Raw genomic sequence first — 72,089 nt, 5'->3', positions numbered from 1 at the left:
CTAATATTTATTCATAACCATTACAATTCTGTTACGCTAAAACAGTGAATTCTACCGTTGGAGTTTAAAACAGGTACTATATTAAACTTATTATTTTCACTAAACCAAAATTTTGTGTTTTTATATAAGATAATTTTTTTTATTAAAGCTCTCATGGCTTTTCAAATACAAATCATACGTACTCGTACATTACGATACAATTAAGATAAATCTATTCTTAGAAGAGAAGAATAAATTATAACTAGTTTTTTTAAAGATGCATAATATAAAATCCTTTCCATAACTAATATTCGAAAAAAGTTATTTTCAATTTGATTTATCGGACGGCTGCTCAGTTCATGTTCACATTATATTACAGAAAAATTATACTATAGAAAAATCTAGCTGTTCTAGCTATTTTATGTTTAAAATATTTTTGATAGTACAGTCGTACAAGCAAAAATAACAACAGTATACGTTAGTGAAATTCTAACAAACTACTGATTTTTATGCAAATAAAAATAACCTTTTATAAAAAAGAAATAACCTGTTGAGTCATTTTAATTATGTTTAACTTTTCGGTAAGGAATAGAGCAAGAAAAAAATTCATTTCAGTTTATTTCTTTAAACAAAAGTTCAAAGTGAAAGTTTTCCTGTTAAAATTTCATTTTTGTAATTACCTAATGGTGGTTCAATTTTTTTTTAACTTCACTCCGCACCTACTCCTCTTTAAAGATTACTATCAAATACTCGTGCATAAAATAAAAGTAAAATTTTTCATCAACTACAAAATTTTTTCAACTTAAATTTCATAATGTGTTTTACATGAGATATATGTTCTCAAACACTTCTCACACTTCTTTTATCACAGTTGTCCATTTATTATATAGTTTTTATCACCTATATTTTATGGAACTGAGGATCAAATTAGCCCTTTTATTTTGGTATTCATCTTACAGAAATCTTTCAATCTAAATTCCTTTGCTTTGCCTTATTCTTCTTCCGCATTCTTCTATTTTTTTTTTTTTTTTTTTTTTTTTTTTTTTTTTTTTTTTTAACTCCGAGACCACCGTTAGGTATTGCTTGTGAGGATGAGATGGACGACAATTTTTGTAGCGTGTGAAAAATTCCACCGTGAAAAATTTCCACCGCGTGTGAAAAATTGCCTAACCGGGATTCGAACCAGGGACCTCCGGATTAAAAGCCGAGACGCTACCACTTGTGCCACGGAAGTCGGCTTCTTCCTTATACTTGTCCATTACTTTCCTTATAGTTATATTTTCTCATATGCTCTCATTTTCAGTCATTACAGTTTCTATTTCATGAATAATAAAATATTTCATTCTTAATTAATAACATTGCTATATCCTTTATTCTTATTTGAAACTCATTCTAACATAGTTGATATTAATCCATCCATACTGATATCTTTCCATCTATATTTGTAAAACCAAATATTTTACATAAGTAGACATTATTATTTTCTACTTCCGTTTTGATTACGAATTATCAGTTTTGTAATCTTTAGATTTTTAATACGTAAAATTCAGTATGATGTACAAATAAAACGTCACGCGTGAATAATACTTTAAATCACATGATTTGATTTTATTAAAAGAAAGCTTCAAAACATCTTTATAAAAATTAACAGTACTTTCGTGTATTATAAAGGCTTACTACTTTATCTCTAATTTTCTTAAATTAACTTAGGGAAGACAGGAACATTTAACTTTTTTAAAATTTTAATTTCTATTATTATGTAATTAACTTTTTGCGATATTAACATTTAGTTACTCCTGGAGGCCCTGATGTTGGGCCCGGGACTCGCCTGGACCACGAGGGTCTAGAGGGGGCTTCGTCTTCTGGCTAGATGTTCAGGCGAGTGAACGAGCCCTGACCGGCTAAGGTTAAACTAGATACACAATTTAAATATTAAAAGCTATTAAACAAATTACAAATATTAAAGCAATTAAAAGAATTATTCATTTTACCTGAGAAATTAATTGCGGATGAATAATCCGAAATATTCACGAAAAGGAGCATCTATATATTCTTCACGTTAATTTATTTTAATACCTAAAAAAAATCCTTGGTTTTTATTTATATTTATAATTTTATTTACCCTAATTAAAATATTATGTTTTAAAGATATCTTTGTTTAATATAGTGTTCGTAAATTTATTCTATTCTTCCTTTTACTCTTTCAAAAATTAATTTAAAAAATTTTATTTTATAACTGTCTTTTAAAATTTAATAGTACAAATAAAGTCTGTAAATAAATTCTAGCTAGACATTAATACTAACAGAGAAAATAAAATTGCTCTAGGACATTAAACTATATATACAAAGGCAATAAGAAAATTTTATTACTTTTAAAAGTATATCAATAGAAACTACTTGCAAAATAAATTTTAAAAAATCGATATACTAAATTATTACTTTTTTCTTTATAGAAATTAGAAAATTAATTTGAAAAAGTATAACATAATTTATAACACCTTCATTAAAGTAGAATGTGATTTATTTTCTTTTGAAATATTACTGTGCAAATTTGTTTCAATATAAAAAGAATTTATCTGTTTTAGCAAAATGCATCCGGTGCACTTTTGAACTATAAATAACGATTTTAAATATCTACGTTGTAAGGTAGTAAAGAAGTGTTTCAAGAAAGCTTACTACGCTAAAAAGCTGTGATTTCTAAATCTTCATTGCTTACATAACATATACTAAGTTTCAATACGTAGCTATAAATTTAATTTTTTTTCAAATTTGGAGAAATCATAAGTGAAGTTTAGAGATTTAAAAAAATATTAGCAAATTATGGCGGTGATACATGTTCATGTTTGAAATATAAATTTCCTGCATATTTAATGACCAAAAAAACGCTTGTTATTAACAACTTGATTTTAATTTTTTTCCCTTCAGTCTTCTACAACATTATTATAATAAGGAATTAAAAATAAAATAAAAGATATGTATGTATATATAATAAAATTATTAAACTGAACCATTGAAGGATAAATGACCTTTCTAGACTATATAGCGAAGAATTAGGCAGTTTCAAGAATTATTTTACAAGTAAATCTGGTTAAACGACTATGAATTCAGATCTCCTGCTTAAAATAAAATTGATAAAATGAATCCTACACACATTTTAAAATCTTATCATTCCAATTCCTTTTTTATTTTGCCTACAATTTGAAGATTTTTTAAAACATAGATTTTTGTGTTCCTCAAAGTAGCATTTTAGTTGAAATTTATACATATTAACTAAACTATCATTGATTTCCTTGAACGTGAATGAAGGCGATTTTTCAGGATGAAATCATAATACTAACAAGAGATTCATTACCCTATTAAACGACCGAAAACCTAAAATTGCCCTTTATAATGTCAAAGAATTCTCTCTGTTAAAGAATACTTACTATCAGTTTAAAATATTTTCCAATTACAGAAAATGATTAGAACGAACATCTTTGTACATGTCTCGCACAAAAGGAAAAAAGGATTCATTGAATTAATGGAAACAATTAAATATGACAATGAATAAGGTTTCTTGATAGCTTTTCTTTCTTTTTCTATTTAGCCTTTGGGATCACCGTAAGGTATTACTTCAGAGGATGGATAAAGATGATACGTATGAATGTAAAAATAATGTGTAGTCATGTACAGTCTCAGGTCGACCATTCCTGAGAAATGTGGTTAATTGAAACCCAACCAATAAAGAACACCGGTATAAATGATCGAGTATTCAAAACCGCATAGTAATTTAATAGCCTTCACTAAGATTTAAAATTTAGAACATTAAGATTTTGAGTAGCTAGGAATATTACATCTCCTTAGAAACCACATTCAATTTTAATATAATTTAAACGTATGTTGCTCGGCTTCTTTATGCCTAATCTAAATTAGAAATTCTTAACTTTTCAGCCAAAATGCATTAATTTCTTTACTGATACACAAATAGGTAAAATTCTATGTCTGCTTAAACTGTCAACAGTAAAAGAAAGTGTTCCAATTACAATAGAGAAATAACTAAAAAATTTAGAAACACATTAAAATGAACTTCCTAAACCAGTTCACAGATTAAATTAGTTAAATTATTATACGTTTTATTTAAAACTAATTTTCCAGCATCCGTCTTATTAGTCGTAAATATTATTGTATGTAAGCTGTTAGTTTGACTATAATGAATTTTAATGGGTATTTCAGTCTTTCTTTTCCTGTTTAACCTCCGGTAACTACCGTTTAGATAATACTTCAGATGATATGTATGAGCGTGAATGAAGTGTAGTCTTGTACATTCTCAGTTCGACCATACCTGAGATGTGTAGTTAATTGAAACCCAACCACCAAAGAAGACCGGTATCCACGATCTTGTATTCAAGTCCGTGTAAAAATAGATGGCTTTAATAGGACTTGAACGCTGGAACTCTCGACTTCCAAATCAGCTGATTTGGGAAGACGCGTTCACCACTAGACCAATCCGGTGGGTCGTGTATTTCAGTCTAGGTAAGTTCAAGTAGCTTTTTATTAGCTGTACAAATTTCAATGGAATTTTTTTTGTTTTCTTTCATTATTTAACATATTAAACATAGAAAAATCAGAAAACTTTCTTGGAAGATGATTTTGGAGGTGGGAGAAAAGAAAAAAATGGCGATTTTTTAAAATAATTTTTAATTTATTTAAAAATAAAATGATCATTTTACATTAAAACTTCATCATAAATTAGCCCCACCAAAAAAAAAAAAATGGATTTTTTCGTGTATCATTATTTTTCCACTATATAAGAATAATAACCAATGCTAGGAAAGTATTACAAGTTAGTTATCAGCTTTAAAATATCAGAAATTCAAATCGCAGCAACAAAAGAAAAGAAATTTATCGGAAAAACACGATATATAAATCTAAAAAAATATAATTTTAAATTACTTTGGAACCAGAGGAACTTGTTCAAAATATTCGAAAATTATAATTATAAAAATTAGTCCTTTGAAAGTACGTTAAAATAATACTATGTTGAAATAACAACCTTCAGCATTTTTTAAACAGGCTAAAGAATGCTGGTTTTGGTAATAACATTGATAAACAGTTGACAGAATTATAAAAAAAATAAGATTTGTTAAATATATGCTAATTAAGAATCAGTTTTTCAAATAATATAACTTAGATGTTTCCACAAAAGAAAAAAGAAGAAAAATAATAATTTAAATGGTCCATGATTTTTTAATAAACAAACAGAAAAACAATCAGTTTTGATTTGAAATATAATTGATTTGTTTATGAAGTGATATAAAATTAAATAACAAAATTGTGTGAGTCGTAAGTTATGTTTTATATATTACTAGAGTAAAAATCATTCTTGAAATTGCATAAACCTTATTTTTAAATAATTTTCAATATAGTTAAAAAATAGTTTTTTTCTATAAAAAAATACAAACTTAAAATATTTTTACTAAAAAAAGAAAAAAGTATTATAGCAAATAAGGCCGACGTTAAACAAGAACTAAGAAACTTGCAAAGTACTGGAACAATGCCAAATAAACAAAGTTTTAGAACTTCAAGCCAATTTGAGTCCCAGCTAATTTTATGAAGGTATTGTTTAAAGAAAAACTTTTTATATGTTGAATAAGGAAATGAGGTTGCCTTCTATAACCGTATATAGACTATACATGTATATTTTAAGTTTTGTAAGTCACGGGCACACACTACTTAGAAAAAATATTCACAAAGACATTAACGAGTAACAAATTTATTGTTCTTCAACAGCATTGTGATAAGTGAAATTTTAGAAGATACACAATAACAATACAAAATGACGTTAATTTTCACATAACTGAAATACCAGAAATAGTTTAACTAACAATTTAACAATTTCATATATATATACATATATATATACTTTTTTTGAAAGATTTTGAAATTTCATTGTTGGTTTCAATAAAAAAAAAAATTAACCGGAAAAATAAAATTAACTCATAAAACCTAATAAAATATTTTTTTTGGCATATATATTTTGTTGATTTAGATTCGGAGTAACAGTACAAGGTGAAAAGATAAAGATGCTACGATTTGCTGATGATATAGTAATTCTAGCCGACAGTAAAAAGGATTTAGAAGAAACAATGAACGGCATAGATGAAGTCCTACGCAAGAACTATCGCATGAAAATAAACAAGAACAAAACAAAAGTAATGAAATGTAGTAGAAATAACAAAGATGGACCACTGAATGTGAAAATAGGAGGAGAAAAGATTATGGAGGTAGAAGAATTTTGTTATTTGGGAAGTAAAATTACTAAAGATGGACGAAGCAGGAGCGATATAAAATACCGAATAGCACAAGCTAAACGAGCCTTCAGTAAGAAATATAATTTGTTTACATCAAAAATTAATTTAAATGTCAGGAAAAGATTTTTGAAAGTGTATGTTTGGAGTGTCGCTTTATACGGAAGTGAAACTTGGACAATCGGAGTATCTGAGAAGAAAAGATTAGAAGCTTTTGAAATGTGGTGCTATAGGAGAATGTTAAAAATCAGATGGGTGGATAAAGTGACAAATGAAGAGGTATTGCCGCAAATAGATGAAGAAAGAAGCATTTGGAAAATATAGTTAGAAGAAGAGACAGACTTATAGGCCACATACTAAGGCATCCTGGAATAGTCGCTTTAATATTGGAAGGACAGGTAGAAGGGAAAAATTGTGTAGGCAGGCCACGTTTGGAGTATGTAAAACAAATTGTTGGGGATGTAGGATGTAGAGGGTATACTGAAATGAAACGACTAGCACTAGATAGGGAATCTTGGAGAGCTGCATCAAACCAGTCAAATGACTGAAGACAAAAAAAAAAATATTTTGTTGGTATAATCTTCTTCCGGACATTTTTAAACAATCGTTATGTGCACTTACTAATAGAATTTGCCGAACACTTATGAAATCGGAATAATTATAATACTATAACTATTAATCGTATTTATACTGGAGAGAGCATCATCAGGACTCAAAAATGAGTTTACCTTTTTGATAGTCCTTATTGTTTATAAATAAGCAAGATAAGTGTGCATGTGCGTGCGTGCGTGCGTGTATGTAGATAAATTTAGTATAATAAATAGAATGTCCAAGGGCAAATATGCATTAACAAATGAGAAATGAGATAAGAAAAATATTAGTAATAAAAACCGCTTATTTTTTAATGTTTTTATATCATGATGATAAGTGTATAATGTACTTGTAACTGAAATCAGGCTGCACATGTATTGCGTTTTTTCATTTTGATTTTATCGTAATTTTTTTTTAAATCTATTAAAAAATCGTGTTTCAAATCTTGCTGAAATTTCTCTCAAACCATATTTGAGGATATAAAAAAAGAAAACAGAAGCAGTAAAGTTCTTAGTTTACTGCCTCGTGTGGTTTTTTTTTTATTAATTAATAAAAGTAATAACACAAAAAAGTATGTTTAATCAGTTAATGAGAAAAGTAAGTCATAACATTTTTATCTTCAAATTGCATCTATTTATGTTTATTTATATAGGAAAAAAGTAAATATGTTTTATCAGTTTATGAATATTTTTTTTATTTTTTTATTATTAATTATTTTATCTTTAAAACACAAATTTATATGAACATTTTTATAAAATTCTGACCTAGAATTATTTTCAAAGTTTGAACCTTTGTCTTTAGAAATTTGGGACTGTCGTGATTTTAATAATTTAAATAAGCGTAGCTAACTCTTTTCAACAATTATAAATAAGATTACACTCAAATCCTGATAGATTGTATAATAATCATTATAATATAAAATATGCGAAAAATTTAAGATATTTTTACAGAAACTTTGCTTCTTTTTCTATCAAAAAATATATAGAAAAGGTGAAGGTTGACGAATAGACCGATAGCAATCGTTTAACATATCTTATTGAAAAAAAACATTTTCAAAATATATCATATTTAATCAGATTTTTTTTTATCAGTTTTTACTTTTTTCTCAAATTGTTTCTCTTTCCCTTGACTAAATTATTCTAAATACTGTATTTATAATAATAGATTTTATGTTGTTTATTTATTTTCATTAATGAACTGAATTTATTGAATAAAAATAAAAGTACTTCTTGAGTAAGTGCATAAACAGTTTATGGAAGTAATTCTCGTTTCTGTTTATTTCTCATTTCTCACTTCGTTTATTTTATATGTACATTAAATAAATAAAATAACATAATTTAGTATCTTTATTGATGTGTTACGAATACAAAATATGTCAAAGAAAGTTTACACACACATAAAAACGGAGTGTTAGTCAAACATAAAAACAGCACCATTCTGTAGAGATAGTTCCAAAGACTTAAAAGCTTTTAAAGTAAGTTCTCCAAAACGATTTAATATATACTTTGCTTCCGTTATACATTACGCAATTTTAAATAAATAATAAGCAATTAATGTACGGAATTACACTGTCAGGAAGGGTGAGAAAAATAAAGAACATAACAATGCAATTTATAAAAAGTAATATTTGATTCACTTTATGATTCTAAGCAATCTAAAAAGATGTCATAAAAAATTGTGAGTTCGAGTGTTTTATTGCTAACGAAAGAGTCGTATGGTTATATTTTCTTTATTAACTGGTAAAATAAAAAATGCAGCATATAATTATGTTATCCATGTTTCATTCCAAAAAAATACATTCTTGAAAGAAATTCTTCAAATTTTAATTTATTATTAAATTAATGTGATTACAAAAACGGATAATATCTTTAATAAATAATAAATACAATTGTATTTTTATTTAGGTAGAGAAAAATAGGTCATAACATTTTTATCTTGAAATTGCATCTACTTATGTTTATTAATATCAGGAAAAAAGTAAAAAGAATGTTTTATCAGTTAATGAATATTTTCATTACGAGTGCAAGAAAACTAAGTTTTCCTTAACTAAAGATACCTGTACGTATAAAGAAATGTGAAAAATTTATTTATTTTTGTTGCTGCCAAAAAAAAAACTTGTTTTAGAATAAAAAATAAGCAAAATGAATCTAATTACAAAAAAAAAATCATGATTACATAAAGCTCATTTTACATTAAGTAAAATTACCAAATAACGAGAGCAACAAAAATATATACTAGAAAAATAGAAAAATAAAGATGTAAATATTGCCTAAAAATACATGGTGTAATGCGTTTGGAAGATGAAAATTCCTTTTTCTTTTCGTTTTGAAGTGATTCTTTTAAGAGAATATATGAAAAGTACACAAAAGAGATAATAGTAAAACATTTTCGTTGAGAAACAATTACGTATTTTAGACTTAAATACTTTTTTGTATAATTTTAGACATTTTTATTTCAAGGTTTTTACTTGCTTTTGAATTCTTTTGTTATTGAATAGAATATTTAAGCCACATCTTATGTATCTGTATCTATATATATATATATATATATATATAAGGAGAGCGACTTGATCATCTTTCTTTCTAGAATATCTTTCTTTCAAAAGAGATAGGGTGAGGTTCCATTTATGATTTTTATAATAACTTTCACAAAATATTTAACTAATGTCAAATTCTAAAAGACTGTTAGATGTTCAAAGCATCAAAACGTTATTGGTTATATATATATTATATATATTGGTCATAATTTATAGATAGAAGCTAATATGCTAAACGCAGTGACGGTAAAGTTAAGGTCCTGATTTAATTTTTTTTTTTTAATTTCTGCTACATGGAGGGTAATTTGCCAATTTAATTCACATTTCAATTAAACATTCTCTGTTATTTCTGAAGTAAGATTCTTTTTTGAGCTCTTAAGTAAATCTTTTGTTTATATTACAAGTTGATACGTTGATACCCGTATTTTGTACGACATTAATGGTTTCTCTAGCAAAACAATTGAACTCAGCTGCATATTTTACAAAATTATTTTCTAAGCAATAGCTTCAATAAGAACTCAATGCATAAGAATTAGATAATTGGAAATATGCCTTGAGTTATGTCAATTATACGGAAAGTTATTTTTGAATAACGAAAATGGACTAATATCTATCAGCCATTTGCTGTTACTATTTATTTAAAATGTTTTTTCATGACATCTTTTATAAACTTAAAATCTTAAAACACAACTGGATATTTTTAAAACATATTTGAAAACGCTATGTTTTCAGAGTCTGACTTTTTCTTCAATATAAATCCATATATTACGAGTAGATTAAGATATTTTACTACGGGTTAAAATATATATATATATATATATATATATATATATATATATGTTTTACGCTTAACATCTATCTGAACGTAGTTAAAACATTCTATATAATGCATATGAAAATTTCCGATTTTTTATTCCAAATGGTGATGACGTAAATCTCCAAATCACTAGCATCGCGGTAATTGAGTATCTTTTTCTTTTTGCCGTTCTGAATAAAATTTAATATTATTTGATTTGTTCGACAAATTTCAAAACATATTTGTAATTTATTTAATTAATTTAGATACGAATTGATATTAACAAAGCTAGATCCAAAAGAAACCTTTTTCGGGGAAACAGGAAAGGATAATAGGAGCTTATTCTTTGCTTTTATGTAAACAACCCTGTCCCAAAGTTTTGTCGTATACTTTAAGGACAGTTTGAAAAAAAAATTTCCTTTTATCGTTATTACATTTTCTCTTTTTCTATAGATAGAAAAAAATTTCAGAAAAAACTTATTTGTACAAATAATTACATAAATGTACCTGTAATTGAATTATATTTCAGAAAATAGGAAATAAATATCATCAAAACTTTATATTTCAATATCTTAACAAATTATTCTTGACAATACCTAGTGTCACTTACAAAACATTATTTATGAATAACAAAACTGGTGTGAAATTGCTGGTTTGATAATATTTTATGTTAATCAGAAATTAACAAATGCACATTGTTCTTTCACAAGCGCTTCATGCTACATATGTTAAATTTACATATATAACAAATAAAATACAACAAAAGTTAGTAAAATTTTGAATTTATATTTATTAATATTTATATTAATCAAATAGATTATATTTGAAATAATTATTACATTTTTATAGTTTTCATTTTCAATTATTAAAATAAATCCCTATTTATTAATAACTTACTTCTTTTAAACTTTTTTCCGTTCAGTTACGTCAATCAAAAAAAAAAAAAAAAATATATATAGATTTTACTTTTATTATCTTTTTTAATTAATTACCTTACGAGAAAAGTTAAAGGAAATTGTTATGTACAGTCCGAAACTTTGCTAAAAGATTTATTAAAAAATTAATAAACTGCTATTAATTACGTAAAATCGAACTTTCTCCCGAACAATTCCTTTTCATAAATTTAAACAATAGCTAACCTAACTTTTCATAACATAAACAATCCTTTGAATGAATTTATATTTAAGTTAGATTTTATATAAATTAATTTTATGTAATTATCTACAAATAATATATTAATCTAAACAAGTTAGCTTTAATATAAAATTAATAAATATTTTATTAGAAATTATTTTATCCGATATAATCTATTAACATGCGTTTACTTATTAAAATTAATAAAAAGATAAATAGTTTGTTGAAAATAATTCATTTAATGTCTGCAGAAGATTATTTATTAAATTATTCAAATTTTTGTTAAATGTAGAAGGATTACTCTGATTTTAAGGGAAAGATCTATTTTCATTATGTCCATGTTATTAAAAGTTACCTTATGTTAAACTACGGAATTCTAAACCAGAGGTGTTGATAAGGGTAGGTGTTTGGGCTAACACTAATGTAAGTAAAGAATTTAAACCACCAACTACAATAGTGTAACATAATATATAAGTAGCATATACCTGCTTGGTTACTTTTCAAAACGTTTAATACTCTACCCTTTTAAAAATAGAGCACGTTTCTTTCTCTTCATATAATAGAATATATTGGGAAAAGAAGAAAACATAAAACGGGAACTTATATCGATTACTCATATTTAAAGTATTCTCACCAATGTTTATACAATTTAATATGGACATCGACTTTATTCCAATAATTTAAACTATAATTAGGTTAAAAGAAATTAAGATACAGAACCGGCGAGCCGACCTGCAGTACCGGACCTACAGTCGGCAGGCGGGGAGGCTCATTATAGTCGCAAGGACACCCCTGAACTGAGTCATACTTGACTACAGATCCAATCCAGGGATGTAGGGAAAAAGAAGAAAAAATGTTAAAAGAAATTACAGCGGGATTAATATCTATTAAGACTGAATAAGAAAAACAAATTACAAAATAATAAAAATGTTACCTCTGTTTTACCGAATTATACCCATTCTGTAAAATTTTACTTATAATTTTTACAAATTCTATTAGGCTAGGTAAATGAAAGAACTTATTATATGTAATTTAGATTATCCAAAAATATGGTAATCGATGAATGATACTAAAAAAATTGGAAAATGGAAACAATAAATGATATTTTTTTTAATTTTACTAGATTTATTTTAACATGACTGCTGTTTCAATACACAGTATCTTCTTCAAACGTTCAGTACAGAATACTTAAGCTTAAAAGTTAGATACAAACAAGGTAAATGTATTAAATCAGTGTAGTATATAAAGTGTAACAGTAGGGAGTGTACACGTTTGTCAGTTATTTATAAATTTATCAGTTAATTCTATTGGTGTAAATACTGTTATTATACTTATAGGCTAAAATTATGGATGTTGAGATAAGCTTCAAACCTAAATTAAGCACCGTCTATTTGCTTAATTAGACCAATAGTATTAACTGATAAATTTATATATAACAGATAAATGTGTAATCTTACTACTGTTGCACTTTATGTAATTTACCTCTTTCATTTAATGTATTTTTCTGTAGTTACTCTGTATACAATCAGCTGTCATGTTTAGGTACAGCAATCTTGTGAAAATCAAAAATACATATTGCTTTTGTTCTACAATTTTTAAATGTGCAAGTCAATATCAGGATATTATTGTGTTTTTGAATACTATTATCTTCCAACTTCAAAGATTTAAAAAAGGTTTTTCTCATGCTCTATTCAGTAACATTGCAACACTTAACCCAACAGAATAACAGATATTTTTTAAGAAAGGAATGAAAAATACGGAATGATGGAAACATCGGTCACCTTTAAAATTTAAATAGTCTGGGCTATAAAAGCTGTAAGTATTTTCTTCATTCTCATCTGAATGTATTTTCGGAAATTAAATTAATCCCATAAGTATACTAGTTCAAATGGCACCTCTATCTGAAGTGTGTAAATTACCATAGATTAAAAATATTTTAGTAATTATCTCACCTAAAAGAAGGCAACAAATTTTGATAGATAGGTAATTATGAAGAGCTTTAAAATAAGTTCTTTGATTAATTGGTATCATGTATATTCGGTAATAAGATGTGAATTAATTCCTTTCGTTTAGAAGTAGAAATTACAATTACATAATCACAACTCTTTACAAAAAAAGTAAACATCACATATTTATTTCTAAGTAGGCTAATATGATAATTACACAGGTTTTCGAAACTTTCATCAAGATACTAAATAAGTATTCAACTTGCGCTTAAAGCATATATCTCTCATCTACATAACATCTTAATATAGCTGATAAATAGTGTAACTAATATTTCACTTAATATATAAGTACATCAAAATAGCATAATGATATTCTGTTAAATAAATATAATGGTATATCATCTATTTATCATTAGATTAAGGTTGGTCATACTTCTTAAATTCCAATTAAAATAATCCCAATTAATACGAAATCACCTCCTACAGACACCGTAATACATAGTTATAAATAATCTTACGTACAGAAAGAAACGGAACCATCAACAAAATTCGTTATAAAAAAGGTAGAAAATCAACATAATGGTACAAACGTCTTTGTACCATGAAATAACTGAAATAACAAGAAGACTGAAACTAGTTTAGCAAACAGATTAATTTCATCGATTATAGAACAGTAACGTACTTTTAAATAATCGTTTGTGGAACGCAAACAAACAGGTATCTTTTCAATATATCATCACCCACTCAGAGAAACTACTTTCTGTTTTACAAAATATTAAAGTTCAACTAAAAAAGAATATATATATAAAAACAATTAGTTACGTATGGCTTATTTGATTATTGTTGTATAAAGATTCAAAAAATATGCAGCGTTTATCTTTCTTTTTTGTTTCCTTAGGTACTGTAAAAATAAGTGGATTTTTGAAGATATTAATTTTAACCTTAATTCTTTAAATGCAAATCACAAGATTGTATTGTTTCTTTCCGCTATCAATAATTTCTATTTAACTATTAAAAATTCCACAGATTATTCATACTAGTACACACTAAAAAAAAAAAAATAATAAATCGCTAGACGTGTTTTACTGGATGAATATACAATTTTAAGTAAGGCAATAATATGTACTTGCAGGATGAGAGAAAGAAATACTCCAGCTGGTGTGCATCAGGTATGAAACATATTGAATGTAAAGATTGATGTAGATAGAAACATGTAACGACCTCAGGTTCAAAAGCAAAAAAAAAAAAATTAAATTACATTTTTTAAAGAAAACATTCGTGGAATTACAAGTATCGCCACAACTTAAAAAGTAAAATTTATTTAGACTTCAGTAATAAATAAAAAAATAAACTCAAGATGTTTTGCATTTTTTAATATTAATTATTTACCAACTGAATTTCCTGGCGTTTATGTATAGTTTATCAGTCCCATAAAAAAATGTTTTTGATAAAATTAAATTCAGGATTTTATCATTAAACTTTTTTACTTGCACGTATTAAAAAGGCATTACAACACAACATTTTGGCGTAACTTATAAAAAAATATTGAATGAAATCTATCTAGTTTATCTTAAATATAAATACGTAAGGAAATTAAAAAAAAAAAATTGACGTTAATATTTTGTTCTGGAACACGAAGTTAAAAAAGAGAAAAATTGAAGACTGAAATCAAAATTTTACAAGCGACAGCAGCATCATCTATTAAAAGATTACTTTTATTATCGATAAATTTTACGTACGATCACCGAGAGTGTCATATAAAACTAAACTTGGAATTACAGAAAAAGTATATGTAGTTAAAATCGTTTAGAGTAATTTTGATAAAACTGGTAAACACCAATACCAAATCTTTCCAATCTATACTTAAACTGTAGCAGATAATAATAAGTTGATTTTTCTGCATCAAACTTGTATTTTTAATTAGCTACCAGAGAACGCAGCCTAAACCTAAACAGAAAATTAAAATTTTCCCAAAAACGTTATGCATATCAAAATTTATTTTAAAAACAAAACTACATCAGAAAGTAAACTTCCCAAAATTGTTAACTTTTATAAATAATATTTTTCAATATTTCAGCAAGTATTGGCAGGTATTAAAAATATACACAAAAATAATAATTCTTATAAAATATTAACTTGATATTATTATATTACAGTTACTTGAGAATTACAGTTATGAATTTATGAAGAATACCGATTAAACACTTCCTGAAGAAGGTACTCTCGTATTTCTTTTAGACTTGCTATTTATTATCAAAAATCAAAACTCTTAAGATAAATATTATAACCACTCGTAAGAATTCCCTTTAATATGAACATTTTAAACAGTTAAATATGAAGTTTTAATAAAGTACTTATAATATTGTTTGAATAATATATTTGCAAATGAATTGAATTTCCAAATAGTCACAAAAATTTGTTCTTAAAGTTGCAATACAATTGTTAATTATTTTATCATTATTTTAACGATCAAATTCCTTATTTTTATTCATCTTAAGCCAAAAAAACTGAAGAATAAATTAAATAATATGAGAGAATGAGAGCTTAGAAATATTTTTAGATGCAAATATCAACTTAAGAAATCATAAAATGTATTAATCCAACTGAAATAACAATATATTGATATATTGTTATGTCAATATAAACAGAATTTCCGGTTTTAAATAATTTGTTGGTGGCAGAATTACGAATCTCTCTTCTTATTGCTGCCAATAGAAGAGGTAGTAACACCTCTGCTATTCCGGTACTACTTTCTGCGAGAAATAAATATTGTCCTTTCGCATAAAATTTGCGTTAACTTAAGTCTGGCCTATATTTTATTTTAACACTCACTGTTAACATATTTTTTTAATAAAGTCTTCCTTAAATGGTGTGCGACGAAGGACACTGCCGTGGCTTAAACATATTCTACAATACTGAGCAAGAGCTGTGGCTCAGTGACGTCTAGCAGACAGGAAGCCATATCAAAAACCATGGCTTCAAAATCACCGGACTGCAGACTACAGTCGAACGAGACAAGCAACCAATCATGTTGGAGGATGCCGATCCATTTATTAAGTTTTTTATAACTCTGTGGTCATGTGGGCGTATCAAATATGAATTATTTCCACGAACAACACATTTTGTACTTTGATATTTCAACTATTAAATGTTAAGTTGTTGAAATGTTCGTGTATTAAATTGTTCGGTTTGATTCATAACTATCACTTTTTATACATTATATTTTATTATATTACAATATATTCTTAATGTAAAATTTTGTAACTCATATCTGCGCTCAGTTTTTACTTTGCAGGTATTATTATTTCCTGTATTCTAATATTATGTTTGTTTTTTATGTATTTTAAAAGAAGAAATAAAATTGAATTGAAATCACTTCGCTTCTATTTTTACTAATATATTATAACAACAAATGTTATACGATGTCTTTTAACAAATTATGAGCCAATAAAAGTATAACCTAAATTATATAATCAGACTGAAGGAAAATGGTCCTTGCTTTTGGATATCCATTGACAAACGGCGACAAAATATGTCGCTAAAATCTAATTCTCGAAATACCTTAAGCGCTTGACATGAAATAAATAAATTTGTATCAATGTAAATATAGAAATGAATGACAATTTTCATAACAATGTCATGTAGTCAGCCGTCTATGGCTATGGAACATATTCTTGCGGTCTGCTACAATAGAAAATGAAAGGTTTCGGTATTGGAAAAATTACAAATTCACTTCTGACCATTATATATAATTTAGGTTTTTAAAATTCATAAAAGTCTTTGAAATTGGCATCGATTCCACTACTTATTAATCACATATATTTCTTTCTTATACAATACATACTTACATATATTTCCTTCTTTGTTTTATGGGTGGAGCACTACTAACTTCAACCGCCATATTTCTGCAATTGCCAATCAGAATTACTGCTAAGTTAGAAGAGCACGTACACCAACATAAATATTTACTACTACTATTGTATTTGCTACTATTATTTTACTGTCAAATTCAGCTGAATATTATCATCTAATTCATTGAAATCAGTATCTGAGTTATGCAGAACTGCAAGCATTACTGTAAGAAATGAGCTGTTTTATCGATTCATATTTTTATTCAAGAACGATCTGGTCGATATTATTAGTCCATATTAATATTTTTAATAGGAAGATTATAAACAATGTGATACGAATGTTATGCATACATACTTGTGAGGCGGTTATTAATAAAATATAAATTTAAAACTAAGAACAAATCGCAATTCAAAATTTTGCAATTACTCTTTACATCAATAATATTTTTTAATCGTTATTACCGTTATCTTTTTTATGAACAACCATTAAATTTTACATGGTGTATCCGATTATAACTACATAAAAACAATATATATTTTTACTCATTATAATTTATTCATAAAAAGTTTGATGTGATGAATTTATAATAGTATTTCATAAAATATTAGAAGAAATGGAAGTCGTATTCAAAATTTAAAGTAAAGCTTAATTTGTAAACCTATATTTAGAAATGGTTTTTACATAGCATTATTATGTATTATTTATATTATGATGACATTCTTAATATCAAGAAGCTGCTTCAGATAGTAATAAATCACATATTGAGTCTTGTTCATATTCCCTATAGAAAACATCATCACTACAAGAGAACTGAGTTACGCATGACAGTTGATATAAATAAATATATTAATATGGAAAAAATTATCTACGTGATAAATGTTCAAAGTTACTTTCTTCCAAAGATAAATACCTGTTGGAATGTTTTTATTTTTTTTAAATAAATCATCATTTTTCTTTTTTATTATGTCTAAAAGCAATTTGTTGGCTATTACTGAGCAGTAATACAGCTCTATAATTGAGGGAGATAGTTAGATTTTTTTTTTTTGTAGAGCAGGTTCCATTACTGTGCAGGTTCCACTTTAATAATAAGTGAAAAAGGGGTAATTAAAAACATAGGGAATATTGAAATTCATCCATTCAGTAGTTCAGTTTAAATTTTTTGTTAGGAGCTGAGATATCCGATAAAATGTTAATGATTTCCAATCATCATTCTCTTGGAATATTTACCAGAATACATAATCTGTTTGTGGTATTGCACTTTATTTATTACACTCATCTTCAAACGCGTCACACGTATAAACAAAGAATGGTTTTGTAGGACAGTTTATTGCATTAAAATGTCATTCATAAAACACGTAAACAATAAAAGAAACTAATAAATCAAGAACAAGATTAATGAAATCGATTCTAGTTCTTAATTTATCTTACAATACGTTATTTAAATAGATGTTGATGAGGATGATAGGAAGGATAGATAGCGCCAGCATAAATCAATTGGCAACTATTAAGTGACGTCAAGGACGGTCTGTTAATTCCTAGGATAGATCAAATAGGTTGAGATTATGACAAATGTTTTAAAATCCGAAGTAGATGCTTACTAAAAACAAATAAAATTATCATACTAAACTTACCAAGGCCATTGCATTAGTTATAGTTTATTTCGTTATGATGATAATAGTTATAAAAAATTTTTAATCCTCATAATCTTTATTTTATTTTAAAAAATATCAGAAGAATTGTTTAAAACATTATGCAGTTTATTGTCTATAAATCCATTTACAATTATTATGCATGAAAATAGGATTTTTGTACGATAAAAGAACAGAATATTTTGATTAATATTATTAACTGTTCTTGGCAAGAAACGAATGATTTATAATATGGTACACAGAACTAGTAGGCAAACCAGCAGCGGGTCAATGTCGACCCACACTTTCTCTCTCCCTTAGCAGTCTTAGAACTCGATCAATCATTCAATTTTCTTTCTTTCCTTCCGTCTTTCTTTCGTAATCCTTTCAACTGTCTGCCTCTATTCAAAATTATTATCTTTCATATTCTTTTCTTATATTTTTATCTTAGTTGTCTGCTTCAGTTATTTTCTCAGTTCTCGTTTATTTCATTGTTTAGAAAAGGTCAATACCAGTTTCATTTTTATTTCTTCTAATATTGTTTTCCTTGATGTTATATTATTTAACAATAGATTTCATTCCACTAGTCTATTTTCTATTATTCTGAAATCATATCTAATCCCACCAGTTCTGATAGTTTAGCAAATTATTAACCAGAAACGTTATGCTAATCATTACATTTTATAAATGAAAGCTAAACAGACTAATATCATGCAAATAACTAAAATTAATAAGATAATATGTAAAATACGACCTATTTGACTTTTATTGGTTGTATATATATATATATATATATATATATATTGTGTGTGTGTGTGTGTGTGTGTGTGTGTGTGTGTGTGTGTGTACAAGCGTTGAACAAAGCGCTGGTTAAGTAAATAACAACAAGTAAATAACTACAAGGGTAGTTCGTTAAGTTCACGGCATCACAAAGAACACCAAGATTCAGAAAATTTTTTTTATAACATATTCACCTTGCTATTCGATGCAATAAAAACACAATAATTCAATAATTTTTATATCCTCAGTATAATGCGATATGTGAAAATACAAAACAAGCATTTGTTTTAGCACTGACCTCATCATTTCAAAATCTTCTTCCAGCATGTCTTTCTTCAGGTTTACGAATATGAATTAATTGCTACGTTCAAAATTCCGCGAATATAGCGTATGAAGCACTGTAATGCGTAGGTCATCGTGGAATTTTGCAGCAACAACTCAAACCTTGTGTGCAGGCGCATAATTTTGTGAATCTTGGTGAACTTTTTGTCAAGATATGAACGTTTAGACTTAATAGCGGCCTCCGTTTATTCCGTTAGTGAATCGTAATACTTGCGGATAATGTTCCTAACCTTTTACAGGTAGTCTGCGAACACCACACACAAGAATCACAAAAATTCTTACTCATGACTTTTCGTGCCGACAGAACAGTTTTCACTTTCTTTGATGCACTTTCACCTGCTTGGAATGCTGCACCCAATTTTTGCACTACTGTTTGGTCTCTACCGTATAATTATAAGACCATGTTTTATCTATTGTTAAAAAAAGGTCGAAAAAACTCAGCAGAATCGCGCTTAGATAAGTTTAAACACCCTTGAGAATGATTCAGTCGAATGTGTTTTGGTTGATTGTTAACAAACTTGGCATCAATCGAGCGGAAAACTTTGTCATACCCAAAACATTGTGGAGAATATAGTGAATACGTCGATTTTTTGAGATGTTTGAAATGTCATGAAACCAGAGCGCCTTTACTCAGCGATCATTTATTATTGACTACCGCCAATTAATTACTGCGTAGTTTTTGTAAGCTACGTTGTTTCTTTGGTCACAGGGGCTTTTCGGGTGTCCCGAGCATTCATCATCCTGAATGGATGTACGATCTCGTTTAAATACAGCAGCCTACATTTTGACGTGAAACGTTTTTAAGATCACACAGAAACATACGGGTGCCAGAACAGAAATTCGTAGCGTAACGAAACGGTCAATAATATCCTGCCTTAATAACTCCCTAATTATTAGCCTCAGAGACGCAAATGAGGTGTCATTTTGTAACTTACATGGTCAGCTCGCCAATATAACTCTGAGTTGTGTCATTGATGTGTTGGTTGGCGGGGAGGGAGCACAACGCAGATCGGCCAAAACTTACGCTCCCGCTCACTTCCATTCAGTGTAGCTTACGAGTTAGATGTGATAGCGCGGTAATTCGTGCGTTTGTGTTTAGAATTTGTCGACGTAGTTCGATTTAAGTAATAATAAGTGTATTTTGGATGACATTTATGAACAAAAAACTAATAAACATGTAAAAAGTATAAAAATTCAATATGTCAGCCTCAGCCCGCGCAAAAGCCAGCCGAAGATATAAAATACGCGTACCATTGGAAAGGGGAGGTTATGGGCCACACACAGGTAGCCCAGTATCCAGTGCCAAGCGAGCAAGACTGTTTCGGGTGCGTTGCAAAGCTGCCACGGCGCGCTTAGTAAACGACGTCGACGGCGCGAGTACCTCTACCGCTGCTTATTTTGCCTTAGTCTCTCTTACTTCTCATATCTCAGAACAATGTTGAACAAAATTGTCGTCGAATATTAGTCGAAATAAATATCATATAGTGTTAATTTTATGTTAAAATTAAACTTAGTACGCAGTCAGTGTCTCGTATTTCTTTCAATCCAGTACACTAAAAGTAACTCGCTGACATACAGACCGACTAATTTATCTGTAGAATTTTTCAAAAGAAGGAACTAGAATTTTCCATCGGAGACTTTCAATTTTCTTCAAAAAAGATACGATGGTGGCTCTTCCATTTAACTGTACAGATAAGTTGCCGGTCTGTAGCTGCAAGGAACTTCATCCAAGGTTTGTAACGTTTTACGTTAAACCAACGGCCGTGCGCCCGACACAGTCCCACCCGATCTTTTACCATCGAAAACGAAAGGAAAGAATCCTTAAAGTAGAATCTATCAATTTGTGTACGTCCGTTTGGGTTAAATGTTTTACAAGGTACATCATAACAGTTCAAACTTGAGTTTTATCCATTTTTCAGAAAATGCTAAAACTTGTTTTCTTTACTCTATCGCCACAAACAATCAATGAAAACCACGCGTTGAAAACTTTGTAGCCCGAGATAAAATATTATATATAACAAATATCATAGTTATTTGGTCATAAAGGCACCATCTAAGGGTTAATCCGACTACTTTCTGCACGACAGTGGTATTAATTAGATAACTGGCGTGGTGACTAAAGTTGGTCGACACCTCCAAAGATAAAATCATCCTAATACGTTTGCAAAATCTATTGGTTATGTTGGATAAATAATACTGTTTTGATGTAGAAAGGGTTTAAATCCGAAATAATAATTTTTTTCAGTTTAAAGGGCTTCATATTTATAAAAAATAATATTTGTCAGAAAGATTAACACAAATTCAATGTAGAGTTACAGATAACATATATAAGATTAACATATTCAGGCCACTGTAAAAAAATTCTTAGTCATAATTACAATAAACGACTGCATGAAATAATAAATGATAAATAATAAAAATACAAAAATAATAATAAAAACTGATAATGATAAATAAATAATAATAAATGACTGCATGAAGTTCTGGAATCAATATTCACTCACCTTGCCATTTCATATGATACAAAATTAACTATTTCATCGTAAAGTAGTGAAGTTATTGGGTATTACTGGGGTAAACCTAAATAAATAAAATAGCACACTTGCTGACACTTCAAGTTCCTTAAGGTGGGTATATCGTTAGAGATCACCTGAGAATTTTTTTTTTTGCCTAATTTTCAAGAAAGTTCGTTTTCAGGTGATTCCAAAATGGAACGCAATATTGTGTTTTAATTGATATTCTGAAACTTATTTTTTCCCATTGAATGCTTTTAAAACAGCTCACGATACTGTAATATACACAATACTATAATAAAAATAAAAAAAACAACAAACCGTTACTCTCGTTTCAGCCATAAAAGTTACCCATCAACTTTTAAAAGATTCTGAACAGACATCCTAAAAAATGATAAAATAATACTTTTTTCCTATTTATACGATGGAAAGTTAGTGGGTTTATTTTTTTTGTAGGAAATTTCATATCCTAGGTACCTAATAAAACCTTTACTTATTAAATTTAAAAGTTTACATTTTTTTAATTAAAATGATATGTAATGCTTTTATAAAGGGAATTTTTAAAATAAATATCAATATTAAAACAATTATAACGTTACATGACATAATTCAAAAACTATTTAAAAGAGAATTATTTTTAATGTAGAACTTGCAGGCCAGTTCGATTGCCAGACAATATTAGAAGATACTGAGGAATCTCTGAGAAGATACTGAGAAGGACGTGGCGATTTTTGCATACGGGTAAAATTCTTCGAAATTTAAAATAAAACAATAATACCGCTAAGGTACAACTGTGTTACGCTTTGCCTGGCTGTTCTAGCATTAATAAAAAAATGACTGATTTTTATTTAAATTAAATCACTACATTAATATAATTATTCAATTCTTTGTTGGATTCATGTTCATGCATCAATTTTCATAATTATATGGATATTAATTTCCCATATGAAAAACAGTACTGTATTGTTTTATTGCAAATGAGTGTTTGCATTTACTTTTATCATATCATTAATTTCTGCTTGAATTTGGATAATAAATTATTGAAAATAAAATATAGTTTCTTTTACTTTAATTTAAAAACAACAAATAATTATTAATCAGAGAATTTATATCATCTGTATGCAAGCCCCTTATTTTCCAAGTTATTGCATAAAATTTCAAAGAACTTAGAACTATTTTTTCCATTATTTTGAAATGACAAATGAATAATACACATTATGGCATACGTAATTATATAAATTTAATATATTTTGAAACGAATAGAATGAGTAAGTTTAATAAAATTTATATCTTGAAATCTTCACTGTTATTCAGATTATCATTTAATAAAAATTTATTAAGATTTCCCACAGTTGCGCAACTTTTATTAATTTTGTTAATAATTTTTGTAATTGTCTAATAACTGTAACAATAACAATAAAAATAATAATAATAATAATATATTCAATAAAATATTCATAAAATATCATATTTTTCATTGTAATTAAAATTATTTGTATAAGTTGAAAATATCTGATGTGGACACCTCATATCTTCCTTGTATACGACTATTAAATTATATATACACATTTTTTGCTGCACTTCATTTAAACTTATTTCATTTGAATGTGATATACGATCCTCTAGTTCTTTAATAAAGGATTTTTTTTCATATATTTATATAGATGTACATATTTTAATTTTTTTTGTTATTATTATTTATTGTAAATCTGTTTTACAATCACAGATTAATAATTATTAAGAAATAAATATATTTAAAATAAAAAAAAAGTTAAGAAAGAAGAAGGAATGTAGGATTCGAACTGATGTGACTTCTTCCCCTAGTAAAATCCAAATATTTCACTAATTAAAATTTTATTTGGTTTTTGCTCTGGAACTAATGAAAATAAGTAACACTTATGATATATCGTTGAATAGCCCTTAATGAGGACTTATTACGACAGTTAAGAAGTCTAAATTTGTACTTTTTTGGACACTAATGGTTTTTGAGTTATGCGAGATATATACGTACCCACACACGTCACGCCTAAACTAGTCAAAATTGATTCAGAGATGGTCAAAATGGACATTTTCGTTGAGATCTGGAAATTGAAATTTTTCGCGATCACAATACTTCCTTTACTTCGTACAAGGAAGTAAAAACTAATACATTTTTTTTTAACATTGCTAATATATTTTCAAGTCCATTAAAAATTTATATATTGTTAAATTCTGCATTTGAAAACTATGTTGCTATAGTTTTCTGGTAAGTTCAGTCAGTTCAATGAAAAACAACGGACTGAATTCCAGGAATTAACAATAAATTCTTTAATACATAATAAAATAAAAATATATTTACATTTATTAATGTATGTGAATGATTAACAATAAATTTGAATGGCTAGTCATAAATACATTATTTTTTCCAACAAAATACTTGAAATAAAATGAGAAAAAAAATTACCTATTAAATTTAAAAATTTTAATATATCCAATAAAAACTGTATATAGTGCTTTTATAAAGGAAATGTTAAAATATGTATCAATATTAAAACAATTATGTGTTACATGAAATGGTTGAATTGCGGTGACAAAATCTATGACCAGAAAACATTCAAAACTTATTTTAAAAAAAATTATTTTTAATGCAGAACTTGTATGCCAATTCGAGTGTGAAACAATATCAGAAGATACTGCGGAATTAGTAGCTTATGCAGTTACATAAGAAAAAAAGAATAATAATAATTAAATTTAAAAAAAAAAATCATACTGAATACTCCAATACGTGTGATTATAGAAAAAAAAAAATAACTGGCAAAATTATGAACTGTCATTTTAGATATAGATTAAAACGTAAAAGCGTAAATTATTGAAAATTCATGTTCAAGATTGCTTAGGGTAAAACTAGCCCATGCCCTTTATTTAGGGTAGGATAAAATAAAGATTTATCTCAAGAAAGCAAGAGTGAGTAAGATCCTTAAACCAGTAAAGAAATATCTTGTTTAATTTTCAGAAAAATAACTTGGGAAACAAAGATTTTTAATAAATTTTATCAAATCTATTCAGCAATGAATTTTTGCATCATCGCTAATAAAATTTTTTTTCCGAAATATCTAATTTAATTTTATCTCGGACATTTTTCAAACTTTGGTTCTAATAAACTAACCTTGTAACCACTTTCTTGGAAATTGTTTTCCATAGTCGACTTATCTTCTCTGTATTTGTAATTACCCAAATATTTCGTTATTCTACTTTCAATCTTTCTTTTGCTTTGCCACACGGTTACTTTTATTAGTTTAAAGTTCATTCTACCTCTATATTTTTGAGAAAATTTTATCTTGAAATAATTCTTTTTTTTAAGCCTGAATAATTAAATTGCATGGGTTTCTGTTCCAATATTAGTACAACGTTTCAGTCATTTAGGCTGCATTTAGCCTAGTTTTGTGTTTTCTGCTCTTACAGTCTAAAACAATTCATTACCAACCTGTATTTAGGTAATAAATAGTATTCTATTTTGTCTTTTTTTTTCTAATTTTTTTTAATTTTTGTAGTACAAGATTCCGGAACGTTCCGGAACTAATTTCAACCTTAATCACTCGGAAAAAACCATGATCTACAGTCAAAATTCAAGGCACAGATAAAGTTCGTTTTCGGTATTTCAAGGTTATTTATCAGGTGATTTTCACATAACATTCAAATTTGAATCATCAGATCGAGATATTCTTGTCTTTATAAATATTTTTAAATTAATAAATAAAAATTACCTAACTTTACCATTCACAGAACGTATTTCATCGTCTCTTAACATAAATTGACAAAGTATACACTAACTTGTTGGCTTTAATGTTTTCCTTTCAACGTTTATTTTAAACGTTGAAAATTGGAAACGTTGGTGTTGCGCACCAAGACTCAAAACATTTGTTGTTAATGTTTCTTACAGTTTTATTTATTTGCGACCATAAAGGAATAGTTGGTATTAAGTCAGTGAATTAAAAATCTCTGCGTTATTTTAAGTCATATACCTATTTCTAAAATTCATAGAACAAGATAGTCTTAAATAATCTCAATTAATATTTCTACTAAAATTCGCTATTCCAATATTAATTATCTACGATATTAAATATTCAGTGTAGGTTCAAATAATTTGGTAATTGTGTTACACAGCTTTTTATGCTTTTATCTTCTTCTCACTTAGTTAGAATTTATATTTATCTCTTGTTTCATCATAGATTTTGAAGCTATCCAGCAGCTGAGAAATTGTGCTTGTAAAATTATTCGGTATAATTTTGACGTTAGATGGAAGTAAGGAAGGATAAGAAACAGATTCTGACATACAAATTTTGAACAAAGCAGTTCATCTGAGACTCACTTACTGACTAAAGAAAAACTTAACGATCTCACACGAGATTTAAAGTTATCCAAAAAACAGTCTGAACTGCTTGCTTTCCAGCTAAAAGGATGAAATCATCTTCAAAAGAATGCAAATGATAAATACTTATAATCATCATTCTGAATTTAAAGATATTATTTTTCTGAAGAAAATGGCTCAGTGTTTTGTAATGACATTTGTTCTCTTATGAAGACACTTTGTAATTAACGTAACCCAACAGAATGGCGGTTGTTCATTGATTCCTCTAAAGTTAGTTAAAAAGCTGTGCTTCTGCATAATGGTAATAAATTCCCACCAGTATCTGTGGCTCACTCTGCTAGTATGAAAGAAGGTATGAAAACTACATATTTATATTTCGAAATCTTCAATAAGAGTGTATGAATGGAATATTTGTGGTGATTTGAAGATAATTGCACTTATTATTGGTCTGAAGCTTGGTTACTCAAAGTACTGTTGTTTTTTGTGTGAACTGGATAATAAGGACAGAAAAAACCATTTCATTTAAAGAATGGCCTAAACGCAAATCACTCATTTCTTAACAGAAAAATGTGAAACATGACATATTGTGTAATCCTAAAAATGTGTATATACCTCTGTTACACATCAAACTAGGATCAATGAAGAATTTCGTCAAAGCCATGGACAATACTCCTGGTTTCATGGACTTAAATCAGAAGTTTCTTAAAATTAGTGATGCAAAAATTAAAGAAGGAATATTTGTGGGCCGACATATACCATCACTAATGCATGATGAAAAGTTTGAGGAACTATTGAATACACTGGAGAAAGCAGCTTGTCAAGCAACCAGAAATATTATTCGCAGTTTTTTGGGAAATCAAAAGGCGGAAAACTACCTTGATATTGTCAACGGTTTTATAACATCTTATAAAAATTTGGGTTGTAATATGTCCTTAAAAGTACACTTCCTGCACTCACACCTAGATTTCTTCCCGGAAAATCTTGGCGCAGTGAGCGATGAGCACTGGGAACACTTTCATCAGGAGATTTCAGCTATGGAAAAGAAGTATCAAGGCAAATGGAATTCTAATATGCTGATCGATTATTGTTGGACCATCAAGAGGAATGATGCACAGGTGAATATAGCAGAAAATCGTCATTTCTTACTTTCTAGACTCACCTAGAAAGTAAGAAATGACGATTCAAACATTTGAGTCATCAAATGTTTGAATATTGTGTAGTTAAGAAAGCAGAAAGTATTAAAATGCTGGAAATTATAAATGCCTGTCTGTCGGACAAACGTTGCGTGATGGGGAAAAACCGATATCGTATTTGAATTAAGGAGAAAAAATACTATCAGAATCACATATTTTTCTTCCACAGACAAAAAAAATCGTATTTGTTCTCCAGTGTAATTAAAAAAACCTTTCTGGTAGATCTTCTGGACTGGGGATACATCTCAGTTTCCCCCCTGAGAAAGAAGAACACCCGCATTGTGTCATCTCTGTTTGCCACATCATCCCCTCCGTCCTAGCCAATAGTGCGTTAATCGGAGGACATCTTCTTGTTCTCAAACTGATCACTTTCCACAGTAATCAGTCGGCCTCGGTGAGATGCCACTGATGCAAATGCCTCAAAGACATTCTCATCAGTAAATTCCGCTTTAGTCAAGATTTCCCTTCTAAGAAGACATCAGACACCTAACTGTACCACATAGCCCTCAGGAACTGCTAAAACTAACTGCCTACCCGCGATGATCAAAGAACCCGCACGCCTAACTCTATTATCATTGTACCAACACCTAAAACTGTACGTACCCACTTTACAATACGATTATTTCAGAAATTTCATGCCACGACAGCATATGTTAATAAGTTTAGTGATTGTGGTGCTATCCAGTGTAAATGAAAATATCCCAGAGGACCTCATGTCTGGTCCGTTCGGAAGCTGAGTATAACCTCTGGTCTCCCACTTCAGCTCAAACTTTGAGGACCGCTTGGATTAAAGCTAACGCTACCTTGATCGCAACTTTTACTTATTTGCCCCTTAAATAGTGCACTCCAATTCAACAAATCGCCATGCTAAAGTTAGTGAAGTCGTACCCGGGAGAGTGAAAATCACGCTCCCCAGCACGACCCCCATTGATACTTTAACTACTCTAAACGGGGCACGGTGCCAAGCACGCCTACCTCCGGCCAATCAAACTATATGGGTGGCACCCTAGCCACCCGGGTAAGTAACACTAAACGAACCCGCTGTCGCCAGTGCTAGATGTCAGGAGATATATATATATAAATACATAATATTCAAACTCTAAAATTATTTGTTTTCTACTAAATTTTTTTCTTAGTTTTGTGAAAGAAGGTCTAAAAGTTTTACAAATATTGCCTGATTTTTTTATTCTAAGAATAGTTTTTCTCAAATATCGTTTGCCTTCTCTAACTTTTTTGCGTTTTAAATGTTGGAATACTAGACCTAAGTTCTTAAGTTCTGCTTCCTCTTTACAAAACGAACCGCGTTTCTTATCAGATTCCTTTTTTAGTTGTACTAAACTTTCCCTTTTTTTTTAGATAATAAGTAGCGTTTTGTTTAAATTTAAAGATAGTGTGAAACAATAAGAATTAATGAAACATGAATTTAAAGCGAAGAATAAAATAAACTTAAATAATCGCCTTAAACAATAAAGATATTTTGTAAATAAAATCAGAATAAAAAGCGATCTATAATTTTGTAAATCTACGAATTGTAAGGATCTGAATTAAAAAATTAGTATGGTAGGATACGATGACATCACACCTCTTCCTAACATTGAAGCTGGGTTATGGAGAAAGTTTGGTAGAAGCTATTAACGGTCATTAGCATTATACTAGCATTTATACTATGAACTTATAACACAGTATCTTCTACATTCTACACTTGCAAATAGTGAAATTAAACCTGCTACACGGTTTTACCTGCTAACCATATATTGAAAATAAAAGCATAGTTCTGAATCTGCAAACCTGACACAAAACCTCATTCATTCTAGATGTTGTTATAGTCGATAACATAATATTTTTGTCATAGGTGTCTACACTGGTTGAAGTTGTAACTGGCGAGCACAAGGAAAATGTTTTATTGAGTGATCTGTTGAAGTTTGACCACTTAAGTGCTACCTAACCACCTCATTGAATAAAAAATACTCTTACAGGATTTAAGAAAACAAATCCCAGGAACATATCCCTTCCCTCTCGAAACGAGAATAATTTCCTGTTTCCTGATAAATAATATACTTTAAAAGTGTACACTGAAATTCTCATTACAATTAAACAATTTTGAAGTTAAAATGATGAATACTAATTGTTTATTTTTCTTTAAATATTCCATCAGTTACTGAATTATAAATGGTTATGTTCTTTTGTTTTTACAAACGAATTGTAAGTTAAAAATGTAACTAAGATAGCAATAAAGAAATACATAAGGAAAAAACAATGGAATAGAGATTTCATTCAGTTGAACAGAGAAGCGATAATATTCTCATCAATCATAAAAATAAACAGCTTTTCGAATCAATCATCCGGGGTCTACTTCTCTGTTAAAAGAAATATATTGTTCATTCTGTTTACATCAAATAGTAGCAAGATATTTTGTTCGGTATCAGCGCTACATATATTCGTTTATTTCTTTTCTTTCCATCCTGAATTTAACGTTTAAAAAATAATTATTATAAGTCTACAAAATAACACTGTTGCAATAAATATTAAAATAATAAAGCAATTATTTAAATAAATGAAAACGTTTCCCTTCTATTACTTTTTATTCTTTAAAGAAATAATAATAATAATAATAATAATAATAATAATAATAAGAATAATAATAATAATAATAATAATAATACACAACAAACGCTGAGATAAGCTTACCATTTGAAGAAAGTTTATTTTCAATATCACAGGTTTTGTGAAAACTTGAAGTAAAAGGTCAGGTGTAAAAGTGATTATTACCTGAAAAAAATAAAAATAAATAAAAGTAGAGGATAATAATATTTTTTATTTAAATTTTAAAAAAGATGTATTGTATTAAATTAAAAGCAACACCTCGGTTCTCATTTATTAAGAACAAGCAATACTCCGGTTTTTCCAGGTATGAAACCCGAAGAAACTAAAGATAACATGTATAATTCATCTTTGAGATAATATGTGTAGAAATATGAAATAAATAAAGTAATTGACAAATTAATACACACAAATATAACATACGAAAATCATTTTTTATTAACATAGAGTATATATATATATACACACAAACACACACACACACACACACATATATATATATATATATATATGAAAATATTAAAAGTATTTGATCAATTTTAAATATAAAAATCTAGTGATTTCTGTGACTCTCTCACTCATTCATTCACACTATTCCAACCTTTTGAACTGAAACTTTGCATGAACGTAGGTTTTATACCTCGAAAGGATATAGGAGTACTGAAATGACGAAATTTTTCACAGTTTCAAGATGGTGGGCGCTTGCGGAACAACTGTATTACATTCCTTGCTGACAGTCATCTTTACAAAACGTTAATCAAATTAAATTCTGAAACCACTTGCAGTATTTTAAATTAAAATTACTACAAAAAAGGTAATCCTTTGTCTTAATCGATTTTTTTTTTGATATTGAGAAAGTAGATTTAAATGAGCGACGGTGTACATCGTGGCGGTTCATCTCTCACTACTGTTACTGTGTGCGCGACATGACACGCCGCAACTGGGTTGAACTTATCCCTGGTTACGTAATTAAAAAACAAAATAAAAAAAATAAAAAAAACGAGAAACTAGTACGGTACCTAATCGTAATTTTATCAGGGTACGTTAAATAAGAACTGTGCAAAATACATTTTTACCTATACTAATGACGATAACAAGACAAAATTACTATTTTAAGACGGAAGCCGATTATTCTCAAACCGACAAACTTCACCCAGAATTTCTGATTCTGTGCTGACCAAACAGTTGCTATAAAGAAATTCGAATGCATTGACAGTGTTTTTACAAATTGAACATGCTTTAATTTTAAGTTACCGGTATTATTCTCGCAAGCATGGTGAAAATAAACACCGTAGCAGATGGCGAAGCCCATGGCAAGACGGAAACCGATCTACGTAATGCAAAGAAACGGAGGAAACCAGCTACTATCGACCAATCCCCATGAACCTTGCAATTAACTCGGAGATCTGGAAAGGAGTTCACTCTCTCAAGTTCTCTAATTATTCTGGTACGTTAAGCCCCGTACCGGGGACAAACACGGAGGAAATTGTCAACGGTGTCATCAATAACATGTATAAATGTAACATATAATAACCGTCTCAGCATATAACATAATAACCTCACTTACACCCTTGCAGAGGATACGCATGGTACGGAAATTCAACTCCCAATCGGAATGGATAATTCTGCGAATTCCAAAAAAGGTAGCAACTGTCTTCTTGGCAACATATTGAAGGTGTTCCTTGAATCGAAGATTCTCATGAAGGATTACACCTAAGTAGAAATTGAACATACTTTAATTTTAAATTATCAGTATTATGTTCACAAGCATGATGACAATAAACACCGTGGGAGCCCAGAAGGTGGAGGCCCTTGGCTAGACGGGAACCGCAAAGGATCGGAACGCAATCCCAATATCCATCCATCTTAAAAATAATTATAAACAATAAAAAAAAAAACCTTTATTAATATAAAATATCCACCAGGCTGTTTAATAAAAATGGGAGATAATACATCTCACTACACACTTCTATTCAATTCCATATCCTTCAGATAATATATAATATATAACAACAATATTAGCACATCACTCTTCGGCTATATTTTTATTATCTGACGATTAATCACAAATTCACAAAACTTCATGCATATTTTAATGCGTATTTAATTATTTCATCATCCAGTGTTACAATAATTTTAATTTAATAATATTTTCAAATTATTTTTCATTTTTTTATTTAAACGTCTTTATAATTATTTAAAGTTCTCCTTTTATTCTAAATAAAATCTAAATAATGGAAATAATGATATGCTGTTGGTTTCGGACGTAGTTTATATTTTCTATCAACTGGGATTTTACGATTTGCAATTTTAAATTAATTTCCCATAACCATCCTTTTATTTTAATTTAAATTATGGTAATTGCATTTTGAAACAAAAGTTTGATTGTATAAAGTACATTTTTATTATTTTATACTGTAAAAACATTTACATAAAACTATTTACATAGCTTATATATTATCAAAATTGTCTTTAATAAAATTTTACGAGTATTATTATTATTTTTATTATTTTTAAAATGGATAAAAATATTATTTTATTGTTAATATAATTACGGAAAAAACAGTAAACAAAAGGTCCAAAAACAGGGGAAAAGTAGCATCATAATTCCTAGATTTTCATTATTTGTAATTAAATCCGCATTAAAACTACTTTTATGAAGTATACGGTTTTAAAATGTTTCTGTCTTAAATTTATTGTTAATAAAAACAGTAAATAACAAGGAGTATTACGTAGTTCCATTGAACATTAATTAAATTTCTGTTGTAATAAATCCAGCTCCTACTAATTACTTAATGTAAATTTCTCGTTTCATAATATTATATTATTAGAATATTTTAATTTTATGGGAATGTATAAGCGTTTCGTATGTATAAATGCTAAAATATTAAACTTTCTCCCAATTTGTTACAATAATATATCACACCATATTAGGTCTATACGATATAAATTACAGTGTATAATTTAATTTTAAATAAGGAACTAAAACCTACCGATTTCATTTCAGTAGTCTATAATTTTAAATTATGTATGAGAAGTTTGAAACCCTGCAATCATTAAATGAAAATTTTCTTATATTCTCGTGCTATTTTTTATCAAGAACTTGTAGAAAAGTTGAGCTTTAGGTTTTATTTCAAACTAAAATCTGTAATTCTTTACAGACTGTTTATATGAAAAAAGATTCTTATACTGTTTATTGAGTAGTTACAAACATATGTTTAATTTCTAAACCTAATTAGCACTACGATATCCGCTGTAGGCGGAGCTGGGCAGGCGACCACTGATGACATATACGTAGGTCATAACCTTTCATTTTAATGTTTAGAATATTAATTTATTTTCATTTACAGAAAACAAGCAAATAAATTTAAAACTATTTAGAAACGAATAATAAAAATTATTTCAGTTTGTTCCGGAATTTAATATTAATAACAGAAACAAACACAAAAGAAAACAAATATAATTGGATTTATTTGTTTGTTTATAATTTAAATTCAACGTCGAAGGTTCTAAGGTTCAAATCCTACTAAAGATAAGTTACTTTTCCACGATTTTGAATGCTAGATAGTTGATATCGGTTTACTCTGGGTTTAGGATTCAATTAACCACACATCTTGTGAATGGTCGGTATGTGTCTGTGCAAGACTAAACCTCATTTACATGTCATACATATCATTTTCATCTCATTGGACCCATGTGGTTGCTTGTTGTTCATAAGTTATACAGATATCTACATACATAATAGGCATAGCAAATTAAAATAAAAAATTGAATGCAAAAATTATACAGTCTAAATAATATAAAACGTATTGTATATGTTTTAAATTTAAACCATTAAGGAAGCCCTTGAATATTCATGAATATAAATATAAACGAGTAGAGGTACGAAATTGATAATGAAGATAAAAGAAAATCATGTATGATTTTTAAGAACGAAATTTTGTTGACTGTAAATGGCCATAAGTATAGCTTCGTAAAATTTTGTTTAATAATATTTACACAGTACAAAATGATTAATTTAGAGAAAAAATCGTAGAAAAGATTTTTCAAATAAGAAAAATCATTTGGTTGGAAGAAAAAATTATCGCTTGCAAAGTGATTCATTTGGTGTAAGGTAAGGGGAAGTAGAAAAAATGACATGAATATACAATACAACAAATACCTCTCCCGTTATCCATTGCGATTGAAAAATATTAATGAAAAATGTTTACTATGTCATTAATATATATCTATTGAAGTAACTTCTACTACTCTTTGAAGCGACTTCAAAGAATACTTAAAAGATAAAATATATTTTTTATTCATTTTTTGATTTGTACATAAAACTAATAAAATCCGTGTTTGTAGATTATTCTAGGAATTAAAACCAAAAGAAAGCCTTTCATAATTTAATGTATGTTATATAAAAGAAAATTTAGGTCTCCTAATTCGTAAATTAAATATAATTTTAGCAAAGAGATTAAAAAATATAAAGATTAAAGATTTTTTTTTTTAAATATTAAAGATTATTTTAGCCAGAGATTTCAAACAGAAAATTTTTTATACGTTCTATTCAGAGATATCCTGGCAGAAAAATCCATTATGTTAGAATGAAACTACACAAAATAAAAAGAGATATTAATATTTTATGCATGAAATTAAATAAATTATTTCAATGTATGAGTAATTTACAGTACTTATTACAGTTATTTATATATATCTTTTGTTCTTTTCATGGTCATTCGACTGGATTTTTATCAACCTACGAAATAAATACGGTTTTCAAGAGAAAATTACGAAAAAACTTAATAACATGAAAACTGTTATTAAACTTCAGATTTAATACTTGAAGATCTAAAGAATAATTCCGATTAGAGCTCTGAATTCGAGTACTTGTTCGATATTTTTGTAGCATTTAGCGGCATCTCTTCTGGAACAATCCAGTTTTTAAAAATTAACATCTTATACAACTACTAGATTAACAAGTGCAACATTTAAGATAATTCTTAGAATTTCTTCATTAGTTTTAAACCAACATTTTATATATAACAAAATTGATGTTGGTTATTACTGTAATTGTTTAATGTACAGGCTAACCAAAACCGAGAATACTTATCTTTGTTATATAACTCCTTTTGAACTTCCATTGTGAAGCTCTCCCTTTTTACACAAAGATACATATATATAGGTGCTACGATCCTCGCATACGTTATAAAATAGAAATTCAATATTGACAAAATTTAATCAAAATTAAATTAATTCTATTCTTTAAATTTTTTCTCAACAAAGATAAAATACATACAGCTTTGTGTAAAACTTACCAGTTAATATTATTAGTTAAAACACTTCAAGGAACTTAATACAATATAAAAGAATTAATAAACTGTGAAGATTTAAAGTGATATATTAATGCAAAATGTAAATAAATTATCTATTTTATCTGTAGCTTAATAATAAATTTTTGGCTGTAATTTACCATCAACTGGTATAATTGCATCCAATAGAGATGAAATTATTTTTAATAATGAATTGAAATATATTTAATATGATTAATATAAAATAATAATTGAATAAATTTAATCAATCGACTCTATTAGAAAAAGTCTATTATATTTTTCATAATCTGGTAGATTACATTTTTAGTTAGACCGCGAAATCGATTTAGATTAAATCCATAACATCTAATTACCAAAAAGTAGTTTATCTTATCACAGAAGATTTTTACAAAAACGTAAATTTTAGTTAATTTAATCTCTAGTGGCGAAGTATTGAACACCGTTGCACGCTTTTCCGAATAGAAGATCTATTGATCAAGTAGTAGCCGTATTAATATGATTTTTAAATTATCAAGGTTTCACCCCGGGCTAGAACTTGTTTATTTATAAATAAAATCACATCATGGTATGACAAATCTCATAAATATACATTTATAGATTTAATTCATTCATGACTGATATAGCTACCTAAAGGTCCTAGTCACAAAAAAATACACCAAATACTCTGTAAAGAAGTTTAGTTGTAGTTAAATAATTTATTTATGATATTTTCAAAATTAACTTGTATGTTTTAAAATAATAACAAATTTTAGAAAGAAAAATAATTAACTTTAGTAAATACAATTTTGTAGTCATTTTAGTTAACATACATATCTGGTAAACTAATAAATTATTTATACTTCTTCGAACGATCATACATTATAAGAACATTGTTACAAAAAATAAAAGTAATCAAAAAAATCTTTAAACATATTGTACATTAAATTAATTATTTTTCTATTTATAAATAATGTACGTTGTCTTGCAGTAAATCTTGTGTAAAGTTTATTTAATTGCTGCAAGATTCTCATAAAAAATAATTTACTTTTTTTAAAACTTGTAAGTTTTTTCTTCTGTAAAGTGGGACTGACTATTAGGTATAAAGATAAGAAAAATTTGTGGCAAATACGAGTACTTAAAAGGGCAATGTCCAACTACAACACAGTTAGAAAAAGACATTAATTTGATGAAACTACCGTTTTCATTAATTCACTCCTTCTCTATCTCTCGCCACCTTCTCTTTTATTTCATATACGGTTAAAAGATACCATTACATTATTGTATACTTTCTGCTTTTTACTTTTCAAGATAAAAATATGAAATTTTTTCCTGTAATATTATTATTATTTTACAACATATAAAAAATTGTAACTTTTTCTGTAGTAAATAAAACTAAAAAGAGAGATAAAAAAGTTTCTGTACAAAAATTATAATTTTATTTCGCACTGAAACGTAAAGAGGGTTAAAAGAGAAAATGTAGTGATATAATGTCAAAATTTCTTTCTTGTTTTTTAAATGAATTAGAATTAAGTTGGCTGTAATAAATATTATACAACATACAGAGATGAGTAAAAGAGAGAGATTTCTTAAGAATTCGATAGAGCTATAATATTTAAAATTCAAACAAATCAGGAAAACGTAATGTTATGTCACTATGATATTTTATGTATCCCAACTAGAATAAATAATAGAACGAAGGTGAAAGGTATAGTCGTTGACTACACCTTTCACATTACATTTTGGCTACCAAATACTTAAATTTGGTTGCGAAAAAACAGGCTACATGTACTAAGACGAAAACGGAGAGGATGGTACTAAGAAAGCCGAAGCTCATGTCTTCTTTGAAAGATATTTGATTATGTAAAGTGGAACAAACGTTTTGAGATGTTTGTTATGTAGGAGTAAATTATTGAGAGTTTGTTTAAAACTTGTGCACAAATGCGATAGTTCTAATTGTTGTAGAAGGCTTAAATTTTTAAGTGAAGAACGATGGGACAAGTGTGTAGACTACCCTTGTCGATTTTCAACTTACACGCAGAACAGATAATAAAAGATGAGAAAGAATCTGAGAAGGAGATAATAAATTAAGGAGAAAACTTTTCAAGATTTAGTATTAATATTGATTTGTTACTTTAAACTAAAAATGTGTTAAAAGAAAAACGAAATTCTTTTATGGCTGAGATATACTACCAAAAATAAATCGACACTAAATATTCATGTTAATTTGAACATGCCCCTTGGTTAAATTTTTGTTTTATAAAATTAATCATATGTGATTAAATAAAAGCTATTCCTAGAAAACTGGGAAGTCGAAACCTACTGAAAACTTCAAAATTTATACCAAGTTTCAAAATCTTTTTCATCAAGAGGATGTTATCTCGATTAAATAATTTCTTATTAGTTATGACTACGATTTCAAACAGGATAAAAATTCGTTCATTCTACATGTTTCAGTAAAGTCAGTTCATGGATAAACTGAAAATAAATACAAATCAAGAAATTCGTTTAATTTATATCAATAAATTTTGAGTTAAACGGAAAGATAACATGAAATCAAGATATTAGAATCAAGGTACAGATAAACCTTCAATATAGCCTACACTTATATATAAATGTTTTACTGTGATATTTTATGGTCTATTGGCATGACAAAGTCAATTACGTTTTCACCGATTTTCAGTTTCTTTCCTTCACTATTCTGTTATACGAGGGTTTTTTTTTTATAAAACTAAAAGTTGCACCAGATTTATCAACGAATTAATACATAATTATCTATACATGGCAAACATAAATACACTTATAGAGTTCATAATATAAAAAATTACTAATAAATAAACATGAGTTTATGTTTTCCATGTGTTCTTGCTAAATAGTCAGATTAATTTTTCGTTCGTAACCTATGTATTATTGTCCGATTATTTAATAAACTTATTGAAACTGAATTTACGGTAAAACTTTGTAATGCGGCTTTACTAGTACCATTAAACTCCTCCATTGTGGTGTAAGTGAACATAATTATTCTATATAGCAAAACCGCTATTGTGTAGTTAACGATGGTTTTAGTGGCTAAACTGCAAGGAAGAAGCATAATTCAAGTACAGTACATGTGCATTCTCTTAGACAGCGTGAAAGTTTTACACGTGTTGTTGAAGAACTTTTATAGAAAATATTTTAACAAATAATTAAACTGAATATTTCTAACAATATATTTTCAAAACGGATCAACAAAATGGGCATTTATTAACATTTTTTATTACCGGTAACACGTCATATAAAGTAAAATATATTTAAACTCTCAAAGCGAGTGTTTGAAGTCAAAACCGCTTGAAATCAAATACAATTTAATATTGTAACAATTTAAAAATACTCTTATATTTAACGCATTGTTATAAGAAATTTATTTTTATTTAAAAAATTGGAACAATAAGTATAACAATGAAAATGTTTTAAATGTATTTTGAAATAATTAATAAAGAACTTAATCATCCAGTGTTACATAAAAAAATTATTCTAAATTATTATTGTTTATGGTTGACCGTTGATGGTTGAATGTTAAGGAGTTTTTGTTAAAAAGATTTACTAATGTGAATTTTTATTAACTGTAACATAAATAGTGTTTAATATTTGCTCTTAATTGGTAATATTTTTTATTTAATATAATGTAATCTATATATTACATTATATTAAATATAATGTAATATATTATATTACATTGTATATTGTAATACATAATATATTACAATATGGGGGTCTGACGCGGGCGTAAAGTGAGATCCAACTGGCGGGCCGAGTCGTGGAAGCCCGTTAGAGTAAAGGACACTCCCATGGGCTGTGTAATACTTAACTGCAGGATCGGCCCGGGGAAAAAGAAAAATGAAAAAAAAAATTATATACATAAACTGACGAATTATTTATTCATTATTGCAGAACGTCCTTACTTTTTAAATAACTATTTTTTGTTTGAATAAACTGAAATATAATAAGATAAAAACAGACAATACTAGTTTATAAATATTTGTCTATGACCACCACCATTATCAACAGTTTTTACACATAGCTTAGACAACACTAAAGAAGAAGTTTTGAGTAATTTACCTTTTCCAGAATTCCCATACATGTTGTCCTAATTATTATTTGCCATTCCTTTTTTTCTTATCAGCAAATGTTCATATTCAAACTAAGAAAGCAAGAAACCTGTATTGAACCCCAACTAGCTGTATTGATTCCATTTCTTTACAATTTCATTAATTTATATTAGGATTTATTATGTATATATATATATTTGTATCTGATAAATGTCTAAAGATCCCTAAATTTAACAGTTGTATACATAATACCATTAACATGCATATGTGACACTGGTCATCATATATAAAGGATACATAAAGGGGTTATAAAATATATATATAGTTTTATGGTATCATCCAGCTGCCAGTAATCTACAACTAAAATAATACGTATTAGCAGCATTATGCGGTATTGAAGCAGGTATTGAAGTAGGCCTACTCATGACATAATGTTTTATAACAAATCCCTTTTATCAAACTACCTTATATTTGTTAAAAAAAAATTATTAAAAATTAAATAGTAATTAATTCCAAGCTTGCTTTTATAAAATTTAATCAAATTCAGTATCACAAAAAATAAAAAAATAAACACAAAAACAAAGAAGAAAGAACTTAAACCAGGAAATGACTGCCATTAATTTTCATAGTAGAAAAACTGTGCAACGGAAAGCAAATGCGAAAGCGATGCAGTGTAAAAGAGAAGTTGAACACTCAACTGAACACCAGGCTTGCGTTTAATGAATGTGAGCTAGCAGTGAAACGAACCCCTATTATATGATAGTGGAATCAAAGCAGGGATTACATTGTTCGGTTTGCTCCAAGGCGCATCTCACTGTAATTGTTACTAGTTGAGAGTGCAGCAACTTTAATTCCTTGTAATGAGGTTTCTTTTTATGAAAAGTCAATACCAGCTGAATTTGAAGTGATATAAATTTATTTTTATTTCTAATTGTTAAAAATCAGTAGTTCTTGAGTAGATTAATTATTGTCTTAAATGAACATTTTTTGGAAAATCTAATTATTTATTATAAATAAGTTAGTCCATAAAATTACGTATGGCAACTGGATGCAACCCTACCCATAAACATAGAAAAAGGAATAAATTATTTATTATTTGTTATAATATTTCACACCAAGCCCAATTAAAGTACAATAATTACTGTGCAGAAACATGTCAACCATTAGTAAATCCATGCCATCATTTAAATCCCTAAAAGATTATGAGGACTTCCGAACAAGTATTCTACGGCATTAAAAAGAACTCTGTTGTGATAAATGATCTGATTTGATAGTATATCTTGAATAAACTGAACTGGCACGCGGAAACCTGGCTTTTCACCCCCTCACCACGCAAAGATATTTACAACTATATGTTAACCTAGCCTATGAGTCATTCTTGTATTGCTTCTTTATATACAAATATCTAATTTTCGTAAATTTGTATAAAATCTCAACGCAGGATACAAAAGACATCGGTAAGAAATTATATACTTTACTTCGAACTATATTACTTGTGCCCATGTGGATCTCTGCTAATTCGTCTTGGACAACCTGAACCACTTATCTGATTGATATATTGAAAAAATATACACAATTTGGAAAAATCCCAGTATTTACTTTTAAATCTGGGTTGCAAAATAATTGTGCAAAAACTATCAGACCGATTTTGTTGAAATTTGGCGTGTTGCTTTATCATATCAAGAATTTTTTTTTGGACAAATCTGTTAAGTACTTGAAAAAATTAAGTCTTGAAAAAATTTGCAAAAAATATTGTTTTTTTTCTTTTTTTTCAGTAATTGCGATTTTGAAATCAATAATAACGTATTTTTCGATTTCCAATCGATGACATTGTGTATAAAATTAAAAAAAAAAATTTTCTCGAAAATGAAGAGTTATCAAGTTATCTGGAGAAGTAGGGGAAAATGGATATTTTAACGATTTTTTTTTGCATTTCCTAACACAAATTTAAAAATAAAAATTTTAACACACCTTTTTCTACTAGCGCATAAAGAAATAGTAATTTCTGATGATATCCCGAAGGTATTAAAGCAAAAATTAGCGACCACATAAAACAAAAAAAATTCCAATCCAATCACATGTACTAATGGACTAAATGTACTATTATCGATTTATATCAAAGAAATAAATAATCTTTAATTTGATTTCTCTGTAACAAATTTACAGTATATGGAAAATTAATAAGAAAGTTTGAAAGTTTCAATTTTAATATGATAGTTTATAATATATAGATTGTTTGTACTGTAAATATAAAAAACAAAAATAATATAATCAAATTGTCATATACTAGTGTCAGTGAGTTATAATAAATAAAATCGCTGTAAAATCATTTCTTTTTATATAAATTGCTTCGCTCTATCAGTTAGCATTAAATTTCTTATTATCTTCTGATCTTCCCACCGCTGATGCTTAAAATCCTAATATACTCAGATTTTCAAAGAGCTCAACATGGCAATTTTCTTTTACAAAATCATAATTTATAATGTCAATCGATTTATGAAATAAGAATCTTTGTTCCAGCTACTGTTCTCTTTTGCCTATTAAAAACTTTATAAATAAGAAAATAATGTTCTAAATCTTTTGTTCCCTTTAACATTTTAGTTTTAGAAATGACAGCAATATTTATGTTACGATTGTTCTGCTCTCTATCCTAATCCTCTTTCTTATTGCTAAGACTTCTCTCATTCCAAATCTACTTCGTATACTCGTCAGAAGTACGATTGCATATTTCTCTCTGTATTTAATTTAGTTCGGTTTCTTTCAGGCACTTAAGTTTACATTTTCAGATGGTTTTTCAATATTTTCGGTCCAACATCCAAGGCTTCTTGTTGTTCTGCCGGAAACGATAAAATGCCCTGGTTGCGTTTTAGGTCGCGTCGCAGGTTAAGATTAGTGATAAGGCTGCTACGTTCATTCGCCTGCAGGATTTCATTCGAACGTTCTTCACCTAGACTCATCCACTCACTTTTCATTGTAGTGATTTTATACGGTTGGGAAATCTGAGTTTTAAAATCTGGTTCAATACAGGCTACCAAGATATTTTTTCCGTGGAGTGTCAAGGGTGTGTCCGGTCTGAATAGAATTAGAAACAAAAAATATTCGAAAAGATTTAATCATAGTTTCTACCCATGACAAGACTTCTGCTTAAAGAGAAAAAAGAGTAAAAGATTTGTTAGAATGAACAACGATAGATTACCTAAACAAGCCATTAACTATGTACAGGTGGTAGAAAAGATCGAGAGGACGTCCGAGAAAACAGTGGAGAATTGGAACAGGTCTATAACCTAAACCAAGGAAGAAGTAATGATATATAAGTCGAGGGAAATATTTTATTAAAAAAATGGCTTAATTTGTAATTTTACTATTTTATTAATTTTACTCGTATCTTTATTCGAAAATGAAGAAACTTTTGCTCAAAATACTGCACATTCGGGTTGATACGTTACACTTTTTTTGTATTTCCATAAACGACTTTCGAAAAAAATTGATTATAAATTTTTTTTGTACGGTTTGCTCTTATATTATTGAACTACTGAATACAATAATGTTTCTGATTCTATGTATATAATTTTTATGGTGTGAGGGTTGCAGAAATATTGATGTAGCGGAGTTATATTTTTAGGGGGAATGGACATAGAAAATTGATCTCATATTTCTAGATCATTAAAACATTACCATTTTAACAATTGTTTTATAAGCATTACGTAATGACTTTTTAAAAGAATGTTAATAAACAAATTCTAATCACCACCTTTAACTAGTAGACAGAAAACAGATAAGAAATTGAAAGCACAGTGAAAATATTAAAAAAATAACTAGTTTAAAGATTCCACAACGTATAGATATTTAAATGGTTTTCAATGGATTACCTAAAACCTTGATATTAAGTCAATATGGAGTTCACAGATTTCCAAAAAGAAAACTAATAACGTGAATCATTTAAAAGTATTTAGTTCTAACTGAAACATTTTTAGTTTTTTTTACACAAATTTCAGTGCAGTTAGAAAATTTTCAAAGTTTAACAAATATTTCAAGAGCAAAAATTATTAAAATTTAATATATAATAATAGGAAAAAATTTTGAGCAATATAGATTTGAATTTTTTAAACTTTAACTGTAAAACCATCTGTAAATTTCCTGAAAGGGAAGAAGTCTTTTTGTACAAATTTTGCACGTTATATTTTTATCTATTTTACCAGTAAATGGATATATTATGGCTCTTTCTATATTATTTGTTTTTTTACAGTCATTAAAATATTCTGCTGCTAGCAAATCAAAGAAATTACTTTCGACCAATCTTGATTTTATTATCATAAATTAATGTAACATACTCATTTGACTAATAAGTCTGAATTCTTGCAAAGATTTCCTGATATATTTTCAGTATCATGTTTATTGGATTACTACGAAACGACGTCTTATAATGTTATAAAATTTTTAATTTTTTCTTACATTTACAATCTTTATTTGTAATTTATTCATTTTTACAACGAAAAAATAACCGATGTTATCAGTCAAATAAAGCTATCATAAAGATTATTAAAATACACTTGAAAACAAATCTACGATCAAAAAACCATTTAAAAGTAAATTTGTTTTACAAATTAATCTCAAACCTAGATGACCACTGTCAAACAATCATTTGACAAAATGGAAAAAGAATGTAAATTATGTGTTTCATATTAAATGGGAGAAAAAACTAAGGAATAACAAACGAAATTATTTTTTTATAAAGACTGTATTGGAGAATACTCAGAAATGTCCTAAGGCTATCAAAACCTGAGAAGAGTATAGAAGACACAAAATAAGCTGTAAATGAAATAGAAAAAGTATCTGATGTAATCAGATATTACAAGCCGGTTAAAAAGAAGTTCTTTATAATCGCCTTCTATTGTAGTCACTTACAAAGAATAAAACATAATAGCTATTTACAGAGTTCTATCTAAAAATAGATTACAAAATTAATAACAAGAAATCTAAAAACCGATAGCAACTGGATCAGGAAAATTAAAAAGATATGGAAGAACTGAAAATAACATAAAAATATATCAAAGAACGTTAAAATTTTTTTTTTAAGAAATAAATTGTAAAATATCTTAATCTTCAAGGAAAAAATACGAAAGTATTTACCTTGACAGAAGAAGTAAGGAAAAATACTGAGAAATGATTAAGATGTGAAAAAAATATAAAATGAAAAAAGAAAATTGCTGAAATAAAGTAGTCCATAGTGATTAAAACGAAAAAAAGAGTACAATAATTATTACAACTAAACGGTACTTATGAAACACTATAAAACACGTACTCTTAGCTGAAAATTTATAAAAATAAATAGATAAAACAGAAAAGCCAAAACGGAAGAAAATATAAATAACTGTTTTGTTTTAAGCAATCCCAATAGAAAGCATAAATTTAGTTTAAAACATCTAAACAATTCAAACCTCAATTCAGACTGCCCACAACGATTTAGTACTCCTCTTTTTATGTTTTTTTTACGTGAACCCTGTCGGATGAAAAACGCGCCGTTGTTATGGTATATAACTCCTCGACATCGTGCACCGGCACGGTTACACGAACTCTCTTATTCCTCTGAGTCCGCTAGGAACATCACTAGTTGGGCAGACACCTGAATATAATATTACCTGAATAATAATATATATTTAACTGAATAAAATAGTTAGTTGTAAACTTGTTTTATGCAGTTCTTTTTATGACACTTCTAATATGCCGTTGTATAATTTTAAACATCTACGGTATATCCAGACTAAAAATAAATTACTGTGAAAACGTGTACCCCGTCGGACGCACGACGCACTTTACTAATGGGCTGAGTGCGTCCCTACGGGTACACTACTCATTGCACGACATCGCGAACGTGTTAAACATAAAAACTTTTTTATGCATTTTTTAGCTTACTTTCGTTCCACAGTTAACGGTTAACTGATACTACACATGCGCATAAGATGGAGAGTAGTACACGAGTGCAGTAGATTTTTAGGATGAACAGCGATGTTGTCGATCAACCAACGTAACGCTTGGAATACCCTTATACGAGATATTGAAAACCTCCGTATCATATTTACTCTTGTAAATATTTAAACATCGTACTAATAAAAAGTATAAAATAAAGAAAAAAAAATGTTATAACATGCAAAAAAATGTTACAAATCTAAAAAATGGATTACCCAGTAAACATAAATAGAAGATAATTTTGTTTTCAGCAAAGTAATATGCATAAAGTTGTGTATTTTCGCAAGACCACAATGAAAAGTATGGAGTGCGCTTTTATATTCAATATCTACATAAATTCTTTAAATAGACAAAGGTTTAGATTCAAAATTGAAATGATAGCTTCAATATTCAATATCTAGTCAATCTCTTTCGATGAACTAAAGTTAAGGTGCAAAATAGAACTGAGATCACGCCCCCTTGTTGTGAATTTTTGCAAGACCGCAATGAAAATCAAGGGGGCGTGATCTCAGTTCTATTTATACATATTATATTTTGATACCAAAATTATCTTATAATTGTATTTACTCGGTAATCCATTTTTTAGATATTTTTAAAAGAATTAATTCTTTTTAAATTGAATTAATTCTAAAACTTCATTAGATATAGAATATTCTTTGTTATAAGAATATGAAGTTACTGTAAATAATTAAATTAAACATTAATGTTTTATAATAAAGAAAAAATTATTTATTTTTTGTAATTAATCATTAAACATTTTTTTAATCTATTTTCATTATAATTAAAAAAAATAAACAAATAAAAATTACGTTACCATTGTAGAATTTAATATCTTAAAACAAAATACTTATTAAATATACATATAAGTACAATACACTTATAAATATTGAATATGTAAAATAATTTAAATTAGTATAAACCTTTTTTACATAACGGAAGAAATACTATTGGCACTATTCTCTTCTTAAGCAGTTAGTTTGCATACAATACTTATGTATTGTATGCAAACTTTTATACGGATTTATAAAGTGGTATTCATGCAATATTATATAAATTTATGTGGTTGTGTGTATTTTTAAGGCAGAAGGAAAAACGAGAACTATAAGTTAACTCAAGAGCAACCATGCGTTTATGACCTTCGGTGAACATATTCTTGGGTGGCTATTCGTAATCATGAAAATTCTTTAAACTTCTCATACTGAAAAGACTTTTGTGAATAAAGCATTTCAACTTAATAAAGTGTTTACAATAGTACCTTTATCCTATCGTGGATTGAACCGAGCAATAAAAACGGTCGGGGTAAAATGTGACATCAAGTTAGGTAATCCATGAATGTGGATTAACAATGTTGAACTACATACAACTTCCATTCTTAACGTACATATTACACTCAGACATATATATATACTAACACAATGTGATTGTAAAACATATATACTGACTGAGATCTCCAAACAATTTCCTTATCCTCAGACAAAATTCTATGTATACTCTACCATTAATTTAGTTCAACTTAATACCTACAACGTATAGCTTTTAATGTCTTACTTCTCCGCTTTCCTTATGACTCCTTTTACCAAAATATATTGTTAAACTTTATTCTACTAAAGGTTAACATTATATTAAAATCATTATTTATTTTAAATATATCTGTAAATTATTTTTATACTTCATTAACTTTTATAATACTTTTAAAAAGTACAATATCCGAGCGTAATAATGTATTTTATTATTTTATTTTATTATTTATCTTTAAAATAAAGAAATAGTTATTTACTTATGTTTAATAAAATATAATGGTCTAAGAATTTTGTGTATAGTCTTACTTCAGGAAAAATAACTGATACGTTCCGTTCAAAAACGGACGTATGAGAGTGACAACGTTGAAAAGTTTGCTAATGTTTCTATTAAATCAACAATTTTTTTTTTTTTTTTTAATTTACTATTTTATACTTCACTAGAAATAAGAAAAAAACTAGTTTCAAACCAGAAACAAATTTTGTCTTCATAATTTTTATAAAACGAACAATTTATTACGTACAGAAAAACTAATGACATTCTCATAGATTAATAATAATAATAGTTTTATTAGAATATTCTTAAAATTCCTGTTCTTCTTAAAATAAAAGAGATAATTTGACATAAAAGTAATTACTGTGAGGTGAGAAAGAGTTTGGAGGTTACTTGAAGGTAACGGGAAACCATGACTGATAATTTTCCGTTGACAACTCCATTGGAGTTACGATGCTTAGCAATGAATAAAAAGATAGTAAGAAAAAGATTAACTCTTTTTGTTTTATAACTTTAAATGTAAAACAAAATTCATTGTATTCTTAGAAAGTATAGTTTTAAGTTTAGGAAAACCTAATTGACTTATAATTGCATTATACAATCTATGTATACAGATTATCATTATACTATACATTATACTATATCATTATACTATATTCTTGAAGAATTCTTGTTATTAGTTTATTTTAAAGAATCAATGTCCTCTAATGAAATTAGTGTATATAATAAAATTTTCCCACTAAACTGTTAATAAACAAGTAACTCTTTATGTTGTATACTATCAAAACAGATTTCTATAATGGTTGTGACGAGTATAATGCATCTTAAGGACAAGCGGTAACATCAGAGTTCCTTTCTCTGAGAATAGCAATGTTCATTAGTTTAACCAGATCTTGTAGTAAACATAAAAAAAAATAAAAATAAATTGGCATCATTAAATATCAGCTGTATTTCAGTAGAATCAATATGTTTCCTTTTATGCAATATTATAATCAACTCAGTGAATAAGACAACGAGAAACCACTTCATTTCTCATTTTCTATATCAAGTCCGGCAAAGGGTGCTTATTAATTTATCTAAATGGCTATACTGTTTAAGGACTCGTGGGTCATACCTTCACCATCTCGATCATATCTAACATACCAAGAAAAAGGTGATAAATTTTATTTAATTTATTAAATCATTTCTTGAAGGGTATTTCAGATTGTTAGTTACCTAAGTGAAGAAATTGGTTTGCATGGCACTTCTCGCGCCACCACCACATTCGGTCGTCCTAAACTATAATACCGAATATTTGTGCCACAATCGCCTAATGAGCCTCAAAACAGTATAGCGACCAGTGTCCTAACTAGCTCCTAGAGCTAACCTAAAAGCGTGAACGGAATAAGCGCACCCCGTCAACTACTAATACACATATGACTATAAATAATTAAATTTATCTCGTCAAAGAAAGCAGTTCGCTGCCACGCCTAGGCCACTGAATGTCTACAAGTACCTGTCTACCATTAAAGCGCTTGGAGACTTAATGTGGCTAGTAACTACCCATATCTCGGTTAGCTTCCTACAGCAGCGAGGTAGGAGTCTTTTCCCTTAGGTAAACTACTGATGTCGGTTGAACAAAGCAACCGCTTCAAGAAACTCTTACACATTGACTCGCCGCTTGTGAGTGGCCAATTTTTCGCTTGACCTCTGAGTTCCAGGGTGGTCTGAGTTCTGGTCCTCCAAGAGCTGGGCAGTCGAACATTATATGTTCGTTCGACTGGACCTCCCCGCAGATGCGCAGCTCATCAGCTGCCAGGCGGAACCGAAACAAACATTGCTTTAAATTTACATGGTTTGAGAGCACTCGGGTTCCCGTTGTCTTTAAAAACGAAGGAGAGGCATACAGTCCCCTAAATCCTGTATATATTTATACAAGGTCTTTCCTTAGTCGTGGCGTGCCATTCTTGCTGCCATGCTTCCATCGCGAGGCTGTAAAGCCTCCTCCGCAGGTGGAAGATGCGCAACTGTTCGAAATTAAAACCGGGTCATTGAGATCACAATTCCGCTCCGGCACAGTTCCGGCTCGAAACCAAAACCCAAATACCTCGGCCTCCCTGCCTCTTCACAATTACCACATGGCCGCCCGAACTTTCACCACTAAATCAATTTGGAGAGCTTTTCCCAATGCAGTGGTAGCCTCGTAGCAAGGTTGTTTTATAAACACCAGTGCGTCCGATTAAGGCTCTGCGCTGGGCACTCCTTAAATTTTGAATATGTGCTCGATTTCATTTCAACCTATGCGCCCAAACGGACGCCGCATAAGAGGTCATACTTTCGAAGACACTTCGGTACACCATGTACAAATGACGACCCGACAGTCCGTAATCCTTTTCTTCAATCCTTCTAAGGTTGTGCATCACAGAGACGGCGTCCTACTTGCCTAATGTGGTTGCTAAACAGCAACTTCTCATCAGACAAAACATCTAGATACTAATGAACTCGAACTCGACTGATTACACATCCTTTATACTTAAAACGGGGGTTGCGACTGTTTGATCATTTACCTGCACCCATGAGAAGCATAAACTTCGTCTTGGGCACATAAATCTTTAAACTTTGCATGTACATCCAGTCCTCGTGGTTGACAAAGCCGCCTGCGCTCGGTCTTCTTGCTGCGGTCGTGAGTTACCAGGAACTAACAGGAGACAATCATCGGCGAAAGCCTGGGGTGACTCTATCCGGGAATCTTAGTCCCAAAAATCCGTCGAATACCAGGTTCCACAGCAAGGGACCGAGAACGGAACTCTGCGAGCTTCCCCTGGTGACGGACCTTTTCACAACTAGGTGCACATCTGTAAACAGAGCCGTGCGATCAGACAGGTATTCACGTAATACGGCCTGCAGGACTACGGAAACATTGCGAAGTTCCAACTGATAGAGGGCACAACTCCTACACAAGGAAGGAAATCCTGCCTCTATGTCAATAAAAATTGCCAAAACATATTTACAGTCGGCGTCTTCAAATTCGGCAAGAGCATTTAAGATGCAAACATCGGTGCCAACCCCTTTCATGAACCCGTACTGGCCTCGATGTAGAAGTGAGTTCATATAGGTGTTTACCCAGAGCCGTTCCACAACCAGGCTTTCAAGCAACTTGCCGATTACCGGCAAGAGACTGATGGGTTGATAACTACTGACCTCACTAAGATCCTGTCCTGATTTTAAGAGCACCCGCACCAAAGCCACCTTCCAACAAGTTGGAATGCACCCCCAGCTTAGGCACCCCGAGAACAGCCTGCCTAGCGGTTCTCTTGTGACAGGCAGCAGATAATAGAAAATATCCGGCCCAAGTTGGTCAATCCCCGGTGCCTTTCTCAGTGCCATTCGAGAAACCACTTGGTCTATATCTTCGGGTTCCACAGTCCGTACGCCAGGGAATGGTATCTCACCCGCCCTAACGCTGACTTCTGCTTCACCCTCCGAAGCATCTGGAAACAGAGTATCCATGAACGTCTGGTAAGTCGCCACAGATGTTAAAGGTGTGGTCACGACCACCAAACCCGCATCGAACACTGGAAAGCATGTGCAGTGGCTTTGGCCATTTACCTAAGTGAAATTAAAATATAAGATATGCTAATTCCTTTTCCTGGTGATTTTTAAATAAAACTTTTATGTTTTGGTAATTTGTATTATACGCTACGCAATGTTTAAATAAACATGTGTACCATTATTTTTATGTTTTTTAATATCTATTTCTGCACTAAGCATAATGCAATTATGTAGATAATACATATATTGCAGTTTATATATTATTAACATAATTAAATACTATTCTTAAAATCTGATGACAAAAATTATATTTTGAAAAATTCCATTTTCAAAATATGCGTTCGATAAAAACTTTTTTTTGGTTTTATTGTTTTAATATAACAAAAATATATTTATAAACTACTTCAATTTCAGTGCTATTTACTAATAAATGCAAAAAAAATGTAATATACATATAGATAATTAAACACAAGTGTAAAATTATGTTTTGATTTAGATAAAACACTAAGAAATGTTTTAACAAAACAAACTCAGATTTATCCTAGAGAAAAATATATAAAAAGAAATGTAAGTTATTGGTTGTAGAATCAGTTACTATAAAAGAAATAAATAAAATATCTAGGGTGTGATCTTTGAGAGGTTTCTCAAAGACTAAACAATATGTTATACTGCTTTTGCAATGGTGGACTATTTCAAAAGGGAAAATTCTGTTTCAAGCCGCTCTTGTCTTATATACTATCGACCAACTTACTTTCATCTCCGGCAGATAAGGGTACCGGAGATAACTTCTCTTCTACTTTTACGTCCATTATTTTACGGTTGTAAAAAAATCAGCTAAAAGTCAAAGTTGTTTTCATAACAGAAGGAATCAAGGAAAACCTTCTCCTGTTAGCAAACATTTATATTAAACGTATAAAAAGAGTAGGTTATTTAGATTTATATGCTAAATACAATGTTTGTACATTAGATCGAAATTGTATTAATAGTAGAAAGTATTTAGATTTACATTAAATATTTTTAAGTCAAATAATAAAAATTAATATAATAATTTAAAGTAACAATTATTCATTCAAAGTATGTTATTTATTATTAATATATTATTTAGTTTTCTTTTACATTGAAAAAACTGAATTTCAGCATAATGAACTCAGTATTTTGATGAATGTATAGAGAGAAATAAAGTTGTTCAATAAAAAAAAAAGAAAATTTACAAACTATAATAGCAGTAGAAAAGAAAAAAGATGTTTACCGCATCTATATACGATCAAATCGATAAAATAATTTTATAAAGAGAAGATATATTTTAAAAACTAACATTTTTTTGGGTTTTTGTAATTTTATTGTTTCATATCATGACTTTGGAAAATACAATGAAGTATTTCTGTACAAATTTTAGAATTCCAATTTACTGTTAAAAATTCAACATTTTTTCTTCAAGTACTGGCTCAGTTTGAATATTCAAGGAACATAAATATTTGTTTTTTTCTTCCTTGTGCGAAGTAAAGAAATTACTGGAATCGCGTCAAATTTGGTTTCCAGATTTCAACGGAAATATCCATTTTGACCATCCCTGAATCCATTTTGACTGGTTTCGGCGTCACGTCAGTACGTACATTTATGTGTATGTATATGCATTTTGCATAACTCAAAAACGATTAGTCGTAGGATGTTGAAATTTTTGATTAACGACTGTTGTAATATCTAGTTGTGCACCTCCCATTTTGATTGCAATCGAATGTGCCAAAAGTGTCCAAAAAAGTCCAAAATAAAAAGAAATTGGATTTTGGACTTTTTCTTAACTACAGTAATAAGCCCCTTACTGACAGCTTTTCAACGATATATCATGCGTGGTACTTACTTTCATTGGTTCCAGAGTTATAGCTAAATAAAATTTCAATTAATTAAATATTTGGATCATAGGGAAAGACACTCGGTTCGATCAGGTTTCATCTCCTTTTTTTAAAAATTTAAATATATTGATTTAAATTAATAAAATAATCTATAACGCATTATAAAAAAAATTACGATGAATAATAATTCAATAATAACAACAAAAAAAAAAGAATTAATATCAGAGATTTTAATGAAATAAAATTTTATGTACTTTTCATTTTACAAAAATGTTATGTGTAATTTAATAGGCGTACAAGGAAGTATTGTGTTGTCCACATAAAATTTTTATTAATTAGAGTTATATTGCCCAATTCAAAATTTTCTTTATCAAATCGTACAGTCATCTGTCCTTAGGGTCGTCTAAAATTTTTAATAATTTTCGACCGTTCTTTATTTTAGTTTATCCTTAATCTGTTAACTTGATTTAGTTAATCCTTTTATCACTGTTCAAATAAACGCTTTTTAACTAATGAAATGCCGAAGCCGGGTTTTTTTTTGTATTCTGAACTGTTCTCAGTAAGCTTCTATTATTATTCATTCTTCTCGTTCCTTCATTTTTCATTATTTCTGTCCATTCATTCTTTTTTTTTTTTTTTTTTTTTTTTTAACTGAATTTTTACGGGCATCGACTGCTAAGGTCATTCTCGTCACATTCTTTAAAAGAAATTATTATCTCCATCAGGATCGTAATATGTAAGGGTGTAAAGGGCCCTTACATTTTATTTAAAAACACAAACTTCACAATAAACATTCCTTCACTTACATTTGGAAATTTCTGCCTGATGTACAAAAATCCGATATAATCCTTCATCACTGCTTTTACAAAATTTTTCAAATGTTCTTCTCGCTTGATATTGAGAGGAGTTAAAAATATTTTTTTTTGGGTTCAACTAAGGGCTCATAAATAATATTTTTCCCATTTGGAGTTAAGTTTCTCGTTTCTTCCATTCTTTGGTAACATAAAGTTTATCCCTAGCTCGGCTGTCCGATTTGCAAAGAAAACACATGCACTTGGTAAGTATGCTTACATAGCGTAACTGTATGCCTAACAAAAGAGCTATAACTTTCAAATCACCACATATGTTCTAGCTATGTTTTTTATAATTTATTTTTTCAAAGACGTCTTTCATCACATTGTATAACTCTTTCAATTTATTACCATAAGTGACAGGTATCGTAGGATATTTGTGTAGTAGAACCACTTTTAAACTATACTTGGACGAATCTATGAAAAGGCGCCAATCCTCAGGTTTACGAAAATTTCGTAAGTGCAACATTAGCTTATCAATATTTGTGCTATAAACCAAATTATTTTCATCAATAAAGTACTGAGAAAGTTCTTTTTGTCGGCTTCGAAAGCCCGAAATTTTTGTATATTTTTGAAGTAAATTCCAACATTGCAGTCTTGATTCTAACAGTTCAGCTTTATTTTTTGATAAATTTATATCCCTAACCAAGTTATTTAATTCACACCTTGTGATATAAGGTTTGGCTTACTGGAAGATAATTTGAAATCAAAATAATTGTTATCTTCTTCAGTACTGCCTTATTCTTTATCATGTATTCACGGGAGGCCTGATTGCAGAATGCAATGAAGGGTATTCTACAGTATGTTTAGAATTTTTAGAAATTCCAGACATACTTGTTAAACGAATGTAACAATAGGTTTTATGATCCTTTGGTTCACGCTAAACCATAGGTACACCAAATCGCAAAGGCATCCGTGTATGCCATTCTCTTAAATATACTGAACAATTAGTGCATACTATATGAGGAGGCCACGTCTTATCCTGATCACCAATTTTACACTGAAAGTACAGATTATAGCTGTTTTAATTAAAGTTATAATGTTTTTTCTAGTTTATTTTAGTAAACTCACCGCATACATAACAAAAGGAATCTACATCACTTAAAAAATTTCGATGCATTATGACACTGCACTGTTAACAAACTTAAGATTGAACAAAATTAATTCATTCCTAAATCTAGTGCTAAATACAAAGAACACATCTGTGTTTTCAGCTGTGTTGTGTAATTTTAGTTCTAAGAATACCTTGTTAACATTATGAATGATTCATAATCATTTTTTACTAATAGAAAAAGTAGTTTTATACAGTTTTTGAATTAAAAATGACAACAGTACTTGTAGTAATAATAGTATTAATGAAATACAGTGGTGCATTTTATAATGACTGTTATTTTCTATCTATTCTTTATTTCAATAGATATTAAAGTATGGTTTTGAATCATTTCAAGGAATGCACTAAACTCTAAATTATGATAAACTTCGTATTGTTTAATATTCTGTGTATAAAATTAATAGTACAGATTTAAAATCTACTAAATCAAATCACGAATAAAATTCGAGTAATTTTTACAAATACATTCCAGAAATTTAATTGATCATCGGGAGAAAATCTCAGCAGATGAAGAAAATTAAACAGATTTAATAAATTGAAAAATTATTTATTATAGCTCCAGTAGTTTGTAAGAATTTAATAAATCTTGATCAGTTTAATAACAAGCATTTTTTTCTCTCTGTTTAGCCCCCGGGAATAGGGTACGAGTATTACTTAAGAGGATGATATGTATGAGTGTGAGTGAAGTGTAGTCTTGTACACTCTCAGGTCGACCTTAATAACAAGCTAAAAGCAATTAGGTTTTTAAACCTTTTTTTCTAATTTACGATGATTTCTATATAATACAATTTTAGTTCCTCAGAGATAAACATCAGACAAAGAAATTTAAGATTTTTTTTAACTTTTGAAACAGAATAATTAACTTACTATATTATTTTAACCTCATTACAGAAAAAAACTTTTCAACCAATTTCTCAAAGTCAATTAAAATGACATTTCTTATTTCAATAAAAAGAGAAAATATTAGTTATAGGTATATTGTTGAGTTTAAGAACCATAAATTAAACTCTTTGTATTATATCTTTTACCTATTCTTTTAACAAAAGTAAATTTAGTTTTTGAATACAGGTTTTTTGTTCCGTATTTTACCTGTGATTTTAAAATCTCTCCATTATACATTTTATTATAATATTATTATTTTTATACATTTTTCTCTTTGGAATAGAATTCAGATGGAATATTAAGTATTCCCACCGAGCATTTATATTAACCAACGTTAAATAAGTTCCACCGCAGAAAAAAAAACGCACAGTAAACATGAATATACCGGGCAGCCGTAGTCTCACGGGTGTACAGTTATTTGCCTCTTCTGCCACCCCTACGCAGTCGGATTTACCAAAATAATTCAGCATTAATAGTGAATAGTTAGTTAAAAAATATTCTGCAGTAAGAGTTTTTTATTAACACATTTTCAATGAACTTTACTGAACATTCTTTTTCCCCTTAAAAAAATAAATCTTTTAATCCTGTTTTATTTTTAAATTAAGGTCTTTGTTTTTTTAATTTTCTAAAATAACCTTTTTATTACATTTTTTCAACTTCTCCAAATTAATATCCTCCCTAAATTTACCAATTTACTAGAAAAAAAGTTCAAACAAACAATACACTAATGAGTTTTGTAAAGAATAAGAAAAATAGTATCTGGATTTAAAAATATGAATTATAGCTATTTAAAAAAATATAAGTCAACCAACAAAACTTAAGGATATTTGCAAATAATGTATTTCAACGAAATTATCTAAACAAACAGTAATCCTGACCCCCGTAGGAGAAGACACAATCCACTACTCCCCCCGTCAGAGCACATTTTAATACCACATTTTTAATCATAACTTCAACACCATTGAACCAATTTTTATTTTATTTGTACCAAATTACTTGTCATTCAGAGGACCTTCCAATGATTTGTCACAAGCTACATAGTCTCATTTAACAAAAATATGTTTTCAACTCTTGAAAATTAAAAACATATAATGGTGAAATTTTGTGTCGGCAATTTAAAAAATAATTTTCACAGTTTTAATCCACAGATTATGATTATTTAAAATCGTTTAAGAAGAAACATCACGTAATTTTATAGTTATTTTTGTTGGGCTTAGATTTAAAAAAAATACTACCCCAGATGGTGTTTTGCACCTACCGTGGGAAGGGGTGGGCGGATTTTAATTTTCTTTTCACTAAAATTCTTATTTTTTCCCGGGTTATCAATTAGTGTAATTAAATGTTAGTTATCATTGCCATTTAAGATTTTTCAATTGGGGAACGTGTAGCCGAGAGGATGAGTTACATCGCTTTGAGAATAATTTTAAAAAGGTTTCCCCGAAGAATGGCATACATGCCTGCAAACAAAAATACGATGGGACTAATACTTGTTGAATAATAAATGTGGTAACTTTTCACTCGGTATAAATAACATGAATAACAGGAAATATAACACTTACTTTTAAAATTAAAAGACTACTTATATAAAAGTATGATGTGAAAATAAATATTCTGATTACAAAAATATTGATGGTAGGCGAAAAGAAACTAAAGAATACAAATAAAAGGAATGAAGATTTGAAAAGGTAACTTTTTAAAATTTCTTAGGTATCTATCATTTTAACAAAAAAATTAGATGATTAATAACTAAATAACTAAGTACAATTCAGGAAATACTACATTTCAGGAAATGTCATGTAAAGTATCATATTTATAGTGTCTTTTTGTGTGGATGTAAACGATTAATATTAAGAAAAAAAAAAAAAAAAAGAAAGGCTGGTGATATTTGAATTGTGGACATGGAGGAGTTAGGAAAACATTAAATGGGCAAAAAAATAAGAAAAATTAAGGGTAATAGTGAAAGACAGTAAAGATTTAGAGAAGAGTCATCAGAAAAATTCAGAAGACAATGCTAATTGGCCACATGCCACCATGTGGGCAAGGTTTGTTTAAAATCGTGGTAGAAGGATGAGTAAAAACTTTTAAAAAAAGAGTAAATTTGAAGACGATCCAAAAGAAAATGGAAGCTAAACGGAACCTAAAGGTTTAGGAAGAGTAGAGGAGAATCGAGACAGATAATGCAAGAGACGGGTATCAGAACTAATAACCTTGATGATAATGATATTAGTGGTGATGACATATCAAAACCTGCTTTTTATCACGATTAAAAATTGTAACAGTTATGTATGAAGATGCAGATAACAAAGTTAGAACTTAAATCTTATTATAGTTATTTATTATATTTTGTTTATTTATAATCAGGCATGAATTTTTTTTTTACAGATTCTTTTTCTTTAGAGAACCTTTCTAAGAAAACTTTATTTCTTTTAGAGAACCTTTTGGTTTTCATGAAAAAAGCAAGAAGTAGAAACATCTGTTTTTTATTATTAAAAAGTTCATGTTAATGTGATTAACATTAACATTAACATCGAAATAATAAATTTCTTAATGAAAGAGATAGTTTTCTTACTATCCCTGAATTTTAAGTATCAGTAAGTAAGACGTAAAAAATCGTCATTAAAAATCTATAATTATTTTTTATTTCAGTCTAAATTTCAATATTTTATTTACACTGCACAAAGAAAAAAAATAAATTAAGACTTTTTAAAGAATTTTTAATTAAATTTAAAAAAAGAAGCAACAATAAAAAAGTACGTACTTAAAACAACAAAACTGGTGTTCTGTAGAGATAATTAAGAAACAAATATATTTAACAATTCACAAACGCTTTTAACAGTTAATTTAGTACATATTACATATTAATTCATATGTGGTATGCTGTTTCAGTCACTTAATATTGAGGACGAAGTTTAAACGAGCGCATCACGATTATGTAAGAGCACTGTTAATACGCTTGGCGGTTAACTCGACAGAGGAACCCACTTAGGGTAGACTTGTTTACTCTACAAATTCATTAAATATTCCCACCAAACTAAAGATCATGAGTAACTACATATCATCGAACAATATTTCATTAATTATTCAATAATGTTAATATCCTGCTAATTTTAACAATTCTTAATTTCTACATTATTATATTAATATCAAGGTTATGTAAGGTATAAAATGAACGGGTAGTAAGTTTGTGAAAGAACATTTTTAATGAAATTTGGGATTATGTAATTTATTCACGTTTAAGTATATAAGCCTTGTTTAAAAGTTTATATGTACACCTACGCAAATGCTTATACTAAGTGCACTTATGTATAGTAATATTACTAAAATTATTAAATTAACCTCCTCCTCATCACCCATATATGAGGAAGTGTAAACAATTTTTCTACTAATAATTCTAGCAACATCTTAATATATGGAAAACTAGTAAAAAAAATAACCTAAAAGTGCTTGAAGAATAAAAAATAAATCTATACCTAATTTTCCTTCATGAAAACGCCAAAAACAGTTTTTTTATATTTAAACCATAGCAAAGTAGGGATTTCCTCGCACTTATCCAGGCGTAAATTATATCGTACCCCCCAAAAAAACCCAGTATATCATGCTTTAAAAATATTTGTCTGCCCAAGGTATTTCTATCATTTATATTGTTAAGTATTGTGATAAACATCATTGAATTCAGTAAGAGATAAAATAAAAACCAATTGAAAATTTAATGCTAATTTTATTTTCTTATTAAGGTTTAGAATATTTTTCTAAAGTTTACATATACCGTAAGTCATAAAAATTATAATAGTTTATCGCGTAGGTAAAGAACTTCCATTTGAATTAAATAAATTATCAGAATCATTTATAATATCATTATTTTTGTTTTTTCCCCTCGTAATTTTTTGAAACCGTTAAAAAACGTTCTTCACTACCCTTCGTATCAAAAGAAGAGATTATTTAATTATAGAATAGCAGTACTACACTACAAAGTCTATTTTAAAATAATTTATGAATTTCATATTTAGGTTATAAATTCTCTTTTGTAAAATTTCCCTAAGAAATTAAATGATATTAATGAATTTTCTTTACTGTATAATTGGATTTTTTAACATTTTTCTTACAGTTAATTTTATTTTTAATTATCTTGAATCAGTTTATCATCTTTTAAAAAGTTTCACGTAAAAGTACATTTTACGAACACATATTTATTAATCACTTTCCTTTTTCTCAAGTAAACAAAGATTAATTTGATTCGAAATTTACTAACTATAAATAATTCCGCGCAAAATAACTGAATCATAGATCTCATTTTAGGAAAATTTCAACGATTAGGACATAAAGTGGACAACAATTTTGAAACAAATTTTTTTAGGTTTGGAAATGATTTAAAATAAACTTAAACAACAACTTAAAATATCTTATGGAAATAAATCCTATATTAAAATTTTCTGGTATACTATTTAATGTTTACACCGTTCTAGACGAATAAAATCTTTTATGCAGAAAAAAACAATCGCTGAGGTAATGAAAAAATAAAAGAACTACTCTCTAAAATTCTTTCTATTAGAAAAATTACATTTATTCTATATATACATTTATCTCCAAGCTAATAGTTCAGTAATAGTATAATTTTATGATAAAGACTAGAACTTGAATAAAAATGATTAAACAGTTAAAAGTACATATATATATATACAAACTGAATTAATACTGGACTCCTATTCTAGACTCCTTAATAATCGATTCTCTTAATCTAATGAATTGTTAAGTTTTTAGAGATAGGATAGACTGTATTGATTGTTGGATGAACGAATGAAACAATATTCTTCTAGGATAGTTGAATTTTATTTGTAAAAGATACTAAATAACATACTAGATGACTAAACCACATAAGTCACATTAGACAAAGAAATATATGAGTGCGCCAGACGGGATTCTTAACCCGAATGAATTGTATGAACTGGCCAGCAGGCCAGCGCAAATAGAAAACTAGAGAGCAGTAAACTAGCTGGCTCAAACTAGGAACAGAACAAATATTAAAATTTCAACCGTTATCCAACGCCTAATTGAACAGAAATTATCTTCCAATATACAGCAAGTTACCTGAAGTAATTAAAAAAAAAATAATACATATATATATATATATATATATATATATATATATATATATATATATATATATATATATTATATATACCTCCTCTATGAATCATGAGACCTTGCCGTTGGTGAGGGGGCTTGAGTGCTCAGGGATACAGAGTAGCTGGACCGAAGGTGCAACCATATCGGAGAGGTATCTGTTGAGAGCCAGACTAAGGAATGATTCCTGAAAGAGGGCAGCAGCTCTTTCAGTAGTTGTTAGGGGCGTGAGTCAGGACGACTTAAACGGCCGTATCAACATCACTCAGTCCTCTGAGTACTGCGCAGCTGAAAGCAATGGAAAACTACAGCTGCTTTTTTCCAAGAAAATGTGGCTCTGCATTTTCACATATACAATAATGGAGGCGCCTTCCTTGGTAAAATATTCCGGAGGTAAAATAGTCCCCCGTTCGGATCTCCGGGTGGGGACTACTAAGGAAGGGGTCACCAGAAAATTAAAAAATATTCTACGAGTCGGAGCGTGGAATGTTAGAAGCTTAAAAAAGGTTGGTAGGCTAGAGAATTTAAAAAGGGAAATGGATAGGGTAAACGTGGATATAGTAGGAATTAGTGAGGTTCGGTGGGAAGAGGAAGTCGACTTTTGGTCGGGTGACTTTAGAGTAATTAACTCAGCGTCAAATAATGGGCAGGCAGGAGTAGGTTTCGTGATGAACAAGAAAATAGGGAGGAGAGTCGAGTATTTCAAGACGCATAGCGATAGAGTCATTGTAATAAGGATAAATTCAAAACCTAAACCGACAACGATTGTTAACGTCTATATGCCTACAAGCGCCCATGATGATGATGAGGTAGAATGTGTATACGAAGAGATTGATGAAGCAATTAAACACGTAAAAGGAGATGAAAATTTAATAATAGTTGGAGATTGGAATGCAAGCATTGGAAAAGGCAAGGAAGGAAATATAGTGGGTGAATACGGGCTGGGCAAAAGGAATGAAAGAGGGGACCGACTTATAGAGTTTTGCACGAAGTATAATTTAGTAATTGCCAACACCCAATTTAAAAATCATAATAGAAGAATATACACTTGGAAAAAGCCAGGCGATACTGCAAGGTATCAGATAGATTATATCATGGTTAAGCAAAGATTTAGAAATCAACTCGTTGACTGCAAAACTTACCCTGGAGCAGACATTGATAGCGACCATAATTTGGTGATAATGAAATGTAGATTGGGGTTTAAAAACCTGAAGAAAAGGTGTCAGATGAATCGGTGGAATTTAGAGAAGCTTGAGGAAGAGGAGGTAAAGAAGATTTTTGAGGAGGACATCGCTAGAGGTCTGAGTAAAAAAGATAAGATAGAAAATGTAGAAGAAGAATGGGAGAATGTTAAAAAGGAAATTCTTAAATCAGCAGAAGCGAACTTAGGCGGAATAAAGAGAACTGGTAGAAAACCTTGGGTTTCAGACGATATATTGCAGCTGATGGATGAACGTAGAAAATATAAGAATGCTAGTGATGAAGAAAGTAAAAGGAACTATCGGCAATTTAGAAATGCTATAAACAGGAAGTGCAAACTGGCGAAAGAAGAGTGGATTAAAGAAAAGTGTTCAGAAGTGGAAAGAGAAATGAACATTGGTAAAATAGACGGAGCATACAGGAAAGTTAAGGAAAATTTTGGGGTACATAAATTAAAATCTAATAATGTGTTAAACAAAGATGGTACACCTATATATAATACGAAAGGTAAAGTCGATAGATGGGTGGAATATATTGAAGAGTTATACGGAGGAAATGAATTAGAAAATGGTTTTATAGAGGAAGAAGAGGAAGTTGAGGAGGATGAAATGGGAGAAACAATACTGAGATCTGAATTTAAGAGAGCATTAAAAGATTTAAATGGCAGAAAGGCTCCTGGAATAGACGGAATACCTGTAGAATTACTGCGCAGTGCAGGGGAGGAGGCGATTGATAGATTATACAAACTGGTGTGTAATATTTATGAAAAAGGGGAATTTCCGTCAGACTTCAAAAAAAGTGTTATAGTAATGATACCAAAGAAATCAGGGGCAGATAAATGTGAAGAATACAGAACAATTAGTTTAACTAGTCATGCATCAAAAATCTTAACTAGAATTCTATACAGAAGAATTGAGAGGAGAGTGGAGGAAGTGTTAGGAGAAGACCAATTTGGTTTTAGGAAAAGTATAGGGACACGGGAAGCAATTTTAGGCCTCAGATTAATAGTAGAAGGAAGATTAAAGAAAAACAAACCAACATACTTGGCGTTTATAGACCTAGAAAAGGCATTCGATAACGTAGACTGGAATAAAATGTTCAGCATTTTAAAAAAATTAGGGTTCAAATACAGAGATAGAAGAACAATTGCTAACATGTACAGGAACCAAACAGCAACAGTAGCAATTGAAGAACATAAGAAAGAAGCCATAATAAGAAAGGGAGTCCGACAAGGATGTTCTCTATCTCCGTTACTTTTTAATCTTTACATGGAACTAGCAGTTAATGATGTTAAAGAACAATTTAGATTCGGAGTAACAGTACAAGGTGAAAAGATAAAGATGCTACGATTTGCTGATGATATAGTAATTCTAGCCGAGAATAAAAAGGATTTAGAAGAAACAATGAACGGCATAGATGAAGTCCTACGCAAGAACTATCGCATGAAAATAAACAAGAACAAAACAAAAGTAATGAAATGTAGTAGAAATAACAAAGATGGACCACTGAATGTGAAAATAGGAGGAGAAAAGATTATGGAGGTAGAAGAATTTTGTTATTTGGGAAGTAAAATTACTAAAGATGGACGAAGCAGGAGCGATATAAAATGCCGAATAGCACAAGCTAAACGAGCCTTCAGTAAGAAATATAATTTGTTTACATCAAAAATGAATTTAAATGTCAGGAAAAGATTTTTGAAAGTGTATGTTTGGAGTGTCGCTTTATATGGAAGTGAAACTTGGACAATCGGAGTATCTGAGAAGAAAAGATTAGAAGCTTTTGAAATGTGGTGCTATAGGAGAATGTTAAAAATCAGATGGGTGGATAAAGTGACAAATGAGGAGGTATTGCGGCAAATAGATGAAGAAAGAAGCATTTGGAAAAATATAGTTAAAAGAAGAGACAGACTTATAGGCCACATACTAAGGCATCCTGGAATAGTCGCTTTAATTTTGGAAGGACAGGTAGAAGGGAAAAATTGTGTAGGCAGGCCACGTTTGGAATATGTAAAACAAATTGTTAGGGATGTAGGATGTAGAGGGTATACTGAAATGAAACGACTAGCACTAGATAGGGAATCTTGGAGAGCTGCATCAAACCAGTCAAGTGACTGAAGACAAAAAAAAAAAAAAAAAAAAAATATATATTATATAAGGTTAAAGAAGCATGTATCGTTTTCGAGTTTAATTTTAAGAATTGTTTAAATTGAATTGCATTATTGTCGATTACATTACGGTTTGAACAGATTGTCGGAATTTAAACGGTTCATTATTGTTACTGAAAGAGAACAATCAACATTCCGTAGCAAATTTTGTCAAAAACATTTAGAAAACTTATAAGGATGTTTTTTTTTTAATTATTTTTACAGGATGTTTCTTGCAAGTTATGTAAAAAAGAACATATCAGTGTGAATATTTAAATATTTAAAATTATTTTTTTTCTATTGATACCCGAATAATAAAAAAAATTTAAATAGACGAAGAATATTCATGTGTCTGACTATTGATACTACAATATCGTGATATGTTTTTATTTTATTAAAAATGAGCAGAAATTATTAAAAACTATAAATTTTCAGTTTTGAGGTCAGTCCTATACCTGGTGTTCACATCAGATCTTCTCAATCCAGACTAAGTTACCATTGCCCTTTTGTGGACTACACGGTAGTGGTGGTTAACAGTGATCGAACTTTAGCCTCAGACAAATTTCAATCGGCGTTGGATGTCAACATGTGACTGCACAGATGGAAAATAACCCAGCCAGCTAAGTCTAAACAAGTCACATTTACAATTAGTTGCGGAGACTGCTCGCGTGTTCACTTTGACAATGTCGATATTCTACACTCTAACAGCGTTCGAAACCGGGGATTGCATCGATCGTCGCTTGACGAGGGGAACACTTAAGAGAAAAACGAAAGCAATTTTAAGATGAAGAAAAAGTTCTACCTTTTAAGCAGAAGTTCTTAGCTCTCTCTCTCTCTCTCTCTCTCTCTCTCTCTCTATGTCTTTGTTCAACAACAACATATTACTATATAAGACGTTCTTAAAACCAGTTTTGATCTACTTGATTCAGTTATGGGGCACTACTAGTAACACCAACATCGACGTGATTCAACTGTTTCAGATCAAGGTACTAAGGACAGTAACGTATCCCTTAATTTATAAGGAACAATGAGATTCATAGGCACTTGGGTTTCCTGTATGTCCGTAAAGAGACTGGGCGTCTGGTTTTGAAATACATATCTAGCTGAATTTGCGTACTAATCATCTTGATTTAAATTTTCTGGACAATTGAAAGTATTTCAGATGGCTGTAAAGGCTCCATGTACTGGACCTATGCGACGGATATCGATGTTAGAAATGAAATGTTCTCAATCTAACTTGTTTTGATTGTTATTGTTAGTTATTATTCTAACTTACGGTCTCGCTTCGTTTGCCTGTTGTGTTTATTATTCATATCATTTTCATCGAACATGACGTATCGATTCTATCGATGTTTACATTCTTTTATACATTCATCAAAATATTTAACTGCAGAAGGTTTTTTATCATGTAACTTATTTTAGGATAAAACATCATTGAATACAGTAAGAGAAAAAATAAAAGCAGAAGCGGCGAGTCAATTCTACAGATTCTAGAGCTACAAAGCTACCGCATCTAGAGTTCCTAGATGCGGTTGCTTTGTTCAACCAGAATCCGTAGTTTTCTTAAGGAAAAGACTCTTACCGCATTGCGCTGGGAAGCTAACACTGAGTATGGCTGACCACCAGCCATACTCTATAGCCATGCGCTATAAAATGGTGGACAGGTACTTGCTGGCGTTCAGCGACCTAGACGTAACAGCGAATTGCTGCCTAGATGAAATAAGTTTTATTATGAATGGTATATATTTTTTTAGTAGTTGACGGGGTGCGCCTATCCATTTTAGCAAATATATGACTAGTTAGCGGTTGGGACACGTAAGCCGCTGTTGTATTTCACTACGCTTAGTCCGCTCACGCTTTTAGGCAACCTCTAGGAACTATCTTAGGATACTGGTTGCTAAACTGTTCCAGGCTTAGTAGCCGTTTGTGGCACAGACATTTGGTCGTATGCTTTAGGGCGACCGAATCAGGAGGTGGCGGGAGAAATACCAAGCAAACCAACTGCCTATTGGCAATGACGTGAACAACTGATTGAGGTAATTTGCTTGCGATACAACTGAATGTGGTGAGTTGTGGATCCTAGAAGGAAGGAATATATGTATCTCGTATTGATTTTTCTTAATGTGTTTAATGTGTTTCATGGTTTGTCACTATTTTTGTTATTTAGTATTTGTTTTAATTGTAATATTCACTGACTGGACTCTTTTAATATCAGTATTTCCAACCTAATTTGTTATCGCTGGGCACATAAAGAATATATAAATAGATATTGTTACCAAATTTATACTTAATATCGAGAGACGGCAACGGTAGCAGCTTAGATGTCAGCGAGAGTACAGTATACGTACGCGCTTGCACAAGTGTTACTTCTGCTACGTATAGCTAAACGCGCAGTTCTCCCATCACCATATCAGCACTGTGGCCCCCACCACTCTCAGGTTTCAATAAAAGAATGTGCACGAAAGTCAATTTTCGATTGTTCGTCAACCATCACCTGGAGAAGACCAAGAAGAAGAAGAAAATGGAAGAAGACAGAAGAAGTTCCCTGGCCGCCTCAACGTAGGACCTCCGGCGGATGCCAACATCCCCACCGGAGCAGCAGGTCTGGCCGGCCCACCGAGGGAGCCGCTGGACGCGAACGCTACCTTCCCGCTCCAGCTCGCTGGGCTTCAATCGCCCTGACCAGCGGACTCAGCAGCAGAATCCGGCCCAGCCAGGGATGGCTGGGTTAGAACCGCCTCGGTCGCGCCGGTGAAAGACGACTGATGCCGATCCAAAACTGCGGGCTCTGGGGGCAACCACTACCACGATGAAGTGGGAACCTAACTATCACTGAGGGTAAGCCCGGTCTGATTTAAATGGACAAGCCGCAACTCCCCCGACTACAGCTTAATCCACTTCGCCGGAGACCAGCTTCCGGACCCAACAGTTCTTCTCAGAGCTAACACAAAAAACATCCCTTTTCAGGACTACCACAAGGTTATAAATTTCAACGAGCCGTCGCGTTGAAGCCATTCAACGACAACAGCCCTTCTTAGAGCTATCACAAGGTTAGATATTACAACGAGCCGTCGAAGTCAATCGACGACAATATATATGTACAACGCAGAATTTTTAATAATCTAATATATTGTACGCGATAAAACTGTAAATATTGATTTACTTTTCTAACTTTTATAGTAGATTTAAACTCCCGAACGATTTTTTTAATCCAATTTTATGTATTTTCTTTACATCTTAGATATCTTTTCATTTAGCATATTTGGTAAAGTTTTTTATATAGTTATAAGAACGCAACCGGATGAATAATTTGATTTAACCGAAAAAAAATTTGATGAAGAGTAAATAGTAATAAGAAGATGAAATGGATAAAAAATACATGGTTCAATTTTCCCCCACACAGCATTTAAGTGTAGAAGCTATCGGTTAAAGATTCTGCCTACCATCAAGAGAAGATTAAAGTGTTTAAAATTGTACGAATGTAGTTTTTTCAGAACGATATTCTGTATTTTAAAATTACTTTTTTTCATTTACTCACTCTTTGATGTAGTTTTTCTCTTTTTTTATTAATAAAGCATGATACGGGCATTTCGTAAATTTCGCTTGATATATTTTAAACGCAGTTAATTAAGAAAGTAAATATCCTTCTTCGTTAACGAATTACAACAAAACCTTTTTTTTTCTGAAATAAGCAGTAAATTTGTTAAATACTGTCTGCATATACGATAAATGAGGTTCGCTCACCATATCCTGCAGTCTCAACTCTACTTTAGTATACTGTGCCTTACAACAGAGTAAGATAATCCGGCTTTCAACTTGCCCGGCAACACCTAACGTCTCCCCAGCAGTGAACTGTGCCCAGACGATATATTAGGATTAGAGTAGATGGTGGCGACCTACAGAAGGTGAAAGTTAAACCTTCACACTTAAATAAGTTACCCACAGCGTCACTTTCTGCAAACCGAATTCAAATACTTTCAACAGAATTAAAATTTATTTAAAGCCATACTGAATACTTTTAATTGTAATGTATTGAATTGTAAATATAAATTTCTAATAAAAGATTCTATAGATTTAATTTTTCTGAAACTGTTATGAATTTAAAATTATTAAAAATAAAAAAAAGTAGAAAATAATGATTAGAAAAAGTTTTTTTGTTGAAATAACTAAATACACTTACTAGATTTAATTGCTATAGAAATTTTCAAGCATTACAAGAAATTTTTTTTTTTAATACCTATTCTATCCCTACCAGAAAAAGCACAATTTTATAAAATATGTTTTTTTTTTTCTTATTTAGCTGATAATTTAAATATATTAAGTTTCATAGGATTACTAAGGAAATATTTTATTAAGTTCAACTTTCATTTCTCATAAAATTTAATATTTCAGAGATAAAAGTTTTATTTGTATAGCGCAGAAATTCACCGATACGTGAGTTACCTCAATGTTGTAACATCTCTTTTTATAATAAATAATTAAATTTACTACAAACTTTAAATTAATGTAATATTACATTTAAGTTCATATATGTTAAATATGTATATATACTCTTATTATTTTTGTTTTTAAGGATTATATGTTTCATACTCATAACATAAATTTATTCTGAGTATATATTATTATTATATAATAATAATAATAGTTATTATTATAGACAATACTATCCTGTAATATAATAACTATTATTATAATAGCGTAATATTACATACATTAATTTTGTTTATAAAGATCGTTATTTGTTTCATATTCAGAATATAAAATACTAATAATTCTCACAGTACTCATATATTGAGTATGGAACTATAATTATAATATTGATAACGTTTATAATTACTGTTAATTATTGAATCCTAATATTATAGCTTTATTCCTTTCAAATTATAACCGGTATACAAAGTTTTTTAATAAAAATTGTTGGTTTAAATTTTTTTCTTTTTCATAAATGAAAAACCTGTAAGAAAATATAGAGTATATTAAACTAAAATATGCTGGCTTCCGGGTCGAGAGTGGTAGCGTCTCGACATTTCATCTGGACGTCACAGGTTCGAATTCCGGTCAGGCATTGCTTTTTATTTCTTTGTACGAAGTAAAGGAAGTATTGTGATCGCGAAAAATTTCGGTTCCCAGATTTCAAAGGAAATATCCATTTTGACCAAACTTGAATCCATTTTGACTAGTTTCGACCTGACATGTGTACGTACGTATGTGTCTCGTGAAACTCAAAAACGATTAGCCGTAAGATGCTGAAATTTTGAATTTAGGACTGTTGTAACATCTAGTTGTGAACCTCCACTTTTGATTGCAATCGACTGAACCAAAAGTGTCTACAAAAGCCCAATATCTAATGGTCTTTTCCTTAACCAGTAATAAGCCCTCACTGAGAACTATTCAACGATTTATTATTATATGCGGTACTTATTTTCATTGATTTTAGAGTTACAGACAAATAAAATTTTAATTATTGAAATGTTTGGATCTTAAAAGGGGAAAGCACATCCCCCCTTCGAATCAGACTTTATCTGTTTTATTTTTTAATTTATATATATAGATTTATTTAAATCGATCCTGTGATTGTAATTGATTTTTACAATAAACAATATCCAATAATAACAATAAAAAAATGAAAAAATATCAGAAGTTAATAATGAAATTAAATTTTCTGTACTTTCCATTTAAAAAAAAAAAATGTGTACATGTAATTTAATAGGCGTACAAGGAAGTTATGTGGTGTTCACATCGGATTTTTTCATACCCTACAACAATTACATTTCATATTCTTACGCACATACTTCAAGTTTATATAGTGAATTTCATCAAGAAAAAAAAATCTACCCTTGAATACTCTTTCAAATAAATTATTACTCATAATACTATAGTTTACTTTTCCTTAAAATAATTTTTTTTTCTGAAACATTTTTTATAAGTATTCTTTGGTTATCTTGTATCATATCTTGCACTATATCCTTCACCGTTCTCTTTTATTTCCAGCAAATTAGTTGAGTTTCTGATAATGGCTACTTTTAATTCCTTTATAATTTTTGTTAGTCTTCTATCTGTAGTCCCATTTACTAATCCTTTTAACCATATTTTAATTTATCTTCTCGTGATATGTCACAGACAGTTTGCTTTCTTATAGTGAAGTGTTCTGAGTAATCTTCTCTTTTCATTCGATCAGCCTATTAGTTCACTTGTTCTGTTTGTCTACAAAACTTTCTCAATTCTTCTTCATTATCATATTTCAAACGCTTCCATACTTTTATTTGTCTTTTTTTCTTACCCTACTTGTTTCACATCCATACAGGATTAAAGGTAAAAGATAAAACTGCAAAGTCTAATTCCACCTTTCAATGTATTTTCGTTTGCTTCCATAAAGTACGTCTTTGCCACTACTATGATTGTTTTTATTTAATATTTTCTTTATCAATTTAATGTGAATGTGGTACTCAAAATTTCTATTGATATATTTGTTAAATTCATAACAAAAGTTTGCGACGTATGTAGTGGGAGCTTTACCATGGCAGATGATTATTAGGCACCGGTTGCCTTATCGACTAACAGATAGTGTCAACGTAAAGACACAAATAGGGCATATACGGTGGGTACAAACCAAACGGTACCCAACCAACCAACGAATAAGGAAACAAATATAACAAATGAAGAAAGGTAAAAGGTAAGGGGATGATCAACCTACGGAAGGATTGCCTCATGAGGTAAAATGATTACATTTTTCACTGAAGACCAAAAAGAAAATGTCGTTTATTTAAAATTAAAAAATACCGTAAACTGTTCAGTTTTCATGCTTGCAAAATGATAGTATTATTAGAAAGATAATAATATTAAAATTTCATTCGATGATCATGTTTAATACATTACTCTAATTAGAAGGATACTCTTAGAGAAAAAGAGGAAGGAGTAATGGCGTATAAAATGTGACAAAATCTAAGTTATTCTGTTAGCAAAACTTTCTTCATAAAGATCGCAGTCGGTTCATTAATATTATTTCTTTATGATTTATCTAAAACAAATCTTACTACTTATTAATTTTGAATTATCATTTATAAATTATAACTGTTTCTTCTACAATTAGTAACAATTTTACTTTATTTTTAATTACCAGAATAATTATATTTGAATCAACTTTTATAAAGTATTTAATAAACTTATACAAATTTCTAAACATATTTTGAATTTACTCGTACGCTAATCACATGCAAATATCCCTGGTTTTAATCATTCATGCAATACTTTAATTAGTTAAAACAGTAACTAGTAATGAATACTGGTATGGAAAACTAACCACCGGAAATTTAGTAATTTTTTATTTTATCTATAACGTTGTATTTAAAACTTACTCTTTTATATAAAAAACATTTACCTACGGCAATTCTACTTTACCGACAAAGTTTAATGAATTTATTGAATAAATAACAAAAAAAAAAAAAAATGATCAATTTAATCCTATTAGCCCTCTTTGACGTACTGTAATTGATAAAAGCGTTTTATGCCACTTAAAGGTTATTTATATACTGTTATAAAAAACCTAATATAGACATTTACTGCCTAAAACGTTAATACAAAAACAGTAATAACTTTGTTAAAGTTATACGAATTAAAATCTTTTATCTAAAATTGTCAAAAATATATTTATATGAAATATAATATTTTAAACTAAAATGAAGTATATAAATAAATGGATGTTAAACTGAATGAAGTATAATTTTGTAACTGTAAGGA

This window comes from Lycorma delicatula, chromosome 3 (genome assembly GCF_047948215.1).
Source record: "Lycorma delicatula isolate Av1 chromosome 3, ASM4794821v1, whole genome shotgun sequence".
Taxonomy (NCBI): domain Eukaryota; kingdom Metazoa; phylum Arthropoda; class Insecta; order Hemiptera; family Fulgoridae; genus Lycorma; species Lycorma delicatula.
Note: the sequence above shows the minus strand (reverse complement) of the source record.